The sequence below is a fragment of the Salmo salar genome, chromosome 01, assembly GCF_965601325.2.
Source record: "Salmo salar chromosome 01, fSalSal1, whole genome shotgun sequence".
Taxonomy (NCBI): domain Eukaryota; kingdom Metazoa; phylum Chordata; class Actinopteri; order Salmoniformes; family Salmonidae; genus Salmo; species Salmo salar.
The window spans coordinates 153,850,594-153,911,541 of record NC_138291.1 but is presented as its reverse complement, the minus strand read 5'-3'; the positions used below and the strand labels follow the sequence as shown (position 1 = coordinate 153,911,541).

The following is a 60,948-nucleotide window of genomic DNA, read 5'->3' as shown; positions in this document are numbered from 1 at the left end:
CCAGAGATTCGGATACATATGTTTCCATAGCCGCCGTCTCCTCCTGTGACAGAGGATACACGTGACTCCTGGGAAGTGCTGCGTCTACCAGGAGATTTATCGCACAATCCCCCCGTCGATGGGGTGGTAGTTGAGTCGCCTTCTTCTTACAGAAGGCGAGAGCCAAATCGGCATATTCAGGGAGGATTCCATAGTTGCACCTATGGAAACACCTACACACCTCCCTGAGTACTGATGTGACCATCCCTTGAGAGCCCTCTGTTGCCACGAAATAGTGGGGTCATGATAGGCCAACCAGGGAAGGCCCAACACCACTGGAAACGCAGGAAAATCAATCAGGAAGAGACTAATTCTCTCCTCATGACCCTCCTGCGTTATCATACATAGTGGAGCTGTGGCCTCCCTAATCAGCCCCGACCCTAAAGGCCGACTATCTAAGGCATGTACAGGGAAGGGCACATCAACAGGAACAATAGGGATCCCTAATCTAAGTGCAAATGAACGGTCAATAAAGTTCCCAGCTGCGCCTGAATCTACTAGCGCCTTATGCTGGGAATGCGGGGAAAACTCCGGAAATTCTATACACACACACATGTGCGCAACAGGGAGCTCTGGGTGAGTCGAGTGCCTACTCACCTGGGATAATCCACCAGTGCCCTGCCTGCTGCCTCGACTCCCTGGGGAACCTCCCCAGCACCGACCAGCAGTGTGCCCTCTGCGGCCACATGTGGTGCAGGAAACGGCCCCCCCTCCGGTCACCCTCAGAGCAGCACCTCGGAGGTGCTGGGGGATGGAATGGACGGGCCCCGATCCGGACATCCGCTGGTGGCCAACAGGTTATCCAGCCGGATGGATAAATCCACCAGCTGGTCGAGGGTAAGGGTGGTGTCCCTACATGCCAGCTCACGACGTATGTCCTCACGTAGACTGTACCGGTAATGGTCGATCAGGGCCCTTTCATTCCATCCTGCGCTGGCTGCCAGGGTCCTGAAGTCCAGTGCAAAGTCCTGTGCGCTCCTCATCCCCTGTCTAAGATGGAACAAACGTTCCCCCGCCGCTCTCCCCTCAGGTGGATGATCGAAGACCGGGTGAAATCCTCATAGTGGACCAACGCTGCGCCTTCTCTCCCCCATACGGCGTTGGCCCACTCAAGTGCTCTCCCCGACAAACGGGAGATGAGGGCGTACACGCTCTCATGTCCCGAGGGAGCCGGGTGGACAGTCGCCGGGTAGAGCTCCAACTGAAGCAGGAACCCCTGGCACCCGGCAGCCATCCCATCATTGGATGCGCTCGGGAGCGAGAGCCGAATCCCACTGGGTCCAGGTGACGGAGGGGTGGACAGCGGTGTGGGTTGGGGTGAAGTGGATGGGGGTGTGGGAAAACCCCCTCTCTCCCATTGCTCCATGGTGTGCAGCACGCGATCCATGGCTGTGCCAAGATTTTGGAGCATGGTCACATGCTGCTGGACGCGCTCCTCCACCGGTAACGGAGGACTGGGTGTACCTGCAGACTCCATATTTAGGTGCGTGTTTCTGTCAAGTGTCAGTGTGCAGCAGGTAGGACGGAGTCAGGCGCAGGACACAGAACTGAGTAAAAAAATGTATCACAAAATAATTCCACGCAGGGAAAATACTCCAGCTCACAGAAATAGCGAACACATAACAATGAATAAAACCATGTGGGAACCAGAGGGTTAAATAGGGAATAAATAATAATGTAATTGAAACCAGGTGTGTACAATCAAGACAAAACAAATAGAAAAAGAAACGTAGATCGGTGGCAGCTAGAAAGCCGGTGACGTCGACCGCCGAACGCCGCCCGAACAAGGAGAGACACCAACTTCGGCGGAAGTCGTGACTGGAATAGCAGCTTACAAAAGTTTCAGCTTTTATTGCTAGCATGTCTTACTTGCTGAAATTGTTTTGTATTTTGTATTATTATTATGTTGTTTCCAGTAGACAAGTTGCGAGCCATAACTGAACATCATGTTCTTGTGAACTGAGAGCCAGTGCTTGACGTTCTGGAGAACCCAGCCTAGAACAGCTGGAGTTGAGGTTACTTGGGGACTGACTGGTCAAGAAATACCCTGGGGTAAACACACCGATGTTGATAGGCTATGTTATTCATCAATACAATTGCAGTGATGACCAGCATTTTAAGAGACAAATTAAAATAGTAAATAAAAATAATTGCCATTATACTGAACAAAAATATAAACGCAACATGTAAAGTGTTGGTCCCATGTTTCATGAGCTGAAATAAAAGATCCCAGAAATGTTCCATTCACACAAAAAGCTTATTTCTCTAAAATGCACAAATTTGTTTACATTTCTCCTTCAAGCTAATCCAGCCACCTGTCAGGTGTGGCATATCAAGAAGCTGATTAAACAGCATGATCATTGCACAGGTGCACCTTGTGCTTGGGACAATAAAAGGCCCCACTAAAATGTGCATTTTTGACACAACACAATGCCACAGATGTCTCAAATCTTGAGGGAACATGCAACTGGTATGCTGACTGCAGGAATGTCCAACAGAGTTGTTGCCGGAGAATTAAATGTTCATCTACATCTACAATAAGCCGCCTCCAAAATCGTTTTAGAGAATTTGTCAGAACATCCAACCGGCCTCACAACCACAGACCACGTGTAACCATGCCAGCTCAGGATCTCCACCTCCGGCTTCTTCGCCTGCGGGATCGTCTGAGGATGGGGAGGGGTGGTGCTGAGGAGTATTTCTGTCTGTAGTAAAGCACTTTTGTGGGGAAAAACACATTTTTATTGGCTGGGCCTGGCTCCCCAGTGGGTGGGCCTGGCTCCCAAGTGGGTGGGCCTATGCCCTCCCAGGCACACCCATTTCTGCGCCCCTGCCCAGTCATGTGAAATCGATAGATTAGGGTCTAATGAATTTATTTAAATTGATTGATTTGCTTCTATGAATTGTAACTCAGTAAAACCTTTGAAAGTGTTGCATTTATATTTTTGTTCAGTATAAATACAAAAGAAGTATACCTCAAAGGCTACTTCCCACAATGTAAATTAAGACAAAATCTTGGGGAATCTGAGGTGAGGGAAGTGAGAGAGAGTTCTGGAGCTCTGTAAGAGTCTGGTTCAGATTATTACAAGTCTCCCTCCCTCCCACTCTCCTCCTCACAGCACTGCTGTCTGGACAGAGTCTTCTTATCTGAGACTGTACAGTGTGCTGGCAGTTTGTGAGCTTGAGAGATTGATATTGATTGACAGACACAGACACACAGGACCAGACAGAGAAATACGGACAGTGTGGACCTCGGGCTGGCTTTGATTTTGGTCGTGCATTAGTTTGAAGGTACTTCCGCTTGTCTCCTGGTTTTGGATTTTTTACATTTAAGACTGCAATGCTTCCATTCTACCTCTTCACCCTGTTTGGTGAGTATAGAAAACAAATGTACAGTGAATATGTGCATGTTTTTATACATGCAGTGGCGCTTGTTTTAGTGTCTGTATGATTCATCCATCTTCTCTCTTCTCCCAGCCACAGTCCAAGCCCAGATCCAGCACTTGCCAGGCTCCTGTAGCTTTGAGTCCAGCACCTGTGGATACACATCAGACCCAAACTTTTTAAGCTGGACGCTCAACAAAGATGGTAGGAGACTTTGAAAAAGGTTGAAGACTATCCCCTTTAATAACACTGACAAGTGCCTATAATACAGTAGCTTCCCACTACGCACAGACCTCAATTCAACGTCTATTCCACATTGATTCAACTACATTTTATTGAAATTACATGGAAACTACGTTGATTCAACCAGCATGTGCCCAGTGGGTTATCCCCCTTAATTAAAGTGCTTGAAATACTTGTTGCTTATTGAAAACATGAGAAGACTGTCCTCTCTTCTATACAGAGTAGTGCCTGTAGTAGTGTCTGTAGTAGTGCCTGTAGTAGTGCCTGTAGTAGTGTCTGTAGTAGTGTCTGTAGTAGTGTCTGTAGTAGTGCCTGTAGTAGTGCCTGTAGTAGTGTCTGTAGTAGTGCCTGTAGTAGTGTCTGTAGTAGTGTCTGTAGTAGTGCCTGTAGTAGTGTCTGTAGTAGTGTCTGTAGTAGTGCCTGTAGTAGTGTCTGTAGTAGTGTCTGTAGTAGTGTCTGTAGTAGTGTCTGTAGTAGTGCCTGTAGTAGTGCCTGTAGTAGTGCCTGTCGTAGTGTCTGTAGTAGTGCCTGTAGTAGTGTCTGTAGTAGTGTCTGTAGTAGTGTCTGTAGTAGTGTCTGTAGTAGTGTCTGTAGTAGTGCCTGTAGTAGTGTCTATAGTAGTGTCTGTAGTAGTGTCTGTAGTAGTGTCTGTAGTAGTGCCTGTAGTAGTGTCTGTAGTAGTGTCTGTAGTAGTGCCTGTAGTAGTGCCTGTAGTAGTGTCTATAGTAGTGCCTGTAGTAGTGCCTGTAGTAGTGCCTGTAGTAGTGTCTATAGTAGTGCCTGTAGTAGTGTCTGTAGTAGTGCCTGTAGTAGTGCCTGTAGTAGTGCCTGTAGTAGTGCCTGTAGTAGTGTCTGTAGTAGTGTCTGTAGTAGTGCCTGTAGTAGTGTCTGTAGTAGTGCCTGTAGTAGTGCCTGTAGTAGTGTCTGTAGTAGTGTCTGTAGTAGTGTCTGTAGTAGTGCCTGTAGTAGTGTCTGTAGTAGTGTCTGTAGTAGTGCCTGTAGTAGTGCCTGTAGTAGTGCCTGTAGTAGTGCCTGTAGTAGTGTCTGTAGTAGTGCCTGTAGTAGTGCCTGTAGTAGTGTCTGTAGTAGTGTCTGTAGTAGTGTCTGTAGTAGTGCCTGTAGTAGTGCCTGTAGTAGTGTCTATAGTAGTGCCTGTAGTAGTGCCTGTAGTAGTGCCTGTAGTAGTGTCTATAGTAGTGCCTGTAGTAGTGTCTGTAGTAGTGTCTGTAGTAGTGCCTGTAGTAGTGCCTGTAGTAGTGCCTGTAGTAGTGTCTGTAGTAGTGTCTGTAGTAGTGCCTGTAGTAGTGTCTGTAGTAGTGTCTGTAGTAGTGCCTGTAGTAGTGCCTGTAGTAGTGTCTATAGTAGTGTCTGTAGTAGTGCCTGTAGTAGTGTCTGTAGTAGTGTCTGTAGTAGGTCTAGTTGTACTAGTTGTTGTACTTGTTGATGTGGTTTATGCAGTTGTTGCTCTGATGTAGAGAAAGTGGGGAGAGAGAGAGCCATCTGGACTGCGTTTCCAGCACACATCTGGAAACAGTGAAATAACAGATTTAGGCATTCACAGCTCTCAGATGTGGTTCTTAGTAGTACTATTATATCCCAGAATGATCAAAGGACACATAAGAATGCAGATTAGATTTTTTTATGACACCTGCTATATGTAATCATTATGTTTGCCTTAATTAAGACAGGGACTACTATATGTAATCATTATGTTTGCCTTAAGACAGGGACTACTATATGGTAACTGTAAGCAGAATGTGTCTCTTCCTGTTTTTGTCTATTACTTGTGTCCTGTTGTGGCAGACCGTCCACCCTCCTTCCTCTTCATCATCTGGTTCCTCTCTTCCTTTTTTCATCCATCCTTCCCTGCCACTGTCACCCTAGGCATCCTTTGAAAAAAAGCCTAATGACAATGGATTAAGTAGGTCCTGTTATACTCTCTTCCTCTCTTTCTGTTTTCATAGAACATCTAGTCAATCTGTTTCTCTGTTCTCAGGGTCTTTCATCTCAGTGGACCCAGGCCTAGAGGACCAGGATGGGCAGGAAGACATGTCAGAGGGAGAGGAGAGGTCAGAGGGGGTGGGCAGAGCAGTTCTGCTGGGCCCATCCATGGAGCAGGAGGACTGGAGCTGTCTGAGGCTGGTGTACCAACTTTCCGGATCAGGCTTTCTGCAGGTCCAACAGCGCAGAGAGGGCGAGAGCTTCGACCGGGCCCTGTGGAGCACCCAGACTGCCTCCGACAGCTGGCTCATCTCCAGCATTGACCTCCAGAACAGCACCGAGCCGTACAGGGTAAACAACACACCCTCAGGAACATGGGAGGCACATACACACTGTTAAAATGTATGGGCTAATATAAACACTGCCACACTTAGGTGGAGGAATGGGGCCTTGAAAATATTCTAAAGAGCCCCCCAAAAGATAAACATAGATAAGTCCAAACATGAAATGACATGCATGTACTGTATCTGCTGTTCAATCTCCGGTCTGGTCTGATAACTGCTGCTATGTTTTGCATGTGACATCTTAAAGGTGCTTCCTGCTGCACTCAACCCGACTGGTTTGATAGAAATAAGGGAGCATGATAGAAACATGCACTGCACACAGGCAGTCAGGCACGAGCATTACAGTAACTAACCATGCACTTGACCTTGAACCTGCCTGGGGGGACCTGCCTTAGCTACACTCACTTGGGAGCTGGGAACTGTGCCATTAGCCTATGGTGGTATAGTCTATATGTCGTACATTCCCACCCAACATAATGGGGCACAGACATACTGTACAATACCTTCATATCCCCTCCTCATTCATTACCGATTGAGGGCTATTACTGAACATCTGTTTCCCATCAGATTGCCATTGACGGCAGACCTGGTGAGAACAAAGGCAGTAGTGTGGCCATCTTTGAGATACGCATCAACCCTGGATACTGCTTAGGTCAGTGAGTCACACCCATATCATATACCCTCGAGATTTGTAAGACTTTGAAAGTGACTGACATCATGCACAAACACACACAGGTACGTATGAATGCACACACACACGCATGATGACAACATAATGACTCATTCCGTATCACTTTTCATCCAACAAAACATGTTCATTATGTGACGATAACATTACAATAGTCACATTTATATTTTATCTAGTGTATATGAAATGTTGATGATATATAATGTATGTGCTTTCCTCTTTTACTCCTTTTATCATCTGCCTGTTTAACTTGCTCTATTTACTATAATAAAATATAACAAGAAGGTTTTAATGAGAGAGGGCCCTCGGTCCGCTTCCTCACAGTGAAGTGTTGTATTCATGGTTTACTCTCCTGTTGTCTCAAGAGTGTGACTACGAGGAGTCCCACCTTTGTGGCTACAGAAACCAGTGGAACACCAATGTCAACTGGTACAGGGGAGGAGGAGCTGCCCGGGACACTCAGAGCAACATACCTTACGTCCACACACAGCACAACGGAGCAGGTGAAGCCTTAGCAACTCACACATTTAAATGCTAGTCGATGTATAGCAGATATCGCAGCTCAACACTCAAAAAGAATATACAACTGCTCAACACAGGCCACAAGCAAATGACACAGCCAAAATGAACAAGAACCACACAAATAACTCAATACAGTATTAACATTCAACAGAACAACGGCATTTCGTACATTCAGCAGGAGACACTCAACTGGCCTCCTGCTAAGTTCACAAATACATTTTTTGTTTTTTCATATGGCAGCAGAATGCCAAAATATTGTAGCTTGAGGAAGTACAATGGACAATAGAATCTAGGAAGTTTGGTTGGTATCATCCATAATGGCTTCAAGTTGAAAATCAAAGCTGCCATTGCCCTCCCCTCCCAGGTCACTACATGTATGTGGATTCTGTGTACGCCAAGACATTCCAGGAGGTAGCCAAACTGGTGTCTGCTATGACAACGGTGCCCATGTCGGGCTGCCTAAGCTTCCAGTACCAGCGGGGTGAGGAGCGAGGGAACCTGTTCTCTGTCTACACCAGGGACCAGGCAGGCCAGTACCAGGAGCTGTGGAGAGCAGACCCAGAGGACCAGAACCTCAATGACTGGACTGCTACCACCTTGGAGTGGATACCTGTGCAGGTGGACATCAAGGCCCCGTTCCCTCTGCAGGTCAGTGGGGTGCAGATGTTTTCACAAGGAGTGCACATTGGATTTACATTCTGATTGAATACTTTGTACAGTGAGCAGCATGTTCACTTCTTCATGTGTTGGTCTGATCTGCGGATGTTCGATGAGTGTGATTGTATGTGTACACCTGCTCTCTCCAGGTGGTGTTTGAAGTCACGTTCAACAGCCCCAGAGGGGGTCACGTGGCACTCGATGATATTGCCTTCTCTCCTGAGTTCTGTAGTGCAGAGACAGGTGGGTCTGGTTGGTCCCTCTCCTCCTGTTTCCATCACACAGTAGATTTACATTTTACTTTACATTAACTCTCATGACTGATATGGATGGAGTTAAAAGGTAAAAGAGGAGAAAAGCATTATGTTAAAGAGTATTGGGCTGCAGCGTCCTAATGTGTCCCATCTGTGCTACAGAGCCAACATTTGATCCCTCCATTGCCAACTGTGACTTTGAGGTGGGTTTCTGCCACTACACCCAGGATCAGATGGAAGGATCCCCATGGAAGAGAGTGTCAGTCAAGCCCAACATCTACAGGACTGGGGACCACACAACAGGGGCAGGTCAGAGATGATACAATGTTGATCACACAAAGATACGAGAAGCGCAATGAGTAAACAAGAGATTGTTTCTCTAGCTGCTCCTGCTGACCATTTGCAATGCATTCAATTTGACTTTGGTAAAAACCTGAAGCGTTTCAGGTGTCAGAAAGACCAGTGCCTGGTGCAAAGTGAAAATGTTCCATGGCAAAACGATAGACAGGAAACAGAGCTGCCAAAGACAATAATAAGAGTTATTTCTCTCCCCACAGGGTCCTTTCTTCTAGCTCACTCTCGGCTGAGTCCACGTGCTGGCTATATTAGCCGCCTGCTCGGGCCTCCTCTGCCCGGCAACATGAAGTACTGTCTGAGGTTCCACTACTCTCTCCGTGGATTCCAACAGACAGACCAGGCTCTCACCGTTTACCTTCAGGATCAGAGTGGAATCACACAGGACAGGATATGGACCCAGAACGACAAGTCCAGAGGTGTTTGGATAGCAACGGACATCACCTTCCAGAGTCCACAGGCTGCAAAGGTAAAATGTATTAAAATATATTAACCCCCTAATGCACACATTTTGGTGGTTTTGGTTCCATCTTATTTTTTGGAAGATTTAGGCTTTCTGATAATGTATCAATATAAGAATTTAAAAAAAACTTTTACCCCCCCACACCCAGAAACGCTGTGCCATAAGGGTACTAAAACACCAAGGCAAATCGGATATTTTCAGAACACTTACATTTCATTGCCTCTCTAACCTGATTCTGGAGTCCATTATTCCTGGCTGTCACTTAGGTGACAGACCCCCCCCCCCCCCACACTGTCAGATGGTATGATTCTAACACTTCGATTAGGCTACTTTCACTGATAGAATGTCCCTGTGTCCATTACCTGTGAATATCAGTAGATATGTTGGCAAAAACATTGACCAAGGCCATAATTTTACATAACTTTATTGAGCATGATATTGCCCTGAAAATTAGCCTAACTGCACAACGTTGCAAATGTTTTGAATATATAACAACAAAATATGTTCAAAACCTATCAAATATGCTAATTTAGAGGTCCCTACACAAGGACATATGTTTTTATTGTCAAGTTCTCTCTATTTAAACATGCAAAATGATGAAATGTATTGCTCACACCATGCACTCACATCGCACTGCTTCCTGAAAGAAGGCCCCTGCCCCAATTGAGACATCACACCAACTTCTGCATCTCATTGGAACTTTTGCAGACATGATATCACATATTGTCATGAATTTTAAAATAATGCCTGAGGGCAATGATGTGCAATAGAGGGTTAATTAACCCCAGTAGAGGGTTAATTCCCTCTTTAGTTAGTCAGTTGTTTTCATTCCTCGTCACAATTGATATCCTGTGCATGCCCTGCCTATAATGTTTTATATGTACAGTGGGGGAAAAAGTATTTGATCCCCTGCTGATTTTGTATGTTTGCCACCTTACAAAGAAATGATCAGTCTATAATTTTAATGGTAGGTTTATAGGAACAGTGAGAGACAGAATAACAACAAAAAAATCCTGAAAAACGCATGTCAAAAATGTTATAAAATGATTTCCATTTTAATGAGGGAAATAAGTATTTGACCCCTCTGCAAAACATTACTTAGTACTTGGTGGCAAAACCCTTGTTGGCAATCACAGAGGTCAGACGTTTCTTGTAGTTGGCCACCAGGTTTGCACACATCTCAGGAGGGATTTTGTCCCACTCCTCTTTGCAAATCTTCTCCAAGTCATTAAGGTTTCGAGGCTGACGTTTGGCAACTCGAACCTTCAGCTCCCTCCACAGATTTTCTATGGGATTAAGGTCTGGAGACTGGCTAGGCCACTCCAGGACCTTAATGTGCTTCTTCTTGAGCCACTCCTTTGTTGCCTTGGCCGTGTGTTTTGGGTCATTGTCATGCTGGAATACCCATCCACGACCCATTTTCAATGCCCTGGCTGAGGGAAGGAGGTTCTCACCCAAGATTTGACAGTATATGGCCCCATCAAATGATGCGGTGAAGTTGTCCTGTCCCCTTAGCAGAAAAACACCCCCAAAGCATAATGTTTCCACCTCCATGTTTGACGGTGGAAATGGTGTTCTTGGGGTCATAGGCAGCATTCCTCCTCCTCCAAACACGGCGAGTTGAGTTGATGCCAAAGAGCTCCATTTTGGTCTCATCTAACCACAACACTTTCACCAGTTGTCCTCTGAATCATTCAGATGTTCATTGGCAAACTTCAGACGGGCATGTATATGTATTCTTGAGCAGGGGGACCTTGCGGGCGCTGCAGGATTTCAGTCCTTCACGGCGTAGTGTGTTACCAATTGTTTTCTTGGTGACAATGGTCCCAGCTGCCTTGAGATCATTGACAAGATCCTCCCGTGTAGTTCTGGGCTGATTCCTCACCGTTCTCATGATCATTGCAACCCCACGAGGTGAGATCTTGCATGGAGCCCCAGGCCGAGGGAGATTGACAGTTATTTTGTGTTTCTTCCATTTGCGAATAATCGCACCAACTGTTGTCACCTTCTCACCAAGCTGCTTGGCGATGGTCTTGTAGCCCATTCCAGCCTTGTGTAAGTCTACAATCTTGTCCCTGACATCCTTGGAGAGCTCTTTGGTCTTGGCCATGGTGGAGAGTTTGGAATCTGATTGACTGATTGCTTCTGTGGAAATGTGTCTTTTTTTACAGGTAACAAGCTGCGGTTAGGAGCACTCCCTTTAAGAGTGTGCTCCTAATCTCAGCTCGTTACCTGTATAAAAGACACCTGGGAGACAGAAATCTTTCTGATTGAGAGGGGGTCAAATACTTATTTCCCTCATTAAAATGCAAATCAATTTATAACATTTTTTACATGCATTTTTCTGGATTTTTTTGTTGTTATTCTGTCTCTCACTGTTCAAATAAACCTACCATTAAAATTATAGACTGATCCTTTCTTTATCAGTGGGAAAACGTACAAAATCAGCAGGGGATCAAATACTTTTTCCCCCACTGTAACTGAAACTGTTGTGTTGGGGGCTTTGAAGTTTGTTCAGCCTTACATAGCTCATATCTTTGACATATTTTTTATTCTCAGTCCTTTGGTTTGGCTCCAGCTTTGTAAGCAGCAGCAGTTAGACAACAAGGTTTAATACGTTTCACATAAAATGAAACAGGATGCCGAAGTCAGTAGTCAGAGATTCTCCTCACTGGTTTTTCTTTGGAAACTCTTTTGCCCTGATAAAACATGCATTATTTGTTCAAAATCTAAACATTACCCTATCACAGTTAATTAAATAGGTGTAACTCTGTCTGCAAATGCATTATGCAGTTTTCAGAAGCCATATCCTCTGAGAATGTATGTTGTTGAAGACTTTGCCCCTGCTGTCCAGGTGGTGTTTGTCAGCACATGTACAAACTTCTGGGACTGTGGTTCAGTTGCTCTGGATGACATCAGTGTGAGCCTCGGGGACTGTGATCTTACAGCAGGTAACTTCACGCTCACTGATGCCCACAGGATCTCTGGGAGTTATAGTGTCTCTGTGATAAACACATTGTCCCTTGAGAGTAATTGTGGGTGTCCATCTGCAGGTTTACTCCTGTCTGTCAATGGGCACTGTAACTTTGAGATGGGTCACTGTGGGTATATTCAAGACAAGGAGGGTGATATGGGTGACTGGGTCCTGGTGAGAGGGCCTACCCCTACCTCCTACACCGGGCCGAAGGGAGATCACACCACAGGAGTCGGTGAGTATCCAATGCCCTATAACATTCCTTAAAAAGAGTAATTGTGACATCATTGTAGTCTGTTTCCATGTTATACTGTGATAGTTGGAATTTGACCCTGTGAAACTCTGTTAGGGTACTACATGCACATTGAGGCGTCTAACATGCTGCCTGGTCAGAATGCCCGGTTACTCTCCAGTCCTCTGAGGGGGTCCAGTGGTCCTCAGTGCCTACGTTTCTTCTACCAGATGTACGGCTCAGGCACAGGTGAGCTTAGCATCCATCTGAGACAGGATGGAAAGGATGTGTTGCTATGGAAACACACTGGAGAGCAGAGCATCACCTGGCTGAAAGCAACTGTGGAATACCAGAGTGACCAACAGCATCAGGCAAGTGGTGAAAAACTTCACTTCTCCTCTACCCACCAACCCCAAATTACAACAATATATTCAGGCAACGATTTGAAGAATTAAAGCACCCAGTCCTATTCACATGTGCTCAGGCTAAATACGTTTTTACTGAGCATCATTTGTTGTCCTTTTTCTCCTATTGATCTAGGTTGTTTTTGAGGCCATCAGGGGTTCCTCAATAAGGAGTGACATAGCCATCGATGACATTGTGTTTGAAAGTGGACCATGCCCAGGTATCTGTTGCCCTATTAATGTTATACAACCTCTACAAACATGGATTGTGTTGAATTGTTTTGCTTTGTGCAATCTTTCAACTCATGGCTCATTTTATTTTTCATCCACAGATATTGAAGTCAAAATGACCCATTCCCCAGGAAACTCAAATGACATTGAGTGAAGGAGCAGAGGACAGGAAGAGTGCTGAATAAAATGCATGCATCAATACTATGCTGCACATACGGACAAAAATGTACACAAACATATTTTTACATTTTATTTTGCCGGTGTACTAATAGCACCGAATCGTTTTGCACATATTGAGGTCAAACATAAATGCCTCGAATTGAGTAAAAGAGATTCTGCATTTACAACCAATCAAATGATATCACTGTACACATTTTTAATTATCAGTCACACCTGACCCTACTTGCTCTTTGTAGAGAAACTGGTAGTAGTCAGTCAACATTTTCCAAGCAATAGAGGCTGTGTTGTATTCAAAATAATATGCATTAGATTAATGCTGAAATAAAGACGGATGCTTATTCAACATGCGTGTCCTTGTCTTGATCTTATTTATTACATTTTTTATTTAACTAGGCAAGTCAGTTAAGAACAAATTCTTATTTACAATGACGGCCCACAAAAAGGCAAAAGGACAGGGGCTGGGATAAACATTTTTTTTAATAAAATATAAATATAGGACAAAACACACATCATGACAAAAGAGACAACACTACATAAAGAGAGACCTAATAAAACAACATAGCAAGGCAGCAACACATGACAACACAGCATGGTAGCAACACAACATGACAACACTACGTGATCAGCAATAACAAAGCATGCTTTTGTCTTATGACTTTGTCATAATTTTTAAAGGTCTACAAGAGTATTGGCACATTTTATAGAACTATAGCTAATATTTTAAGAATATTTGGTATTGGTGCACCTCTTACTGTATTCTGACTGCCACTATCTGGAAGACAGAGATACTTCATTACTGTAATGAACTCTCTTTGCTGTAGGCATGAAACATAGGGCGTTACTGACACCTAGTGGACATGAGCTGCATGTTGTTTTCTTGGTGAACTACGCTACACGTGACCCACCTTGTCCAATCATCAATCGACAACCGTCCATACTGGGCGCGCGAATTCCACTGAAAGACTGCTAGCACATCTTCAAAGTTTAAAGTCAGCATCATGGCTTCTGCGGGCAAGAAAAAACGAATAAGTAACGTAACGAACACACAACCTTCAAATAATGGAGCAGGTTCGTCCTCTGGTACCGTTGGAGATGGCCAGGTGTCTGGATTTGTCGAAGGATCCATAATTCGCATCACAATGCAAAACTTCCTGTAAGTCAACTCAACTGTAACATGTTTCCAAACACGCTAGCTAGGTAGCTAGCTAGCAAAAAGCTAGCTAGCTATTACGGCGTGATAGCAATTTACGTTAGATAGCAGCGTCTATGAATGGGGGTACTATGTGCTAACTAACGTTACCTTTAGCGCCAATTGACTCGTATCTTCTGGCGGTGAGAGTCGTAGATCCCCGACGCCCGCGCTAATTAAACGCGTTAACACGCATTGCTTACGGTATGTTTCATATCGTCGAGAAATCATTTCCCCAAAAAACAAAGTTACAGGGTTAGGGTTCCGACACGGCCATATTTCCATGTTAAAGCTCCTGTTTACGGAAAATAGGTCGGAAGATAGTTGACAACCTGTTTGACGCGACGATGGTGTTGTCGAATTCAAATCTCTAACGTTAATATCTAAACCGATATGACACTAATATCGATACATAAGCAAATCAACTTGTTGTTAGTTACACAACACACGTTTTCGTAATGAGCCGTCCATTACCGAGAACCTCACCGGATTTTAACAGGGTCGTTAACAATTGAATTTTTAAATCGTGGTATTTGTTGCGCCTTCCTAGCTCAAATTCTAGACGTCGGATTAAAAGGAGACTAGAGTAGGCTGGGCACGACATTTTTAACAAAGCGTTCTTTTATACTAGTTCATTGCATCTGCCATGGAGCCCAGTTTCATAATATTACCGTATGTCCCAACTGCTTGCCGTAGTTTCGAAGTAATCGCGAAAAAGCAGGCCATATTTTAGGATATTTTTCACCCTGTCAACTCTTATTAGTTCTATTGAGCGCGGTGGCACCAACACTCATTCCGAACATTCTATTCCGAGACAATTGTTCTGCGTCACAATGCCGGTTTCGCTATTGTTAACAATTACATTTACCCACATAAACCTTGAAGCTTTACCTCAGGTAACTATAAAGTGGAACTGACAGCATTTTGCAGCTTTTAATCTTATTAAAATCTCTTCATCTACTCCCCCAGGAAGAATATTACACTTTAAAAAGCGACAGTCATTTTCAGACATTTTTGGAATATTTGGTAATTTTGTATACTAAGGCATTTGTGAAAATTCTATAGCAATATAGAGTGGGAAAGCAACCTTGCGTTTGGCCAATTAATAGACACTGCCATAAATAAAAATATCTGTCTTGGCCAGGACTGATCAGAGCTGCAGTAGGCCTTTATGCAAACAAGCTATTTGCCACACAGGCCTGCCATCATTCACTTTGAAGTGGACTGTGTGTTTACAGGCAGTTGCAACAATGTGACTTTAGATCATTAGAAAGCATTCGCCAAAATACACAATGTATTTCTGCCGATCTGTCAATACCATGGGAGTCCTCTTACATTTGTGAACTTTAGTCCTATTGATCAAACAACCATGAAAAGGTAGGCTCTCTCCCTCAGTTATGCACATCAACAAGATAAGTAACTAATGCTAGCCAGAGCAAGATGTGATGATTAACTCTAACAAAGGAACATTAGCTAAACCCTCTCAATTTTTTGCAGCTAGTTGGCCAGCAAAATTTCACTGATAAACAATGGGGATTTCTAGCCTACTCGTCCTTCTGCAGCTTGCCTGCCAATGCATCCTTGTCCCAACCAACCACCGAAGCTGATTGGTTAAAGTTCAAGCTAGCCACTTCCAGACACAAATGAGCGAACACCTCACTCTGACCATTTTACCTGCCCTAGCAGAGCTGGTTAGCTAGGCTGTTTACATCTTATCTAGAGCGTTCATGACTAATATTTTTTGTGCCTACGTTTACTGACACCAGTCATATTCAGCGGGTGTTGCACGTTTGTAAATTCATATGTTATTCTGCGCTCTGGCACACTCAGACAAGAGTGCTCTGAAATCGGAGTAGATAGCCAGAGTGAATTTGTGAAGGCAAGAGATATGCTAATTGGATAATGTTCAAGTTCTTGCTTGCTAACCAAATGACACCTGCATCTTGCTGTGTTTAGCCACCAAAAAATATGAGGGGGGGGAAATTCTGTCACTCACCCCAGTCCTCCAATTACATGATATCCTCGTAGCAGCTAGCTATCTAGCTAACGTTAGGCTCTGTGTTTTTAGCTTGCTACATAAATGGGTGCGCTAGCCTATTAGCAACGTTATGACTGACTTGTGATCATTACCCTTGCTAGTTTGATTGTATTGACATTCCCAGCCTTAGTTACATCTGTCAGTTTTTGTCCAAAATATCGAGTCATTGACACTGAAACGGTGCATCCCGAATGGAGGCAGTAAACAATGTACCAGGCCAGCTGTGATATACAACCTGCTAGTAATATTTTCCTTGACTACTAACAAATGTATTTGAGTTACACTACATTGCAAACCGGATGCATGTTTTGGATTTGTTTTTATATTGTACAGGCTTTTTTCTTTTCACCCTGCCATTTAGGTTAGTATTGTGGAGTAGCTACAACGTTGAGCCATCCTCAGTTTTCTTCTATCACATCCATTGAACTCTGTAACTGTTTTACAGTCACCATTGATCTCGTGGTGAAATCCCTGAGCAGTTTCCTTCCTCTCTGGCAACTGAGTTAGGAACGATGCCTGTATCTTTCTAGTGACTGGGTATATTGATACACCATCCAAAGTGTAATTAATAACTTTACCATGTTCAAAGGGATATTCAATGTCTGCTTTTATATTTATTTTACCCATCTACCAATAGGTGCCCTTCCTTACGATGCATTGGAAAACCTTCCTGGTCTTTGTGGTTTAATCTGTGTTTGTAATTTACTGCTCGACGGAGGGACCTTACAGATAATTGTCTTTATGGTACAGAGATGACATTTACGTCATTTAGCAGACGTTCTTACCCAGAGCGACTTACAAATTGGTGCATTCACCTTATGATAACCAGTGGAACAACCACTTTACAGTAGTACATCTAGAAGGATTACTTTATCCTATCCCAGGTATTCCTTAAAGAGGTGGGGTTTCAGGTGTCTCCGGAAGGTGGTGATTGACTCCGCTGTCCTGGCGTCGTGCGGGAAATGGTTCCACGGTTGGGGTGCCAGAGCAGCGAACTGTTTTGACTGGGCTGAGCGGGAACTGTGCTTCCGCAGAGGTAGGGAGGCGAGCAGGCCAGAGGTGGATGAACGCAGTGCCCTTCTTTGGGTGTAGGGACTGATCAGAGCCTGAAGGTACGGAGGTGAACTTATTTAGGCTTGCCATAAAAGGGGTTGAATACTTATTGACTCGACATTTATGCTTTTCATTTTTAATTCATTAAAAACAATTCAACTTTGACATTATGGGGTTTGGTGTGTAGGCCAGTGACACTAAATCTAAATTTTAAATTCAGGCTGTACCACAACAAAATGTGGAAAAAGGGGTATGAATACTTTCTGAAGGCGCTGTGTGTGTATACTTTTGGTCATGTAGTGTATGTGGACACCTGCTCATCGGACATCTTATTCTAAAATCATGGGCAATAATATAGCAGCAAGGGGGGGACCAACTCTATAACAGCCTTCCAAGAAGAGTGGAGGCTTTCTTTCCACTAGATGTTGGAACATTGCTGCTTGGACTTGCTTCCATTCAGCCAGAAGCATTCGTGAGGTTGGGCAATTAGGGACATTGTCATGCTGAAACAGGAAAGGGCCTTCCCCAAACTGTTGCAACAGTTAGAAGCACAGGATTGTCTAGAATGTCATTGTATGCTGTAGCGTTAAGATTTCACTTCACTGGAACAAAGGGCCCTATACCGAACCATGAAAAACAGTCTTAGACCGTTATTCCTCCTCCACCAAACTTTACAGTTGGCACTATACATTGGGGCAAGTAGCATTCTCCTGGCATCCACCAAACCCAGATTAGTCCGTTAGACTGCTAAAGAACGTGTTTCCACTGCTCCAGAGTCCAATGGCGGTGAGCTTTACACCACTCCAGCCAACGCTTAGCATTCCGCATGTTGGTCTTAGGCTGCTCGGCAATGGAAACCCATTTCATGAAGCTCCCAACGAACAGTTCTTGTGCTGTCGTTGCTTCCAGAGGAAGTTTGGAACTCTGTAGTAAGTGTTGTAACTAGTGGTGCAACTGCTCACAAAACTCACGTTAAGGATCGCATCCCGATTTTAAGTAACGGATCGGATCATTTTTTTCAGGATCATCAAAGAAAAAAGGGGGACAACTTTTGCATTCCATTTATTACTTAAAGAACACTTAAAGCAAGGAACTTTAAAGTGTTTCAGTAAAATCTTAAAATAAAATATTCAATACTCAATTGTTAAATTAAAGTGCAATATGAGGCATGATACCTTCTTCCTTTGAACAATAATGAATGAAAAAATTGCCTGTCAACATCATCCAAAAAAAGTAAAGTAAGCAAAGCAGACCTGAGCTTAACTTCAAATTCTTTTTCAAAAAGATGAGGATGTCTACATTTTCTGGGGAGAGTGTAGAGCCCCTTTGCAATCACTATGTCCCCTGCTGTGGAGAACACCCTCTCGCTAGGATCTGAAGTGCCAGGCACAGCCAGGTAGCGTCTTTGCCATCATGACAATGTTAGGGTATTTACACTCATTGCTTTTCCACCATGCCAGTGGATCACCATCCACTGGAATGCCGCTTGCTGCCTTGTAGGATGCCACCTCCTCTTTGATGGTGTTGGCAAACATCTTGCCTGTGTTCTTGCTTGCAAAGGTCTCCCCGAAAAGCCCCTTCATGGCCAAATTATTTTGTGGATAATGATGCCTCTGATTCTGCCTCCTGTCGGCTCTGTGGCTTGACCCTGCAGAAAAAATGACTCGCTCTATTAAACTATTTATTGTCATATTTCATAGAACTATAATTGTGGCAATAACATTTTATAAAAGCCATTATTATTCCAAATCCAAAATGGGTGACTAATAGCATAGACTAAGATTAGACTGCAGTATATTTATTATTTAAGTAATTCACTTTTATTTTTTTACCTCGGTGGCCACAATCTCAGTGGTGAGATCACTGTATGTCCTCCGGTGTAGGGCAGGGTCTAGGTGAGACAGGGACTTGAACCTTGGATCCAGTGCAGTACATCTATGAAGGTAGTCCTGTACATTAGGGGGTATCTGGGGTTCAGGTCCTCTCTAATGGTAGCCTTGACATCTCTAGTGATGGTGCTGTCTTCCTCACTTGGGACCATGGATTGTAGAATCCTTGTTTTCAGAGGTTAGGATCATGGACACAGATGGTGCAGTTTCAGTGCTCAATTTGGATATTTTCCTGTTCATAAAGCTCTGGCACGATCTTCATACTGAGGTGGGTGCGCGAGGGGATTTCCTAGCGTGGCTCAAGCACTTTCACCATATTTTTAAACCCTTTGTTTTCCACAACAGAGCCTCATGTCTGCAGCATAAAACATCCCGATTAGATTTGGTGATGTCTTCAGTCTGATCTGATTCTGCAGCAAAGGGCTGCTGAAATGCTGCGGTGAGAAGTTGTTGTCTCTTGGCTGAGTTGGCTCCCATCACTGACACACCAGGGTGATGATGCTTTAAATGAGTGTCCATGCTCGATGTATTTCCATGATTTATACGGCTTTCTTGTGGCGCAATGCCTACACGCCGTAATGGTGTTTGTCTACCACCCTTCTTCCGTCATGTTTGACAGGGAAGCCAAAATGCTCCCATACATGAGACTTAAATGAAGCAGGAGGCTTTTCCATTTCTTCAGCTCCTCCACCTTTTTTTCTTAGCTTTTTGCAATGCGAGCAGGATTGATTCGGTGGGATTCAACATGCCCCTTTCACGTGAACAGTAAACAACTGCTTTTTAAAAACAATCAAATCAGGCTTCAGAGTAAAACACAGCACGCATCTGTCTTGTGTGTCTTTTCACTGCAACTCTGCATCGGGATTTAGGGAATTGTTACTTTAAAAAAGTAACAGCGGCAGTAAAACTATTTCACACTATGATGGTTAAACTTTGCAATTGATCCGCGGTTCACATGCGTGCCGAACCGTGTGGGGTGATCCGTACGGATCAACATCGGTCCGTTACACCACTAGTTGTAACTGAGGACAGACTATATTTACGTGCCTCAGCACTTGGCGGTCCCATTCTCTGAGCTTGTGTGGCCGATCCATTGTTGCTCCTAGACTTTCCACTTCACAATAACAGCACTTACAGTTGACCAGGGCAGCTCTAGCAGGGTAGAAATGTGATGAGCTGACTTGTTGGAAAGGTGGCATCATATGGCGGTGCCACGTTGAAAGTTACGGAGCTCTTCAGTACGGCTATTCTACTGCCAATGTTTTGTCTATGGAGATTGCGTGGCTGTGCACAATTTAATACACCTGTCAGCAATGGGTGTGGCTGAAATAGCCGAATCCATAAGTTTGAAGTGGTGTCTACATACTTTTGGCCATGTATTGTGTGCGTGTATATACCAGTAAAGCCTGTAGCCATGGTATACTGGCCATATACCACACCTCCTCGGGCCTTATTGCTTAATTATCCCTCTGAAGAGTATGAATTAGGCTGTTTTGAGAAGGATTTGAATCCTAAGCAACTACACATAGTTAGAAGTACAATACCAACATAGCTACTGTAGTAGGTCAAAGCTGTGTGCTGGAAAATCTTGTTAGAGCATTGGTGGAATTGGCATGGTGGTGCTCGTTGTCGTGACTTTTAACATTAATCTGAAGACTTATCTAATCAACTATGGATAATTGTTACCCTTTTATTTTTTTTATTAATCAGGTAAAAATTAACTAATTAGAATCTGGGGCAACACGAGAGCGGTTCTTTAGTTACCGTCTCCCAGATGATTTATTAAACTCAAAGGTATTTTACCTATCACATCTATAAACAGTCAACTTATTTATCATAACCTCGTATCATATCATTCTGAAAAGTCGTAACCTTGCATCTGCAAAAACCGGAGCCTTACTTATGATTCAGTAGTACACATTGGTTTAATTATTTATTTACTAGCTAACTAAATGGTAACACAAGATTAACATACACACTTAATACGTTAACAGGTCCCTAGCGGACTGATGACAATATGGCTGCTTGTTACAAAAGACATGGAGAGGGCGAGACACTTAACTTTGGTACATTTTAGAAACTACCCTCACTTACAGCACTCCTATACTTTACACACGAACCGCCGCCCACTTGGAGTAAGAAATCATGAATGTATTTACGTGAAAATTAGAGGTCGATCGATTGTGATTTTTTTTCAACGCTGATACCGATTTATTGGAGGGCCAAAAAAAAAGCCGCTGCCGATTTTAAATCAGCCGTTTTTTTATTTTATTTTTGTTTTTTTAATTATTTGTAATAATGACAATTACAACAATACTGACTGAACACTTATTTTAACTTAATACAATACATCAATAAAATCAATTTGGCCTCAAATAAATAATGAAACATGTTCAATTTGGTTTAAATAATGCAAAAACAAAGTGTTGGAGAAGAAAGTAAAATTGCAATATGTGCCATGTAAGAAAGCTAACGTTTAAGTTCCTTGCTCAGAACATGAGAACATATGAAATCTGGTGGTTCCTTTTAACATGCGTCTTCAATATTCCCAGGTAAGAAGTTTTAGGTTGTAGTTATTATGGGAATTATAGGACTATTTCTCTCTATACGATTTGTATTTCATATACCTTTGACTATTGTATGTTCTTATAGGCACTTTAGTATTGCCAGTGTAACAGTATAGCTTCCGTTCCTCTCCTCGCTCCTACCTGTGCTCGAACCAGGAACACATCGACAACAGCCACCCTCGAAGCAGAGTTACCCATGCAGAGCAAGGGGAAAAACTACTCCAAGTCTCAGAGCGAGTGACGTTTGAAACGCTATTAGCGCGCACCCGGGCTAACTAGCTAGCCATTTCACATCGGTTACACGAGCCCAATCTTGGGAGTTGACAGGCTTGAAGTCATAAACAGCAAAATGCATTGCGAAGGGCTGCTGGCAAACGCACAAAAGTGCTGTTTGAATGAACGCTTACGAGCCTGCTGCTGCCTACCATCGCTCAGTCAGACTGCTCTATCAAATCATAGACTTAATTATAACATAATAACACACAGAAATACGAGCCTTAGGTCATTAATATGGTCGAATTCCAGAAACTATCATCTCGAAAACAAATCGTTTTTCCTGTCAGTGAAATATGGAACCGTTCCGTATTTTATCTAGCGGGTGGCATCCCTAAGTCTAAATATTCCTGTTACATTGCACAACCTTCAATGTTATGTCATAATTACGTAAAATTCTGGCAAATTAGTTCGCAACGAGCCAGGCGGCCCAAACTGTTGCATATACCCTGACTCTGCGTGCAATGAACGCAAAATGACACAATTTCACCTGGTTAATATTGCCTGCTAACCTGGATTTCTTTTAGCTAAATATGCAGGTTTAAAAATATATACTTCTGTGTATTGATTTTAAGAAAGGCATTGATGTCTATGGTTAGGTACAATCGTGCAACGATTGTGCTTTTTTCGCAAATGCGCTTTTGTTAAATCATCCCCCGTTTGGCGAAGTCGGCTGTCTTTGTTAGGAAGAAATAGTCTTCACAGTAAGCAACGAGCCAGGCGGCTCAAACTGCTGCATATACCCTGACTCTGTTTGCAAGAGAAGTGACACATTTTCCCTAGTTAAAAGAAATTCATGTTAGCAGGCAATATTCCTCTAAATATGCAGGTTTAAAAATATATACTTGTGTATCGATGTTTATGGTTGGAGCAACGTGTACCTAAGCGATTATATGCAACGCAGGACAGGCTAGATAAACTAGTAATATCATCAACCATGTGTAGTTGACTAGTGATTATGATTGATTGATTGTTTTTGTATAAGATAAGTTTAATGCTAGCTAGCAACTTACCTTGGCTTCTTACTGCATTCGCGTAACAGGCAGGCTCCTCGTGGAGTGCAATGTAAAGCAGGTGGTTAGAGCGTTGGACTAGTTAACCGTAAGGTTGCAAGATTGAATCCCCGAGCTGATAAGGTAAAAATCTGTTGTTCTGCCCCTGAACAAAGCAGTTAACCCACCGTTCCTAGGCCGTCATTGAAAATAAGAATGCGTTCTTAACTGACTTGTCTAGTTAAATAAAGATTTTTTAAAACATTTTTAAAATAATAATAAATTTCATAAATCGGCGTCCAAAAATACATATTGTTATGAAAACTTGAAATTGGCCATTCCGATTAATCGGTCGACCTCTAGTGGAAAATGCCTTGGTTCGCTGTGTATCTCTCTGAACCGTGCCACCTCTCTGAACCACCTCTCTGAACCGGGCTCTTGATTGTCCAAAAGGGGTCCCCACCCGTCTTCTACTGTTCTCCTCTGCAGTCGTCCGGTGACTTGTCGTGTAGTCCTGAACAGAACTAGAGTTTATTCTACTTCCATTCGCTCCTGACGCTTCTTTTGAAGGTAGGCAGGCCAGCCGTGCCGATGGTTCCCTGTGGGCTGATGAGAGTAGCGGAAATACGATGGTTTGAAAAGAGCAGTAGAATGGTCCCCGTGGGTGAGAGGGGGTCTGGATGAAGTTATTTATTGCAAAGCTGATCTGATCTATTTGCATCCTCACAGGACAGTCATGACATCGTGAATTTCCTTTTCTTGGCTTCAGACCAATTCCTATTCTCACTTTAAAAGTATTTTATTTTATTAGCGATCTGCCTGTCACTGTGTAAACGGAAGACTGACACCACAAACCTGTTGTCACTGCAAAATCGGTCTGTGCTATCCGGAACCCTTGACGTATATCCAATATAACTTTACCTTGGTGCAGAACTACTGGCTCTCTAAAGTCGGGTAAATAAGAGTGTCCTGTTGTTTTGTCTCATTTTGAGCAGCTTATTCAACGTTCGGACTTGTATGGAACATATACACGATTTTGCAGACATTAGTTTCGGGCTGTATAAACCAATTCATGATATATTGCAGCCTGATTAATCAGACTAGCTAGCTGGGAGATGTTACTGTTTTGCAGAGACGCCTACTTGGACATGGACAACCGAGTCAAAGATTATAATAAATAATCTGTGACCAAGTCTTGTAACCATCTAGCTAGGTAGCTAAATGTTGCTGAATTTGCATGTGTCCGACAGAGGATGTTGTATTGTTGCCAAGGCTAGTTAAAAATCTTGGTTGTGAGGTGTCCTGTTCTTTCAACCAATCGATTGGTCAAAATGTTGAACCTTATTTCTCCATATATAGACACACCCTGTGTTTGAATAAAATCAACTACAGATGCACTGAGCTTGTCTGATGGTTTAAGCACGCTGTTTGATTAAATAATTAAGACACACAAATGACTGAAGAAAGAACCCGATGGTTACACTGTGTTAAAATAAATGACAGCGAGTGCCTGTGTGACTGGTGCAAGTTCTCTCCTCCCTACTGCAGCGAAAAGGCACCACAGCAAGTGTTTATTGCCCGTGCTGAAGCAACATAATTTCAGCCATTTAGTTTCTTACTTATTTCTGACTAATGTTCTGTTACCGAAATCCCTATTTTGTTTAGGAAAACCTTCCCAGCCCTTGCTCTCTTTACATGAAACATGTAAGCATCGCATGCATGTGACCAATAGGGCCTGACCTATAGCCTATCATAATCACATAAATAAATTGGTTATAACAAACTCCGAACACAGTAACACGTGACAGCAAAATGGATACGGAGGATGTGGAAACTTGAAACTGGCAAATGTTTACTGGTTGCTCAAGAGGAAAAGGAGAAGTCAGATCTGTGGAAGACATTTGCCTTAGTTGTGGAAACTACTGGAGACCAAGAAAAAGGAGGGTATATGAGCAAGCAATGCGTGAGTATTGTGTGCCAAACAGTTGCTGTTAGATTACAGTATAATTTTTTGGGGGACCATTTGGAACAGTAAACAACACCAATAAGTGTACCAGAGAGTCTGTTCTAATGGGGGGAAAATATATCAAAATCCTTTATTACAGCAGGCTAAAAACAGTTGCATGCATTCGTGAATTGCAGTTTATTTGTTTAGGCTAATTATTCAAAGTGACCTTATTTTTGAAACTGAAACGCTTGATTGCATTTCAAAGCATGAATGTGTCGTGTGATGGCATGAACAAATGATTTATTGATACAGTAGTGTGTGTATATGTGTGTGTGTGTGTGTGTGTGTGTATGTATGTATATATATACATACACATATGTATGTGTATATATGTGGATGTATATATACATACACACACATATATATATATATATATATGTATGTATGCATGTATATATATATATGTATACAGCTACTCTTCCTCGGGTCCACATGTGACAAACGGGTGCTGTTAGATTACAATATTATTTTTCTTCCTGTTTGGATCAATGTAAACAACACTAAATATGTAATACCAGTCTGTTCGAATGAGAAATTGTGAAGCCTTAATCACAGCATAGCAAAGATTAAAAACAGCCGACTGTAAAATTGCTTTATCCAACATTTTGCCGTTGCGTGACGCTCGGCGCACATGGAATCAGTAGGCTATTAAACAGGCACCCAAAGCAAGATCTGTCTTATTTCTGTAGATACAGTACCAGTCAAAAGTTTGGACACCTACTCATTCCAGTGTTTTTCATTTTTACTATTTTCTACATTGTAGAATAATAATGAAGACATCAAAACTATGAAATAACACACATGGAATCAGGTAGTAACCAAAAAATCGCTAAACAAATTAAATTGTTTTATATTTGAGATTCTTTGCCTTGATGACAGCTTTACACACTCTTGGCATTCTATCAACCAGCTTCAGGAGGTAGTCACTTGGAATCCATTTCAATTAACAGGTGTGCCTTGTTAAGTTCATTTGTGGAATTTCTTTCCTTAATGTGTTTGAGCCAATCAGTTGTGTTGTGACAAGGTAGGGTTGGTATACAGAAGATAGCCCTATTTGGTAAAAGACCAAGTCCATATTATGTCAAGAGCAGCTCAAATAAGCAAAGAGAAATGACAGTTCATTACTTTAAGGCATGAAGGTCAGTTAATCCGGAAAATGTCAAGAACTTTCTGGAAGTGCTGTCGCAAAAACCATCAAACGCTATGATGAAACTGGCTGTCATGAGGAACGCCACAGGAAAAGAAGACCCAGAGTTACCTCAGCTGCAGAGGATAAGTTCATTACAGTTACCAGCCTCAGAAATTGCAGCCCAAATAAGTGCTTCAGAGTTCAAGTAGCACACATCTCAACATCAACTGTTCAGAGGAGACTGCGTGAATCAGGCCTTCATGGTTGAATTGCTGCAAAGAAACCACTACTAAAGGACACCAATAAGAAGAGACTTGCTTGGGCCAAGAAACATGAGCAATGGGTATTATATCGGTGGAAATCTGTCCTTTTGGTGCAAGTCCAAATTTGAGATTTTTGTTTCCAACCGCCGTGTCTTTGTGAGATGCAGAGTAGGTGAACTGACGATCTCTACATGTGTGGTTCCCACTGTGGAGGAGGAGGTGTGGGGTGCTTTGCTGGTTACACTGTCAGTAATTTGATTTAGAATTCACGGCACACTTAACCAGCATGGCTACCACAGCATTCTGTAGCGATACGCCATCCCATCTGGTTTGCGCTTAGTGGTACTATCATTTGTTTTTCAACAGGACAATAACCCAAAACACACCTCCAGGCTGTGTAAGGGTTATTTGACCAAGAATGAGAGTGATGGAGTGCTGCATCAGATGACCTGGCCTCCACAATCACCTGACCTCAACCCAATTGAGATGGTTTGGGATTAGTTGGACCACAGAGTGAAGGAGAAGCAGCCAACAAGTGCTCAGCATATGTGGGAACTCCTTCAAGACTTGGAAAAGCATTCCAGGTGCGGCTGGTTGAGGGAATGTGAAGAGTGCAAAGCTGTCATCAAGGCAAAGAGTGGCTGCTTTGAAGAAGCTAAAATATTTTGATTTGTTTAATACTTTTTTCGTTACGACATTATTCCATATGTGTTATTTCATAGTTTTGATGTCTTCACTATTCTACAATGTAGAACATAGTAAAAATAAAGAAAAACCCTTGAATGAGTAGGTGTCTACTTTTGACTGGTAATATATATGGATGATTTATAAAGCCAGGCACATTAAGAGTTTTGCTATTGATTATAGACCTAATTAAGTTGGTTTCTTTGCCTCGTCTCTGCTGCTGTTGCACCACCCCATTGTTCTCAATCCCAATATGCTGGTTAACTTTGCTATTATGCACATAGCAACATAGGAAAGGCGACAATTCTACAGTGACCATATCCAATGTGTGAGAGCTTATTTGTTATAAAATAATATCTGATTGATTAGTGTTGCACCATTATTTTTACATAATTGAACCATATACAATGTCTAAGTGATGGACTGTGCCATCCCCGTGGCCTCCGCAATGGATTAGTCCACTGAGACGGGTGTGAAATATTTAGACTGCTCGACTAAAGAAAGGCTGTTGGTCAACCGAGATATCGACCAGTCAACTAAATGAAGTCAGCCCTACTAGCTAACATTGGCTAATAAAGTTGCTGTACTTAAGTTAAGCTGACACACTCCCCTCTACTTCCCCCACAGGACCTACGACCACTCCATAGTTTACCCTGGACCAAACCTAAACATGATTGTGGGGGCCAATGGAACTGGCAAGTCCAGTATTGTCTGTGCCATATGTCTGGGTCTGGCAGGAAAGACTGCCATCCTGGGCAGAGGGGACAAGGTAGTTGGCTATTTATTAATAAGTGTCCTAGCTAGCTACACTTAGGATATGTTGTCAAGAGCATGAAACTTTCCTTTGAATGATTTCATTATTGCATATATGGCACACTATATTGACTTGTATTTTTAGTTTTTCTTTTTTTTTTATTGGACAGAACTTATTTTACCTTGGATATATTCTGACTAGGTTGGGCTGTATGTGAAGCGTGGATGCAACAAAGGATCAGTTGAGATTGAACTGTAAGTTTTTTTTAGATTATTCAGAAATGCCAACATGGATTCCCTCTGTCTTTGTATAAAAACATTGAGGGAACCCTACCTGTGTTTTCAGGCACAAGGCCAAGGGGAACCTGGTGATCAATAGAGAGATCCATGTGGAGAATAACCAGTCGACGTGGATGCTTAATGGGAAACACACCAGCCAGAAGACTGTGGAGGAGGAGGTGAAGGCTCTACAGATCCAAGTGAGCAACCTCTGCCAGTTTCTGCCACAGGTGAGTGTAAACTTGGAGGTTGTCTTCCTTGCTCATTTACTTGTTTTTTGTTGTTGTTTTTTTTACTCGATCCGCTCATGTCATACTTCAAATTCTCTGACCACCGTTTGTGCCCTGTGACTTTGCAGGAGAAGGTGGGTGAGTTTGCCAAGATGACCAAGGTTGAGCTGCTTGAGGCCACAGAGAAGTCAGTGGGACCTCCAGAGATGTATGAGTTCCACTGCGAGCTCAAGACCTTCCGCACCAAAGAGAGGGAACTGGAGGTGAGAACAGTTAGTTCTAGCTCTGGATAAATGAAGATGAGTTGTTTTTTCTTTTATAAAGAAGCTTTTGGCTCAGGGAGAGTAAGTTCTAAGGTAAGCTGTTTTGTTTGGTAGAATGTGTGCAAGGAGAAGGCCAGCGCCCTGGAGAAGTTCAAGCAAAGGAACGAACGGAACAAGCACGACGTGGAGCGCTACTATGAGAAGAAGAGACACCTGGACAACATCAAGATGCTGGAGAAGAAGAAACCCTGGGTGGTGAGTGGTCATAGAGAGATCATGTGACACATGGGTCATATTTATTAGTTCACACCAACGTAAACAGTTTATTCACTCTACAACAGGGGTTTCAAACCCATTCCATGTAGGGCCTAGTGTCTGCAGGTTTTAGTTTTTTCCTTTCAATGAAACCCTAGACAAACAGGTTAGGGGAGTTCCTTACTAATTAGTGACCTTAGTTCATCGATCAAGTACAAGGGAGGAGCGAAAACCTGCAGACACTCGGCCCTCCGTGGAATGAGTTTAACGCCTGTGCTTTACAATGTGGCGGAAACGGTTTGTTGCAAAACATTTTGCTACGGTGTGCACTTATGAATACAACCCTATAGTAATTTATAGCTTGTTAAAAGAGCCTGGACATGGATAGGTACTCCACCATTTAACCTGTTAGGGCTAGGGGGCAGTATTGACACGGCTGGATAAAAAAACATACCCGATTTAATCTGGTTACCACTCCTACCCAGTAACTAGAATATGCATATACTTATTACATATGGATAGAAAACACCCTAAATTTTCTAAAACTGTTTGAATGGTGTCTGTGAGTATAACAGAACTCATTTGGCAGGCAAAACCCTGAGACATTTTCTGACAGGAAGTGGATACCTGATGTGTTGTATTACCTTTAAACCTATCCCATTGAAAAACACAGGGGCTGAGGAATATTTTGGCACTTCCTATTGCTTCCACAAGATGTCACCAGCCTTTACAAAGTGTTTTGAGTCTTCTGGAGGGAGATCTGACCGAACAAGAGCCATGGAACGATGATGGCCCATTAGACACCTGGCGCGCGAGTTCATGTTGGGTACCCTCGTTCCAATACGTTATAAAAGAGTATGCATTCGTCCACCTTGAATATTATTCATGTTCTGGTTAAAAAAGGCCCTAATGATTTATGCTATACAACGTTTGACATGTTTGAACGAACGTAAATATATTTTTTCCCCTCGTTCATGACGAGAAGTCCGGCTGGCTTAGATCATGTGCTAACAAGACGGAGATTTTTGGACATAAATGATGAGCTTTTTTGAACAAAACTACATTCGTTATGGACCTGTGATACCTGGAAGTGACATCTGATGAAGAGAATCAAAGGTAATGGATTATTTACATAGTATTTTCGATTTTAGATCTCCCCAACATGACGTCTAGTCTGTATCGCAACGCGTATTTTTCTGGGCGCAGTGCTCAGATTATTGCAAAGTGTGATTTCCCAGTAAGGTTATTTTTAAATCTGGCAAGTTGATTGCGTTCAAGAGATGTAAATCTATAATTCTTTAAATGACAATATAATATTTTACCAATGTTTTCTAATTTTAATTATTTAATTTGTGACGCTGACTTGACTGCCGGTTATTGGAGGGAAACGATTTCCTCAACATCAATGCCATAGTAAAACGCTGTTTTTGGATATAAATATGAACTTGATAGAACTAAAAATGCATGCATTGTCTAACATAATGTCCTAGGAGTGTCATCTGATGGAGATTGTAAAAGGTTAGTGCATCATTTTAGCTGGTTTTATGGTTTTGGTGACCCTGTCTTTGAATTGACAAAACATTACACACAACTCTTGTAAATGTACTGTCCTAACATACTCTAAATTTATGCTTTCGCCGTAAAACCTTTTTGAAATCGTAAAACGTGGTTAGATTAAGGAGATGTTTATCTTTCAAAGGGTGTAAAATAGTTGTATGTTTGAAAAATTTGAATTTTGACATTTATTTGGATTCAAATTTGCCGCTCTTGAAATGCACCTGCTGTTGATGGAGTGCACCACGGGTGGCACGCTAGCGTCCCACCTAGCCCATAGAGGTTAAAAACAAAATGCATATGTAAGTATGTTATGTCAGCATTCATGTTAACAATCTTTGACAACCCTCTGTCCTTTCCAGGAGTATGAGACAGCCCGTAAGGAGCTGGAGGGGGTGAAGAAGTCAAGGGAGGACGCCAAGAAGCAGCTGAAAACCGTGAGGGAGTCCCAGGCCCCCATGCTAAAGAAGATCCAGCACATCGACAGTCAGCTGAGGCCCATCGAGAACCAGATGAAGGACAAGGTCAGAGACTGGCTTCCTGGGCTTTGTAACTGGGATGGATGGATGGAGGGAGAGGGAGGTCCATTTAGCTCCAGGGTCGCAGCTTATGCCTTTTGAGACTGGGCCCTGGGGAAAGAATGTGTTATATTTACTTGGTGGGTGATACTGCAAAGACATTTGGGAACCACGGTGTTGTCTAGCCTATAGACAACACAGTGTGGGGTGGCAGGTAGTCTAGTTGTTAGAGCGTTGGGCCAGTAACCGAAAGGTTGCTGGATCAAATCCCTGAGCTGACTGTTCTGCCCCTGAACAAGGCAGTTAGCTTACCAGGGAACAGTGGGTTGTCATTGTAAAAAAGAATGTGTTCTTAACTGTCTTGCCTAGTTAAATAGACTGGTGGTGGTGATGCATCCTTGTTGTGTTCCAGACGGTCAGCATCAGGGAGGCCTCTCAGAAGTGTAAACAGAAACAGGACCAGCTGGACCGGAAGCACAGAGAGGTCTGGCACTTTTCTTCTTCTTCAAAATCTATCTATTTCTGCCTTATTGATACCAATGGAAATAGAATGATGTTTTAAAAATGAAATAAGTTTGATCCTCCCCTATCCCTCTAGATTGAGGATATCAAGCAGGCCTTCAGCCTGAAGCAGACGGAGGCGGCGGACCGCCAGAAGCGAATCAGCAACACCCGGCGCATGATTGACGACCTGAGGGCGGAGCTGGCCAACATAGGCGACCAATCAGACGTGACGCCGCAGATCAATGCGGTGAATGCGGAGCTGAGGCGCATCCAGGAAGAGAAAGCAAAGATGGAGGGAGAAAAGGCCGACATGCGTAGAGAGAAGGACAACTTGAACGGAGAGTGTAGACGTAAGACACACACCCACACACAGGGTCTGGGGAGTCCTGGGTCTCAAACTGTCTTGGCAGAGAGGCTCACTGCACCATTTTAACCATGGTGGAGCGTTACATGTACCATTTGACTTAGCTTAACTCTTCTTGTTTCCTGTAGTGTTGAAGAACAGGCTGAGGAGTCTGGATGACATGATGAAAATCAAGGAGGAGAAGCTGAGAGGGCGCTCCAAGGACACCTACGCTGCCATCCAGTGGCTGAGGCAGAACAAACACATCTTCAGTGGCAATGTCTATGAACCTATGATGCTAGTGGTGAGAGCACGCTATAGGGATTGTCAACGCTATAGGGATAGTCAAGGCTATATGGGCCTAATTCTCTCCATATACTTTGAAGTGTCATTGTCAAGCACCCCTCCTACTTTTCTTTGTTGTTACGTGGAGACCTATCTGAACTTTGAAGTTTTCTTTGATACGTTATCAACTAACGCTTCATTCTACACCCCAATATCCTAAAATGGCCACAGTAGAGTACCACAGTATGAGCCTAGCAGTCCAAGGAAATGGTTCCAATTGTTTTTTCCACAATACATTTTTCCCATAGGGTATTTTAGAAACACTTAAAATAAGGCCTGTGTTTCATGCAGGCTTAGCCTGGTGTGATGTTTTGATAACTGGAAATCTCTCTTGGACAAGGGGACTTTTATCAATATATTCGCCAGTATTTACACCCCCCGAAAATGAAATGCTAATGTGGCTATCATAAAGATCTACAAATGCCATGATGACCTGGACAAGACTGCTGAATTGAGGCAACTATAAGAATCTCTAGATGACGTATTTGTTGGCTAAATGTAGTAATTAATACATTGGCTACATTTCTTTAAATGGACAATTCTGTGGAGTTTTTATTTTTTTATTGACACTACCTGTTAGCAAAGGTGTCAGCTAGATGTGATTTGCAGGGATTTGTAGTCTTGCATGATGTCTACTTTGATGCTAATTACCATTTTTGAATCTAAGTAAATAGAGCCAAATATATTGATTAGTAACCTTGACCGAGAGATTTCCATGGTTATCGAAACGTCTCGCCGTGGTAAGCCTGCATGAAACACAGCCCTTATTTTAAGTGTTTCTAAAATTCCCTATGTGAAAAATGATTGGAACCATTCCCCATTTGACTGCATTGTTTTAAGGGTATTACGACACCTCCACTGTGGGGCTCAATTCCTGGTGCTCTTTTTATTTGATTCGATTTTTTTCATTTTAATGAAAAGACTACTTGGTTCGAAGAACCGTATGTATGGCTGATATGTAAACATCATTTGAAAGCCCAAATGTAGCCTTTGAAAGAAATGTTCTGCTCTTTTCAGATTAGTGTCCGCAACCCTCACCATGCCAAGTACGTGGAGAACCACATTCCATTCAATGACCTGCGAGCCTTTGTCTTCCAGAAGAGGGAAGACATGGAGAAGTTTATGATGGAGGTGAGGCGGACCTGCTGATAAAGAATAGGAAAAGTAATACTCAGTCATTGCACTGTATGTTATGATATAGGACCCTGAGTTTTTCTATGTGACCCACCTAACCAGGCCATAGTTATAGGCTCTAATTAAAGTAATAAGTGCGTCAGTAAGAGTTCTGATGATGGATTTGTCCTCAGGTGCGTGACAGCCAGAACCTGAGGGTGAATTCAGTCTTCGCTCCTGAGGAATCCTGCGCCACCCGGGCTCCCTCCCGACCCATCGAGTCTCTGAAGTGAGTAGTCCTCTCGTACTGTCCCAAGATGGAATGTAAATGTATCAACCCTATACCTAACCCTTTCAGTTGTATTGAATGTGTAAGATGCATTTTTGTCTTTTCTTGTCTGTAGGCGTTTTGGGTTCTTTGCGTACCTGCGAGAGCTCTTTGATGCTCCAGAAGAGGTTATGAGCTACCTCTGCAACCAGTACAAGGTGCACGACGTTCCCGTGGGAACGGACCAGACCAAAGCCATGATCAAGACGGTACGTTTTATACCCTAGAGTGCCTGAGAGGATGGAGAGTCATAAATGTCAACGAAATACTTCATTTTCATAGCTTATTTGATTTCTGAACAGACTGGAATCGAAAGTAAGCTGATCCAAACTCTAATCCTTCGACCATATGTCTCAGGTGATTGAGGAGCCCTACCTGAAGGTGCTTTACACAGCTGAGGAGAAGTACTCTCTGAAGAAGTCCTTTTACTCAGGCAAGACTAGCACCAGTAACTCTGCCGTGCGGCCCTCCCAGTACCTCACCATGGCCGTGGACGCCGAGGAGAAACGGCAGCTGGAGGAGCAGATCAGGGTGAGGCCAGAGACACCTGTCAAGCATTCACCACAGGCACCTCCCCCACTTGGAGAAAAAAGTTTCCAATAAGCGATGAATTTGAAACGACACCTTTACACTAGCAATAAACTACATTTGGTGTTTTACACCGGAGGGGAACTTTCCAAGAGTTTGACTTAACACCTTAGAGATATCAGACACTCATAGCCACACAATGATGTAAGTTGACATGCATAACCTGCAGTGATGTAGTAATAACCAGATGTTTAGCAAAGCACTGATATAACACTACAGCTTGGAAATGAAGTGTAACCGTTGGCTATGCATAGACGGCTGAAAAGAGCATGCAGGCCGTCGATGTCCAGATGAGCGCCATGCAGGAACGTACTGCCAAGCTGGATCACTGTGACAATGAGCTACGGGCCCAGAAGAAGGGGCTCTCAGAGATGAAGGGTAAAAAGAGACAGTTGGAACAGAAGATCAGTACCAAGCAGGACAGGTGGGTGGCACACACACACACAGGCCGTGTCCGAATACCCATACTTGTGTCCTAAATAGTAGGTTGTTTGAGTATGTGGGGGGGATAACATTTAATATACTGAACAAAAATATAAATGCAAATCTAAATTTCAATGATTTTACTGAGTTACAGTTCATATAAGGAAATCAGTCAATTTAAATAAATTAGGCCCTAATCTATGGATTTCACATGACTGTCAGGTGCGCAGCCAATCAGAATGATTGTTTCAGAATTATATTTTATTACAGACAGATGCTCCCAGTTTCATTAGCTGTCGGGTGGCTTGTCTTAGACGATCCCGCCGGTGAAGAAGCTGGATGTGGAAGTCCTAGGCTGGGGTGGTTACACGTGGTCTGCTGCTGTTGTTTTCGCATCTTGCACACCATTTCCTCTTGTGTTTAGTCTTCGGCAGATGGAGCAGGGGGGCATTGACCTACAGAAGGCTGAGGAGGAGACCAAGGCCCAGATCTCAGCAGTCAACTCCCAGAAGGTGGCCATTGTGGCTGAGTTCATGGCCCACATGAAGGTACAGTCACAGGTTAATGCTGAAGGCTCCAGATACACAGAACCTGGGTGGTGTATACTGACTGCCTTAAGTCTCTCTTTATCATTCTCTCGCTTTTCCCTCTGTCTCTAGCTGAGGGCTAAGTTGAGTATGGAGAAGGTTTACATGGCTCTAGAGACCGTGGGCATGACAGCAGAGAAGACCAAGCTGGAGACTGACTGCAGGGAGGGCTCGGCTGAGCTCAGGGTCCTAGAGGTCAGGTCACGCTCGTGCACACGCATACAATTTCACACACTGTAAGTTGTAATCTGTACTCACTGTGTGTGTGTTTCTTCTTCTCCCCTCTCAGCAAGCGTGTGCCATGCTGGAGCAGCGCAAGGCCCGTCTGTTGGAGATGTGTAAGGGCCTGATGAGGAGGGCCAGGGAGATCTGCAACATGGACCCTGGGGAGAGTGCTGTACCCCCAGACCTACACACGGTCAGTATTGTACTGCACAACTCCACACGGAGTCCTCCATTCATTCTACCAGTTTTAATGCATTCATTAATTTGTGAATTTCTTCATTTGTGTTCTGTAGGCCTTCAGCCAGCTGCCCGACACTATGGATGAGATAGACGCCATGTTGAATGAGGAGAGGTCCAGGGCAGACTGCTTCACTGGCCTCAGTGAGAATGTAAGTCGGAAGGCTCCTCAAAGCGTGTGCACGTATTGATTCTGCCTCACCATGTAACACCCCCCCCCCCCCCCCCCCCCCTTCTTCCCCAGGTGGTGGATGAGTACAACAGGAGAGAGCAGGAGATCAAGAACCTGGAGAAAGAGCTGGATGAGAAGAGCAATGCCCTGAAAACCTACAGACAGAACATATCAGAGGTACTCTAATGACGGATTAGTCCAGTGAATCAGTCTGTGCCAATTCTATCATTTCAATGCTTTAAAAAAAAATGTCCTTCTGAAAATGCCTAGCAAATCGGTGTTTGATAGTGCATGTTTGAATTCATTACGCCAATTCTGTTGCTAAATGGAAACCAATGGAACCAAGCGGGGAAGGACTTGAATTTATCCAAAAGAAACTCTTGTTTTTAAAACCTTCCGTTTTGCAATTGTTTGGACTAATGATTACACCCTAGGTTTGATGCCTTCTACAGGGATGTTTCCCTCCTGAAGACTTCTCTCTGTGTGTTTACAGGCAAAGGAGCGCTGGCTGAATCCTCTGAAGCAACTTGTAGAGCAGATCAATGATAAGTTCAGTGATTTCTTCCGCTCCATGCAGTGTGCCGGGGAGGTGGACCTGCATTCAGAGAACGAGGTAAGGCACGCCAAACACCTGGACTAAGGGGGAGGTGGACCTGCATTCAGAGAACGAGGTAAGGCACGCCAAACACCTGGACTAAGGGGGAGGTGGACCTGCATTCAGAGAACGAGGTAAGGCACGCCAAACACCTGGACTAAGGGGGAGGTGGACCTGCATTCAGAGAACGAGGTAAGACACGCCAAACACCTGGACTAAGGGGGAGGTGGACCTGCATTCAGAGAACGAGGTAAGGCACGCCAAACACCTGGACTAAGGGGGAGGTGGACCTGCATTCAGAGAACGAGGTAAGGCACGCCAAACACCTGGACTAAGGGGGAGGTGGACCTGCATTCAGAGAACGAGGTAAGACACGCCAAACACCTGGACTAAGGGGGAGGTGGACCTGCATTCAGAGAACGAGGTAAGGCACGCCAAACACCTGGACTAAGGGGGAGGTGGACCTGCATTCAGAGAACGAGGTAAGGCACGCCAAACACCTGGACTAAGGGGGAGGTGCCAGAGTGTCTTAGATGTTTGTGGGAGCTCTAGTAGCAGTCACATAGGGTTGTCACCATACCAGTGTTAACTCGAAATGACACAACAACAAGGTTCCAGTTTAACAACGTTTACTAAACCGAATTAGCACACTACATGGTTGCCATTGCACTCAGGCCGGGTTCATCAACAACGAGACCCTGCCGCACTAATAACAGAGTGATAGCCCCGTAATAACAGAAATATAGGGATACTTACAACATGAACTTAACAATCTCCCACTTTTCTTTAAAGACAAACATCAACAACATAATTAAATGTCCAAGTATCATTCAAGTCCCCCATTACCAATGGGTTGTGTGACAAAGTTTTTATTTGTATTACTCAAGCTGCCACTTTCCATTACTGAGTGCCTGTAGGCGCACAAAACTGGATGCGCCCTTTTTAGTCAGTCCGCAAGCTGTTCCTTTGTGGTCGACCACAGAATCTGCTGGATTCTCTGTTTGTAAGTTCCTTGATGCTGCTAATCTCAAGACGAAGTCTTTTCTCTGTGACAGACTTGGTTGACTTCACAGCATCAACTAAGGAGTAGTTGTGACACAAACTACAGGTAGAATGTGCCGTTTTGTCTCACCAGTGGTAAGCTCTGAGAACAGAGTTGCAAGAAAGATAGCATTGTCAATTCCATCCGCAAGAGCAAGTGTTTCTCCAGCAAGTGTGCTTTGGACAGCCCTTCTGATCCTTTTTGACTGCCAACAGATCGGTGAGAATCTTCCTCCGTCACCCATTAACACGATTAGATGTCCACCTTGTGTGCCTCCAGTGATGCTTCCCTAGGGCACCTTACAGATGAAGACAACTGGTTTCAGAGTCCTCTTTTCCAACATGCTGAAACTTGAGTCACTTGTTGTGATTACAGTTTATGAACAACTTTGTTTGCCTCATGAGTGGTTTGTACAGTGACGTGTTGTTGGATGCCAAGTTGCAGCCATCAAACATTACATCAGGTCTACTCTGTCTAGCAACCCATAGAATTTGACTTATCTTTGACCTCAATTGATCAGCTTCAATTCCACAGAGGGGAATTCCTTTGTACGGCTCTTGAAGAATCCATGTGGATGGGTTGAAGATTCTTGATATAGCTCACCTGTTGCATCAGTATTGTTCCATCAACTGTAATAAACTCTATGCCAACATAACAATGATCATGCTCCTCACGGCCGACCTGGAAAACAGCTTTGAGGTGTGGAAGCAGTTGTAGCAAAGGTCTGTGAGCCACCCCAGATAAAGTCATCAACATGACAGGCAAGTACTCCAGTCACATTGCAGTCTTGATCAAGCCAATAGAAGACTGCAGGATCCACTTGTGACATGTTTCATCATCATGACTCTGCGGCGCATGTCTGTGAGTCTTTTGGGAGTTGTTTAGCAGCCAGCTCCTCAAAACCTCTAGCCACTAAACATGCTTTTGGCACTATTCCAGTTAAGGACTCTTAAGGGTACACACCCACCTTGAGACATTTTTGGCTAATGACTTTGACTTCCTCAAACACTCCATTTTTCCTCCAATTACTGAGCTCATCTAGCTTAGCTGAGTCAAATGATGCGTCCTTTGTTTCAAGTACATCATTTTGAATGTCATTATGTTTTTCTTTCTTTTTTTCCCCATTGGTTCAATTCTGAGATGATCTACAAGTGACAGGTCAGCTGACCCTGTTGTACCAGAAAGTGTAGCTGGTTCAGAGTAATGCAAGTTGTACCAGTTCTGGTGTTTTCCTTTGGCTTATCCTGCTAGTCCAATGACTGTTGCTGTATGCAGAATACCACTTTTTCTGTCCATGTATTTAACAGTTTGTCCAGTTTTCAGATTGGAACAACCATGTTGTCTTAACACATGTGGCTGTTGAATGTTTTCCTCATTTGAACACTCAACAGTATTACCTGTGGCATGGTTGAAGGTGTCTGCTCCATTTCCTGTGTCAGTTTGTGTCCATATCATTGGATGTGGCATCTGGTAGGTTTGTGTCTGTTAATGTGTTCTTTTTGTCCTTTTCATTAGGAGGCTGATTGTCAGCAACAGACCCTCCATCTTGTTGATCATTTACTTTCCTTGAGTGATGCACCCTGACAATGGTGCCTCACAAATATCACCACACCATCTTGGCCAATGACTACTTCCGGTCCTTTCCACTCTTGACAGTCGACTCGTTTGTAGTACACTCCATGTGCTCTGTGTCCGTCAGAATCTCATTTTTACATGGACTCTGATGTCTAAAATGTTTACACAATAGTGGCCTGAGGTAGTAAGTTCAAGGGTCACTGGTTGTTTAAACATCACTTCCTAGTACATCCCCTGCCTTCTTGAGAGACGCATTGCTTAATAGTAAGGGGATATCTGTAAGGGCTACCTCTGTTTCAATTTGACACTTAGTCTGACCCATTTTTGCTGGTATCTTGACTCTTGGTAGAATGGACGATTCTCCCATCTCCAAATTTGAAAGCTCTGTTGCTTGGTGTGTCAATCATGTTTTGTACTTCTTTCATATTTAGTTCACTGACATGGCTATCAAGCCATTTTGCACCACACACTGTGCGTGTACATGCAGTATCAATCACAAAAGAGCCTAAGGCTTCAACTATAAAGATCTCCGTATCAGAAGCAGATTCGTTTGAAAACAGTGTAATGTTACACTGCTCTCTCTGTTTACATTTTCCTGTTAGTTTAACTTGTTTATTTTTTAGGACAGTCTTTAACCCAATGGTAAGTGCTTTGACAAATAGCACATTTTGATCTCCTTCCATATTTGTCTAGTGGATTTGTGCCGGGAAATGGCGCCCTCTTCTGGTTGTCTTGAGTACGTGACTTGTTGGTGCCTTTCCTCTGCTGCTCAGTGTAATATGCTGCGTCACTCACTTGCATTCCATCTGTTATTGGCGTGACAGACGTCTTTTCACCAAAAATTATTTTTAGTGCCGACTTAATTGACGCAGAAGTTAGCGCAGTCAAAGCCAACTGTTTCTCCCTACCATCCAGCCAGGCAGTATCTAGCAACTTGAAAGATAACACTGCATCTGGGAGAACCATGTCGTACTTGCGCATCCTATTGTACCTCTGTTCAAAATCAATGAGGTAGTCCGTCATTGCAACCGAAATGTCTCTAGTAACACTGTCAAAGTTTGAATATGCCTCGTAGGCACGGTCTTTCTCTTTAAGAGACACAGAATCCAGTGCTCTAATCAAAGTTCCCATACCATCATCCTTGTTCAAATCCTCCAGGGTTATTTCCAGTGCTGTATCTCTCGCTCTTCCCTCGAGTGATAATACCACAAGTGCTTGCTTTTTCTCGTCCAGATTAGTAACCCGTGTCCAGATTCCATGTTCATTTTCCCATCTTTCATACGACCTCTTCTTGTCGAACCGAGGTGGCACATTGTAGTTATTAGCCATCCTCTGCTACCAATGTTAACTCAGTGACACAACGACTAGGTTCCAGTTTAACAACGTTTACTAAACCGTATTAGCACACTACGTGGTTGCCATTGCACTCAGGCCAGGTTCATCAACCACGAGACTCCTGTGCAGGTGCACTAATAACAGAGTGATAGCCCCGTAGTAACAGAAATAGGATACTTAACATGAACTTTAACAACCAGTATCGTGATACTCAGGGGTATCGTGGCAAAGAAACAAAACATGAAGTGGATTGAATTTCCTGAGGAAAACAGTCCTAATGTTGGAAACAAACAGCCATATGTTGTCACCCAGAATCACGTATCTTTTCCAAGATATAGCACACAATATTTTACATACAGTAGTTTATTTTTTTTAAGGACTAAATAGTTTAGTCTCCTTTCTTTCCCTTTTTGCCAAGGAAAATCCAGTATCATGACAACCCTAAAAGTAGTAAGTCTGTCTGTCTGTCTTACTGGTGTCTGCTCCCTGCAGGAGGAGTATGATAAATACGGGATCCGTATCCGGGTGAAATTCCGTAGCAGCACGCAGCTCCATGAGCTCACAGCACACCACCAGAGTGGAGGGGAGCGCAGTGTCTCCACAATGCTCTACCTCATGGCCCTGCAAGAGCTCAACCGCTGTCCCTTCCGAGTGGTGGACGAGATCAACCAGGTATGTAACACACCAACTGCTGCCTGGTTAAGTGGTAAAATCACATGCACATCCAGACTTCACACAGGCTTTATTTCTTCCTATTCTATCCAGGGTATGGACCCAGTCAATGAAAGGAGAGTCTTTGACATTGTTGTACGGACAGCCTGCAAGGAGACAACCTCCCAGTACTTCTTCATCACACCCAAGGTAAGTGTCACTGCAGAGGTGGTGACTTACTAGTGATTGTTGTGGGTTAATGTTTGTGTTTTTCTCCAGCTCCTTCAGAACCTCCAGTATGCAGATGAGATGACCGTCCTGTGTGTCCATAACGGACCTTACATGCTGCCTCCCAACAAATGGGACGAGAAGGCCTTCACCAGGCGCTGCGTCCGCCGCAAGGGCAAATAGTGAAATGACCAGTTCATCATTTTCTGAGCTCTCATTTTTGGTTTGACAGAAAAGATTTGTTGACACAATCATCATTTTTTGGGGGGGTTGTGTATTGTTCCCCCTACACATTTGCACAAATTATTTAGGGTTTTTATATACACTGTTTAAATAAATAGATACTTTGTAAATACTGTTCAATATGCATTGTTCAAATGTTTTCTTTGAGATTGGAATGACTCCAAGAATAGTTGCATGTCAATTGTAAAGATGCAAGTGCTGTTCTATTTTGGGTTGAGCAAATGAATAGTGGATTAAATGTTCTTGATGTGAAGCGGTCAGCAGGGCATGAGACTTATTTTTTTTAGCTAATGGTCTTTGCCTAGTTCTTAGGACATCATCAGTGTGAAATCAACAAGATTCCCCCCCCCCCCCCCCCCCCCCCATTCTATCAATGGTCCTTTGTCTAAAGGTATCTAATTTGATCAATCAAAGACCATTGAGGGCAACAAAATACTTTTTCGCTCATCACCTCGAAATGTGATCACACAATTGTACGAAAGAGCTGACAACTTCCTATGCAAATGGAACAAGGTGTAACAGAGTACCATTTGATTTGTTTAACCCTTATCTTTAATGTTTCTGAGCTTAATTGTTTTGTTCAACATTTCAAAATGATGATCAATGACAGGAGTGATATTCAGTCTGCATAGATGAGCCTTCTTTTTTTTTTTTTTTTTTTGCTACCCAAGATTACTTCTATTTACTGGCGTTCTAGTAAGCTATTGTGCAAAGTAAACAAGTTATTACTCAAGTGACTTAATTTACTCCTGTTGTGTGTTGTTGGGGCACCATGTCCAAGCCAACGAATGAGTGTTGACTACTCAAATTCACAGCTTTCCAAAACATCCGCAATAATTATTCAAAATGGTTACATTGTAGCTAACACTTCGCTTATGTGTTGCATACTGGTTACATATCAGCGACGACCGAAACTAGGTGCCCCCTACACTCCTGTCTACCAATCAGAGGGACGCTATTTTCCATGACGTATGTTACCACTCGTACTAAAGAAGGCAAAAAAAAAACAAAAAAACAAGCGGAAAACAGTCAGTAGCTACGGTAGCGGGCGTACTTTTAGACGGAGCCCTTAGTATCTCAGGAAGGGGAACGGAGAGTCTGCCAGGACTTTTGGTACAGCGAACGACTAACTAACGTTACAGAGCAAAAACACTAGTTCTGAAGGTAAGTTAAACGCCTTTAAAAAATATTTGCCAGCCAACTAGCCTGCGCGTTATGAAAAGCAAAGTATTGTTGATGTTTAACGAACGTTACTGGCTGTTGAGTGTCTTTGAAAGAGGGTATCGATAACGGTAGCTAACCAGCTAGTTTTAAACACATTTAAGAACCTTAACTAGCTATACAGGTCCGTCAAAGCTATTTAAACCTAGTTTAATTACTTTACGATTACACAATGAGGGTCAATAGGTAGCTAAATACAGACAACTACTTTTTTCAAAATAAATGAGGGGTTAAATTATGCTAGCTAACGTTAGCTAGCTGTATTTGAGGGGATCAAACTTTTTTTGTTATTACATAGAAGCCTTAATTTCACCGCGGAAACCAATTGTTAGCAAGTAGGACTTATCGTCCAAAGGCTTCTCATGAGCCAGCGCCGGCCTAAAACGGCAACTATCTGATTCCGTATGCGTCGTCGATGGTTAGCTAAGCTAGCTTGAGTGTGATGTGGTTCAACTCGAGGCCACCTGCTCAACCTTCGAATATTTTACATGGTTAACGTACCTAAAGTCTCTTCAAATTGACATCCATTTCATGTGACGGTCGCTACAGATGCTTTGGTATACGTCAATTATTGGAAGAACTACATTTGTTCATGTTGAATTGACAAAACAGGAACAAAAGGAAAAGACAAAGCGCTAACCTTAGCTAACGGTAATCATCGTGACTTGGATGAACCACATTTCAAACTAGTTATCTTGCTGGATCATAGTAATAATTACTGCTGTATGATCATTTGTAGTTAGCTGAACAGCTATCACGACGTTGTTTGCTAGTACAGTGATGCTAGGCTAACTTAGTTAGATGTCGGAATTACAATCTTCACTAGCTACGTAGCCTAGCGTGACTCAGTGGATTTAAAGAGCAGTCGAGGCCTCTACTCTAGCTCTACTGGTACTGCACCGTCTCTCGTTCCCCGGAATTGTTGTCCCAGCCAGTCTGTGGGGGATTTATTAAATAGATATTGATATACCCATTGTAGTTTTGTATAACATTGTCAGTTAATTAATGGGGGCCTCATCAGTATTGCAGACAGCACATGTGATTTTGATAAGGGATGGGACTGTTGGTGTTGGCTTATAATATAGCTACCTAGCAACACATGGGTAATTTTATATATATATAAAAGCCACCGCTCTTGTCAATACAATTCAAGGCGTGTGTGTGGCAGTAGTTTGCAGCTTGTATGTAAACATTGCAACATTTACCATATCTCAGTCAAACCGTGAGCGCCCTTCACACGTTTCGGTAGAAATAAATTACGAACGGACCCGTCTCACTGTGAGCAGGCGCTAAGGTTTGGTGACGTAACCAAACTTTAGTGGGGCTTCCAGGGTTGCCTATAAATAGCATAGCGAGGTCGTGTGAGTGCGCTTTTGAGATCAGCCTGTCACATTGCACCCTTGTGACAGGCGAAAGCTAATACCCCGTCCATGCGAGTTTGGGACAGCAAAGAACACTGCAGTCAGCAGGCATACACGTGATGGGGCGATTGAAGTGCCTTTCTGGGGGAAACCTCTGACGCATTTCGCTAGAAAGCGTGGCATGGACTTGTGAATCTCCCTGCGTGGCGCCCCTCGGTTCCTAGAAGACTGATACAAGTGCCTCAGCACTTGCTTTTCGTTTTCTTCCATGAACAGACTAGTTGGCTACGGTTAAGCTAATGGAAAGTGGCTACTTCATTTGGGGTATTTATCAACCTGCCTTAAGACTGTCTTACTGTACAACTATCCCAGTTGTTTGTAGCTGATCAGAACGCTCTGGGTTGGGAAAAGGTTCACATACCACTCTGTTCATCTCTCGACATGATAGTGAGTGATGCAACCAGAAGGATTGGTTGCTTCTTGCCAATGATTGAACACTGTTTGCACATCCCGCCATCTGTTTAGACCCCTGTCTTGTCTGTTGACCTTGTTTTGACGATAACCAGGCAGGCAGCCACACATTTACTGTGGTGCTATCAAGGTTCAAATTCTAACTAGGTCTAAACCCCAACTGATAAACATAGTGTTGAAAAAGTTAACAGATGGTGCTGAAATGGATGTTGTAAAAAAATAAATAAATAAACTACGTAGCCTATTAAAACCCTGGGATTATCAAATCTCTGCTTTAGAGAACTTTCAATGTGTCTCCAAATAAACCTACTGTGACATACAGGGTGAGCGAGTTGCGTTGAACCCATAGAGGACCCTAGTGCCCAAAAGCCTGCTTTAGCATGGGCAGCGCCATTGAGGACTGTCACCATTTTAAGTAGTTAACTGAAGGAAATTACACTGAATTATACTCATGGGGAAACATTCCATAACTACAGATGGCGGTAAATCGGCATCCTTTACTTAATAAGGGTTGGGCGATACTACGATGTAATTGGAAATCAACAATGTTTGATGACATCGTGATGTGACGGAAGCAAGTTTAATTTTTAAGACGCTAGTTTAGCTTGTTTTAACATGGCTGGCACAGCTGGAGTCGGGCATCGCACAACAGGCAACATGCCACATTACCTACCTATTCTTATTTGCCATGTCTATTTTAATGAATCTATATGGTGCCAAAAGCTGTGCAGAATGTCAGAACATTTCTCTCGCCTCTTCAATGTCGGATGATCATAGGCCTTTTGCAGCGGACACTTCATTGTCTGGCTTGTTTTAAAAGCTTACTTTCCCTTTTTGTCCCAATCATCATTCTATTTGAATGTGACTTGTTGGCTTAAGCATATAGCCTACTCTTTCATGATCAACCTTCAAATGAATCTAAGAAGCCAGTAACCGAGTCTCAAAGTTTTATGTTTATGAATAGCCTAAATAAAAACATGGTACAGTAATATTGACAGAGCGAGAACCTTCTATTACAAAATGGATTAATCAAATGAGAAATTTAAGCAAACCATATGCATTTCTGGCCTTCACCTGACCAAAGCTTTAGGAAAAACTAATTGTGTGCTGCTGGAAAATCCCTCTTTGCAAACCAAACAGTCAATAATATAGGCCTGCACCAGGCTACTGTCAATAGAACTTCCAGTACATGTTACTTGTACAAGTTAAACATATAACCAAATGTTTATATTATTGTCGAAGGGTTTATTCATAGCCTTGAATTGAGCAAAGAGCATTGCGTAAGCTCCCACAGCAGCGCTTTCGATAAGTGGGAATAAAACCCGTCTGCCTATTTTTATTTTAGCCATATCTTACGAAAAGGTTTCTGACAAGGAACACAAGCATGTTCACTTTTTCTGACTTTAACCACCTAGTCGATTGACGCACCGGTGCGGACTACCAAATTCTCTGAAATGACATTGGTGACAGCTTATGGTAGAGAAATGAACATTCAATTCTCTGGCAACGGCTCTGGTTCACATTCCTGCAGTCAACATGCCAGTTGCACACTCCCTCAACTTGAGACATCGGTGGCATTGTGTTGTCACACAACTGCACATTTTAGAGTGGCCTTTAATTGTCCCCAGCAAAAGGTGCACCTGTGTAATGATCATGCTGTTTAATCAGCTTCTTGATATGCCACACCTGTCAGGTTGATGGATTATCTTGAAACAAGGGACCAACACTTTACATGTTACGTTTTATATTTTTGTTCAGTGTGTCTGTCTAGAACTTTCTTGTATCTCCTAGATGTAAGCTAAACACTTAAACCTTGTGATTTGTTTTTTGACTGCTTTGCCATTTATGAATGTGTCATTCAATGCATTTCTCTGGGCTATAGTACTAGGCCAAATTCAATATTTTATTTATACCCAAAGGGCTCCTAAAGATGTAATTGCTAAATGATCCATAATATGACCATCTTAAAACAATAAATAATAGACTGATTGTGGAGTGTTGAGTGAGTCTGAGCTCATCGCGCAGTTCTCTTCTCGGCTAGCTTTTTGGAGAACACGCCATTGATAGCTCGACGGACACCAAATGCTCTGTCGGTGTTGGCCTTTTCCTGCTGAAGAGAATTGTTTGTAACATTGAGATTATGGCCGAAACAGTTCAGCCATGGCCATTCCAACGACGTTAGCGCCATTATCAGTTGTGATACAGGATTCCAGACATCGCCCAACCCTACTTTATAACTGTTCAAACAAGACTCTAGGTGGCAGTGTGCATGCACCCTTTCAGGTTGTTTGCCAACATAGTAGTAGTCTTAGTTCAAAGTGAAAAGGAACATGCTCCTGATGAGGTAGCGGATGGTCTCCTGAGGGATCTCCTCCCAGACCTGGACTAAAGCATCCGCCAACTCCTGGACAGTCTGTGGTGCAACGTGGCGTTGGTGGATGGAGAGAGACATGATGTCCCAGATGTGCTCAATTGGATTCAGGTCTGGGGAACGGGCGGGCCAGTCCATAGCATCAATGCCTTCCTCTTGCAAGAACTGCTGACACACTCCAGCCACATGAGGTCTAGCATTGTCTTGCATTAGGAGGAACCCAGGGCCAACCGCACCAGCATATGGTCTCACAAGGGGTCTGAGGATCTCATCTCGGTACCTAATGGCAGTCAGGCTACCTCTGGCGAGCACATGGAGGGCTGTGCGGCCCCCCAAAGAAATGCCACCCCACACCATGACTGACCCACCGCCAAACCGCTCATGCTGGAGGATGTTGCAGGCAGCAGAACGTTCTCCACGGCGTCTCCAGACTCTGTCACGTCTGTCACATGTGCTCAGTGTGAACCCGCTTTCATCTGTGAAGAGCACAGGGCGCCAGTGGCGAATTTGGCAATCTTGGTGTTCTCTGGCAAATGCCAAATGTCCTGCACGGTGTTGGGCTGTAAGCACAACCCCCACCTGTGGACGTCGGGCCCTCATACCACCCTGCTGGTCCTGCTGCTGGGTTGTTGCCCTCCTACGGCCTCCTCCACGTCTCCTGATGTACTGGCCTGTCTCCTGGTAGCGCCTCCATGCTCTGGACACTACGCTGACAGACACAGCAAACCTTCTTGCCACAGCTCGCATTGATGTGCCATCCTTGATGAGCTGCACTACCTGAGCCACTTGTGTGGGTTGTAGACTCCGTCACATGCTACCACTAGAGTGAAAGCACCGCCAGCATTCAAAAGTGACCAAAACATCAGCCAGGAAGCATAGGAACTGAGAAGTGGTCTGTGGTCACCACCTGCAGAACCACTCCTTTATTGGGGGTGTCTTGCCAATTGCCTATCATTTCCACCTGTTGTCTATTCCATTTGCACAACAGCATGTGAAATTAATTGTCAGTGTTGCTTCCTAAGTGGACAGTTTGATTTCACACAAGTGTGATTGACTTGGAGTTACATTGTGTTGTTTAAGTGTTCCCTTTATTTTTTTGAGTAGTGTATTTATTTATTTTATTGTTTTATTTTTGTTTTTTTTATGGCGGCAAGCAGCTCAATGCTGCAGTGATTACAGGACTGCCCTGAGAATGCTGGAGTAGTCATGTTGCTTCTTAGGTTGTGGGTTCAGTATCCTCTATTGGCAGAGGTTGCATTAGCGTTCAGAAATCTGCATTTTCAAAACTCGAAACCATAAAAAAAACTTTTGACCGGCATTTTATATTGAAAGTCTCGTTTTTTTAAAAATGTATTCCCATTTTCTAATCAGTCTCTATTTTCATTATGTCCAGGACAATTCAATCAGCAGAGATGGCACAGGAGACCAATCAGAGCCAAGCGCCCATGCTTTGTGCCACCGGCTGTGGTTTCTTTGGAAACCCCAGGACCAGTGGCATGTGCTCTGTCTGCTATAAGGACCACCTGACCAGACAGAACAATGGAGTGAGCCCCCTGAGTGCAATGGGTAAGATCTGCCGTTCTTCCATAATTGGTTTTGTTAATCTTTATCTGTTTGAGAAGCAGATGCCTTAAAACTCCATGTTTTTGCAGTCAGTGGATTTTCTCTTAGTGAATCTGATTATGTATTGTCTCATTTAGGTGGCAGTGTGTCCAGTAGCCCCACAATGGAGACCTCGACCATCCAGAGAATTGAGGCCTCCTTGAATAATGCTGCTGAAGCTGAGGCCGAAGCTGCCAGGTGAGGGTCTATTGCTACTCTGAAATGACCATGGAGACCATGGAACCATTCTTTAAGACCAAGTCTCACCAAATGACTCACTTCTCTCGCACCACGTTTGTTATATCATTACATTTCAATAAGATGGCAAGTATGAAGTGGAGGATTTTTTTAGCCTATAGCACCTGTTCTCTTTCTCTCACTGTAGTGGGGCAGCAGCTCTTCCTGTTACCCAACAGATGACTGAGATGAGCATTTCCTGTGAAGAGGAAGGAGCGTCGCCTAAAGCAGAGCTTGCAGAACCTGGTGCGTATCTAATTCATATGGGTGTTCAGTGCCTCATTGGGGGGGTCACGTGAGTGGCTACAGGCCTGTGATGGGAGGTGGTTGTGAATAGTCTCTGGGCTCTCTGTTTTGAGGTCTTATTCTTCTGGTCTTTCCAGTGGTCACTCAGCCCACCGCCTCAGCTTCCCCTCCCAGTGCTGCCGGCAGTGACGAATCCAAATCACCCGACCCCGCCAAACCGAAAAAGAACAGGTGCTTCATGTGCCGCAAGAAGGTTGGCCTTACAGGTGAGGAACATTGTTTCTTATTCAGTCAGACCTCAGTCAAGAAGACTGTGGCTTATGTGCCTCTCTATGATTGAGTATAGGATTCACTGTGCAGAGGTGATATGACCTGGGTCTATTAGTGTGACTGACTCACTGTGCCTTTTTGCTCTGTCAGGTTTTGACTGCCGCTGTGGGAACCTGTTCTGTGGACTCCACCGTTATTCAGACAAGCACAACTGCCCGTATGACTACAAAGCCGACGCCGCCGCCAAGATCCGCAAGGAGAACCCTGTGGTGGTGGCCGACAAGATCCAGAGAATATAAGACCTTCTCTCACTTTGACCTTGAACACTTGGAGTGAATGGGAGAAAAAAAAGGACTCGCGCTTGACCTGCGTTCTAAAGGACTAGTTTTTTTTTAGTTTTTTTTTAACAGTATGGGGGGAATCCAGTTGTCTGCAATGCATGAACGATCACATTTTTCTTCTGTTTTCTGTCTGCCTGAGCTTACGATTTTAGAAAAAATTAAAGACAAAAGAAGAACAAAAAGAATCTTGAAAAAAAAAAAAAAAAATCAGCAGACTAGGACACTTTTCCAGGGACGCCTGGACCTGGCTTAATTCTTAGTGTTTTTTGGAATCTGATTGTTGTCAAGTAGGCGGTCTGATGTGTTGTGGTTGTCATGAGTTTACTACTTTGACTCTCTGTATTTATGAGATTTTTCGGAGGAGAGGGGGGATGTTGTAGCCTATGAGACTGTTACAGCCCCGACCGGATCAGTCCATTTATATGTACTACCAGACATGTTTGTTTCTGTGCTGTATGGGGCCTCAATTCAGGGGAGACCCCCCCAAGCACATTCTCTATTGTGAGATCAGATGTGAAGAAGTGACTTTAACAAATGAAGTCTTTTATTTTTTATCACCGGTATGAATGGTGAAAGCAGCACTGACACTTGGAGGATGGATGTGTTCTGTTCCAACCCTATAGGTTCTCATCAGATTCATCTGAATCAAACAGAATATCAGTGTAGTCATACAAGCCTGCTCCACTGGTTCATTCTTCCTGCAATGTGTGCTGCACTAAAAACCATTGCTTAGGTTTACTTGTATCCGTTAAAGATGGGTTTTCGAAAAAGTATTTAGGTCTGATGCTGTGATGTAATGTGTATTTGAAGGGGAAACTTGGCGCTGCCTTTGTCTGGCTGGATGGGAGACTGGCAGAAGACCGTTCACTTCCTGCAATTGAGATCGGGTCTCATGACCCCAAACTGTTCTCATGTGACAGTGCTGATGCCCATTCTGTGATCTTTTTGGAGGATATGGGATGTTTTGCTTGGGTTGTTGTATCAATGACAAATAGCCTAAATTAACCAGATTGCTGAGGTTGGAAGGGTTAGGTCCACTAATCTTTTGATCAATATTTCCCAGAAAATGTGTGATATATTTCTGATTTATATTGTGTAGTGCGGATCACATGCTATGTATTAAACACACGTCTGATGTATGCCATTTCCTGGATGGATGGATGGTGGCTGAGTATTGTGTGTGAAAGTACTTCCTCAGTAGTCAGAACTGATCCAGTGGACTTTTTTTATTTTAATTTTTTTTAATCTTTTTTTTTGGTCTGGCTGCTCAGCTCTAGTCTCTCAGTAGGGCTGTGAGATTTCACCTTTTCATTTTAACCCTTTTTAGTTATGCAAGTTTGTACAAACCATCTTTATATTTATGTACCGCACATATAATCTTGTTACCCAACATTACAGCAAAATTGTACCATGTAAATAAAATTATGTACAGAGATATAGAATCATGTACTCTGGCAATTTATTTAACTCAAATCGTGGCTTGAGTTACCTGTCTAACAGAACGCAGGGTGTTCTTTTAACTTCCTGTTGAATGAGGAAAGTTCGGTTTGTTTTGAGTCTCAACTGTTCTATTGAAAAAGTTTGGTTACTAGCTAGCTACCTTTGTTTTTTGGGGTCCCACAATGCGGTTGGCGGTCTCAGCAACTATCTGTCCAGGGATCCTGCCAACCAAGGATCTGAGGAGCTGCTTGGCGTAGCAGCTGGCCTAGCTGCCTATCAAGCTAATGGGGTTTTCTGGACTTGAACGCAGCCTGCGACGCGATTGTCCCGGGTTTGTGTCTGTCTAGATCCCTGCTGTTTCAATCTTCCTTGTGACCTGCCCTTTCTGGAACTGTGAGGAGTAACAGCGTAGCCTACATTACTACCATGACAAAGACCAAAGCCAGTGGGAGTACCGTTGAGGACCGTGATGTCTATCACTGGTGAATGATCATTTCAATTAACAAAAATAGTTCTACAACCAGTTGTTACAAGAAAATGGCTTCAAGTGTTTTCCAAATACTGGTGGATTCAACTAATAAAAGAATGAACTACCTGAGGGGTACAGGACCTGAAGAACAGTTTGCAGTTCTCCCAGGGTCAGCTCGATGAGTTTAAACAAAACTGCAAGGTGACAGCAATCTGTAAGTCATTGAGAGAGGACATCAGTTCTGTATGTGAATCCATGATGACAATGACTGAGAAATCAGATTCTCAAGGGACAATCAAGATGGAACAACATTGTTGGGGAAAGAATTGCAGAATCTCCACATGAGACCTGGACGGAGTCTGAGGACAAAGTGAGGGAAATGATCTCGAAGAAATTGAAGATCGATCACAGGAAGATTTGAGGTGGAGCACACCCACAGGACTGAAAAACCCATCAGCCCAGGTGATGGGCCCAGGTCGATAGTGGTCAAGTTCCTGAGGTTAAAGGACAAGACAGCTGTTCTGGAAAATGCCAAGAACTTGAGAGGAACGTACATCTTCCTCAACGAGGACTATCCTGCAGCTGTGTGCCAGAAGAGGAAAGAACTTATCCCAGCCATGAAAGCTGCCAGAGCGCTTGGTGACATTGCTTACATCCGCCATGACAGGCTCATTGTCCACCCTCCCAAAAGCTTGGAATGGATGGGGGAGCCAAGCCTATGGGTTCGTAGCTTCAACCCCGCAGCACACGAACACACTTACCAACACCAAGTGATTAATCGACTGCTGAATGTTTTATTTTTTGCTCTTTTCCATGTTGTGTCTATCACTGGTAAGCTACCCAGGAAAGGGCTGAAAATAGCCCATATTAATATATGTAGCCTTAGAAACAAGGTTCATGAAATCAATAACTTGCTAACATCAGATAACATTCATATATTAGCCATTTCTGAGATTCACTTAGATAATTCCTTTGTAGCAATCAATACAAGGATATAACATATATAGAAGATACAGGAATGCTTACGGGGCGGGTGTTGGTGTACATATTCAGAGCCATATCCCTGTAATGCTTACAGGATATCTCATGTCAAGTGTTATTGAAGTGTTGTGGTTGCAGGTTCACTTGCCTCATCTAAAGCCTGTTATTTTGGGGTCTTGCTATAGACCACGAAGTGCTAACAGTCAGTATATAAATAATGTGTGTGAAATGCTTGATAGTGTATGTGATGTAAACAGAGAGGTCTACTTTCTTGGGGAGCTGAATATTGACAGGTTTTCATCAAGATGTCTGCTCAAGTGGAAGCTTTTCACTGTAACCAGTGACTAATCTGGTTCTGGTTATTAATCAACCTACCAGGGTGTTTACAAACACTACAGGAACAAGATCATCCACATGTATTGATCACATTTTTACTAATACTGTACAACTTTGTTCTAAAACTGTATCCGTACCCATTGGATGCAGTGATCACGATATAGTGGCTATATCCAGGAAAGCCAAAAATAGTGCGTAAGAGATCATACAAAATATTTTGCTGTGACTTATGTGGATGATGTTAAAAAATGTGTTGGTCTGATGTGATTAATAAGGAGCATCCAGACACTGCACTTTAAGAATTTATGAAATTACTTCTTCCAATTATTGATAAACATGCACCTGTTAAGAAACTGACTGTTAAAATTGTTAAGGCTGAAAGAGATGGGGCCAAAGGAGTGGCTAATATGTCTGGCTGCACATCTGACTGGCTGACTTACTGCAAATTGAGAAATCATGTGACTAAAGTCAACAAAAAGAAGAAAATGTATTAAGAAGCCAAGATCAATGATATAAAGAATGATGGAAAAACACTTTGGAATATTTTAAATGAAATTATGGGCAGAAAGAGAAATTCAGCTCTGAGTTTCATCGAATCAGATAAATTATTTATCACAAAACAACTTGATGTTGCCAATTATTTTAATGATTACTTAATTGGCAAAGGGGGCAAACTTAGGTAGGAAATGCCAACAACGAATAGTGTGCCATTGTACTCATGCATAAATAAACAAGTAATAAAAGAAAAGCATTGTAAGTTAGAATTTTTGAAGTTAGTGTGGTAAAGGTGGAAAAATTGTTATCGATCAATCATGACAAACCTCCTGGCATTGACAACTTAGGTGGAAAGCTACCGAGGAGGGGAGCTGACTCTATAGCCACTCCTATCTGTCATTCTTTAATCTGAAAAGGAAGTACAATTAATTCCGCTACCCAAGAGTGGTAAAGCTGCCTTTATTGGTTCTAAAAGCAGACCTATCAGCTTGCTGCCAGCTCTTAGCAAACTGTTGGGAAAAATGGTGTTTAACGAAATACAATGCTATTTCTCTGTAAATAAATTAACAACAGACTTTCAGCATGCTTATAGAGAAAGGCACTCAACATGTACTGCACTGACACAAATTACATGATTGATTGAAAGAAATTGCTGAGAAGATTTCAGTGCAGCATTTGATATTATTGACCACAACCTGTTGTTGAGAAAATGTATGTGTTATGGCTTTTCAACCTCTGCCATATCGTGGATTCAGAGCTATCTAATAGAACTGAGGGGTTTCTTTAATGGAAGCTTCTCTAATGTCAAACATGTAAAGTGGGGTGTACCGCAGAGTAGCGCTCTAGGCCCTCTACTCTTTTTTATTTTTACCAATGACCTGCCACTAGAATTAAACAAAGCATGTGTGTCCATGTATGCTGAGGATTCAACCATATACACGTCAGCAACCACAGCTAATGAAGTCACTGAAACCCGTACCAAAGAGTTACAGTCAATTTTGGAATGGGTGGCCAGTAATAAACTCATCATGCACATATCTAAAATGAAAAGCATTGTATTTGGTACAAAAAGTTCTAGACCTCAGCTGAATCTGGTAATGAATGGTTGAACAAGTTGACGAGACAAAATTTATTGGTATTACCTTAGATTGTAAACTGTCATGGTCAGAACGTATAGATTCAATAGTTGTAAAGATGGGGAGAGGTCTGACACCACACTCCACAAAGCAAGTCCTGTAGGTTCTAGTTTTATCTTATCTTGATTATTGTCCAGTCATATAGTCAAGTGCTGCAAAGAAAGACCTAGTTAAGACGCAGCTGGCCCAGAACAGGATTTATTTTTTAATTTCCTAGGCAAGTCAGTTAAGAACAAATTCTTATTTACAATGACGGCCTAGGAACAGTGGGTTAACTGCCTTGTTCAGGGGCAGAACGACAGATCTTTACCTTGTCAGCTCAGGGATTCAATCTAGCAACCTTTCAGGTTACTGGCCCAACGCTCTAACCACTAGGCCGCCCCAAATTGTTCTTTCTCTTCATTGTAATCAGAGGGCTAATATTAATAATATGCATGCCAGTCTCTTTTGGCTAAGAGTTGAGGAAAGACTGGCTGCATCACTTCTTGTTTTTATAAAAAACATTAATGTGTTGGAAATTTCTAATTGATTGCATAGTCAACTTACACACAGCACTGACACACACACCCCACCAGACATGCCACCAGGAATCTTTTCACAGTCCCCAAGTCCAGAACAAATTCAAGGAAACATACAGTATTATATAGAGCCATGAGTGCATGGGACTCCCATCTTATATAGCGCAAGTGAACAGCAAACCTGGTTTCAAAAAAACAATTAAAGCAACACCGCAAGGCACAAAGGCTCTGCCCCATGTGACCTACTTGTGTGTACGTACTGACATGTATGTGTAACTGATAGATGCGTGCACACACGCTGACACTACATGTTCACGTTTTAAATTGTAAAGTCTTTGATCTGTAATGTCTTTTTCGTTATGTGTCGGACCCCTGTAAGACTAACTGTCGCCATTACCGTCGGCTACTGGGGATGCAAAAAAATTACAAAATGCCATCATCAGCTATTGTAACCTGTTTTCACATTGTGAGACTTTAATACATGTTGTTGCAACATTGAAGGTGATTCATTTCCCTATGTCTCTGAGACTCCAATGTCTTATATTTGCTAGTATCACTACATAATTGCAGTGGCTTGCTACACTGCCATACTATTTTAATATGACCAGAGGGACAAAACCTAAATGACTGTGATATTCTTCCTCAGTGCTATGACAACTGTGGAGGTTCTGCTTTTTTATAGTCTGTGTCTCTGCCTATGGGTAAATATAGAGACTGGCAACCTACAGCTACGTGGCCTTCTCTCACGTGAAATACTCACCCCCAGCTTCCTCCAGTACAGGACCCGGTTTCCCAAAATCATTTTAAGGCTAAGTTCATTGTTGGAATCTTGGTAGGAGCATCATTAAATCTCTTCGCTATTTCCCAAAACCTTCGTTACTAAAGTTGCACTTGAAAACGCTCGTTCAGACCACTCGTATAACAATGAAGTGTGCCGTTATTTTTTTCCTTTCACTGTATAGGCTACACAGGTCTCTGCTGAGCATAATCAAGATGTTTATCTGTCACAGACCACAGATAACTTCACAACGAAGTTGACTACAAATAGTTTTCATGTCTTTGCAAGTGTTACAATCAAGAGAATGATACAAAATATTCTTGAAATGAAAATCGTATAGGCCTATATAATTCAATAATATTGAAATCAATTTCCGATTTTGCTTAATTGTAGGCAACTGTAATTTTGTCTCAATATATTTCATGATGTGTAACGTGCGCAATGTGCATACATTTGATTTAGTGCATTATTGTAGGGTAAGCATTAGAATAAGCCTCATCAATATTTGCAGCCATAGGTGATAGGCTATTATCTTTCTAGAAGTTGATCTGTTGTCAGTGTTGTGGAATAATTAAGGTTGGATTTGAATAGAGAAAGCTGATCCAAGACCAGCGCTGCCTTTCTTTCGATCCTATTAGTATCGAGACATGCTCCAACGACGACGTTCTGCCTACATGGAGTTTTCAGGAAACACATTTGAAGTCTTAGGCCGTTGTAGGAAATATTCATCTTTAAAACACTTGTAAGCCTAAATTCCATCGCTATTGGGGAAGCGGGCCCAGTATGCTATGTTTAGATGCACACTGTCAGTCAGGCAGGCAGGCATACTCAGCCTAAAACAAGCAGCACGTGTTCAGTTACAGAACAACCCACGGTTCTCAGTCACAGCTGGCACCCAGTGGATTACTATAAAAGGCCCCCAAATACCATGTGTGGGAGAAAGAAATCTCTGGGCAACAAGTTGAACCTCATGTTATTGCCAGCTCTCTGACAGATGTCAACACATACCTGCATGTACTTATATTAGTCCAATAACAGGTTTATTTGTTTATTGGCTTGTAGACGTAGTTCCTAAGTAAGTAATATGGTTAATATCATTGGTGAGAAACACTGTTAGGGCTGGTTATGTGACAGTTATGTCAAGGCTAGGAATAACATGCTGTAGAGGGAGGCATGAGATACAGCGAGGTACTTTTCTTTGACATACTGTTCAATTGAATTTCCTCACACCTTCATTTTATGGGACATTATTTTCTTTGATTGTGAAACCATCTGATGTTAAATGTTCACCACTCATTGGTCATTACTGTATGGATTATGCTCAAGCAAAACACCCCTTTATTCACAAGACCAATGCTAATATCCCTATTGTCCAGTAGGTGAAAAGCTGGAGACTGCTTTGACTGGATCCTTTGTTTTGTCGCCCCCTTATCAGATCTAGGTTCAATGTGGACTTGTGCACAAAATGTACTTGTACCCACATTGAAAGACATGTTAGACTAGGTTATTATAGCCTACATGATTCTAATGGGTTTTTTTTTGCCCAGATTGTACATGAAGTGATATTACTTCACATTTAAATACACATGCATAATTCATGGAGAGAATGCATTAAATAGATTTACAATCATCTGAGAAATGTTTAAACAGGAATGTGTTCAGAATTGTATGATGACTATATTTGCATGAAAGCTGTTGATCATGATCTGGGGTTTACTTTTATCATTGAAGGTGGAATCATTTCAGGAATATTATTGTTTGGAATAATGAGATTGTAATAACATGATTGCAAAGTATTTTTTTTTTCTTCTACTGGTGATATATGCAATGTCTTATACATGTGTGTGTTTTCTACTTGACAGGGCTGATGACCGTAGTTTAAGCTGTGGAAGATTGTCACGCTCTGACCTAGGAGAGCTGAGTTTTCTCTGTTTAGCTAGGCCAGGGTGTGATAGGTGGGTGGGCATTCTATGTTTTGTGTTCTATGTTTTGGCCGGGTATGGTTTCCAATCAGAAGCAGGTGTCTATCGTTGTCTCTGATTGGAAGCCATACTTAGGCAGCCTGATTTTCCTTTGTTTTTTTGTGGGTAGTTGTTTTCCGTTTTGTCAGTGTACCTTACGGAACTGTTGTCAGTCGTTTTATTGTTTTGGTTCAAGTGTCTTCATTAGAAGTTTAAATATGAGCACTATACGCGCTGCGCCTTGGTCTACTCATTTCGACGCCTGTGACAAAGATGAGCTCCCCTCCATTATTTAATGGGGACCAACAGGTGTGTGTGTTCTATATCTTTGTCAACAGGTTCAGAGGTGTGTGTCCTATATCTTTGTGAACAGGTTCAGAGGTGTGTGTTCTATATCTTTGTGTGTACTGTATGTGTTACTACATATATTCTCACTCATTCATTAAACTATTTATGGACAATATAGTCTTCCAATATTCTGCATGTAGTGTATCAATAGCACATTGAATATGTAAAATGTGCATAATGCGTTTGTTTTACCTAATGGGTATTGAAAAGGAAACCTAAACTTTCATTAAATCTTTAAGGCTGTTTGTCTTGGTCCGTGTGTGGTCATGGTGTCTGGTGTCCAGACGAGTGAGAGTGTCTCTGTTTGAACAAATTAGTGAGAGTGTCTCTAACTGTTTAAATGTCCTGGGCCCGGTTTCCCGATAGTGATGGAACTTAAGCTTACGAGTGTTTTAACGATGCATCGATCCTATAACGGCCGAAGAACTCACATGCATTTCCCAAAATACCACATAGGGAGAACTTTGTTGTTGAAGCATGTGTCGATACTGATAGGATCGAAATAAATGCAGTGCTGAACTCAGATCAGCTTTCTCCAGTCAAATCTTACCTTGACATTAGAATTATACTGATGACGGATCAGTGCCTATTATCACCTACATGGCTGCAAATATTGCAGCTTATTCTAATGCTTATATAAGGGCACAATGCGAGACCCAAATGCAGACGCAGGAGGTAGATGGTTGAGCTCTGATATTTATTATGACAAAAGGGGTAGGCAAAAGGCAGGTTGGGTACAGGCGAAAGTTCATAAACCAGGTCAGAGTCCAAATGGTACACGACGATAGGTAGGCTCGAGGTCAGGGGTAGGCAGAGTGGTCAGGCAGACGGGCTCAGAGTCAGGACAGGCAAGGGTCAAAACCAGGAGGGCGAGAAAAGAGAGACTGGGAAAGCATGAGCTAAGAAACAAAAACGCTGGTTGACTTGACAAACAAGACGAACTGGCACAGAAAGACAGGAAACACAGGGATAAATACACTGGGGAAAATAAGCGACACCTGGAGGGGGTGGAGACAAGCACAAGGACAGGCGAAATTACAAATTAAATTACAGATTTGGCACATCAACGGTGAAGAGGCGACTCTTGGATGCTGGCCTTCTAGGCAGAGTTCCTCTGTCCAGTGTCTGTGTTCTTTTGCCCATCTTAATCTTTTCTTTTTATTGGCCTGTCTGAGATATGGCTTTTTCTTTGCAACTCTGCCTAGAAGGTGACTGGAGTCTCTGACAATTTTATGGGCTTTCCTCTGATACCGCCTATTATATAGGTCCTGGATAGCAGGAAGCTTGGCCCCAGTGATGTACTGGGCCATTCGCACGACACTCTGTAGCACCATACGGTCAGATGCCGAGCAGTTGCCATACCAGGCGGTGATGCAACTGGTCAGGATGCTCTCGATGGTGCAGCCGTAGAACCTTTTGAGGATCTGGGGACCCATGCCAAATCTTTTCAGTCTCCTGAGGGGGAAAACTGTGTGGAGTTTGTGACAGCAACTAGCTCTTTGAGCTAACTAATTTAGTATCAAAGGCACTATGTCCAGGGATTTCCTATGATCTTGTAACGTATACGCTAGGAGTCAGGAAGCAGGTGCAAAAGGTGAGTTTAATAATGAGAATAAGCAGATATACTAAACATGAGAAGCGTACTGAACGTGAACAAAACCAATACTGCCTGAAGACTGAGGCTACTGAGGGCATTGCTGACGGTTTAGCTGAGATTACAGCAGTGAGTCTTCTTGGGTAAGTCTCTAAAAACTTTCCACACCTGGATTGTGCAACATTTGCCCATTATCCTTTTCAAAATTCTTCAAGCTCTGTCAAATTGGTTGCTGATCCTTGATAGACACCCATTTTCAGATTTTCAAGTAGATTTAATTCAAAACTGGAACTCTGCAAAGTTGGTAAGCAACTCCAGTATAGATTTGACCTTGTGTTTTTGGTTATTGTCCTACTGAAAGGTGAATCCATCTCCCAGTGTCTGGTGGAAGGTAGACTGAGTCAGGTTTTCCTCTAGGATTTTGCCTGTATTTAGCTACATTCTGTTTCTTTTTTACCCTGAAAAACTCCCCAGTCCTTAATGATTACAAGCATAGCCATAACATGATGCAGCCACCACACTGCTTGAAAATATGGAGTGGTACTCACTAATGTGTTGTATTGGATTTGCCCCAAACTTAACACTTTCTATTCAGGACAAAACGTTAATTGCATTGCCACATTTTTTACAGTAATACCTTAGAGCCTTGTTGCAAGCATAATGCATGTTTTAGAATATTTTTTATTTTGTACAGGCTTAATTCTTTTCACTCTGTCAATAGGTTAATATTGATGAGTAACTACAATGTTATTGATCCATCCTCAGTTATCTCCTATCAAAGCCAAATCAAATCAAATTGTATTAGCCACATGCGTCGAATACAACAGGTGTAGACCTTTCAGTTAAGTGCTTACTTATGAGCCCCTAACCAACAATGCAGTTTAAAATATATATCTAAAAAAAATAAGAATAAGAAATAAAAGTAACAAGTAATTAAAGAGCAGCAGTAAAATAAATATAGCGAGACTATATACAGGGGAGTACCGGTAGAGAGTCAATGTGCGGGGGCACCGGTTAGTCAAGGAAATTAAGGTAATATGTACATGTAGGTAGAGTTATGAAAGTGACAAAGCATAGATGATAACAGCAGAGAGTAGCAGCAGTGTAAAGGGGGGGGGGGGGGGGCAGCAATGTAAATAGTCTGGGTAGCCATTTGATTAGATGTTCAGGAGTCTTATGGCTTGGGGTTAGAAGCTGTTTAGAAGCCTCTTGGACCAAGACTTGGTGCTCCGGTACCGCTTACCATGCGGTAGCAGAGAGAACAGTCTATGACTAGGGTGGCTGGAGTCTTTGACAATTTTATGGGCATTCCTCTGATACTGCCTGATAGAGGTCCTGGATGGCAGGAAGTTTTGCCCCAGTGATGTACTGGGCCATACGCACTACCCTCTGTA

At 42.9% G+C, this 60,948-nt stretch overlaps 3 protein-coding genes across 5 annotated transcripts; all 3 read left to right on the top strand.

The window, feature by feature from the left end:
• The first annotated feature begins 3,135 nt into the window (after window positions 1-3,135).
• LOC106566689 (MAM domain-containing protein 2-like) lies at window positions 3,136-13,250 on the top strand. Its single transcript, XM_014134978.3, has 14 exons — window positions 3,136-3,407; window positions 3,514-3,624; window positions 5,660-5,955; window positions 6,516-6,600; window positions 7,002-7,139; window positions 7,523-7,806; window positions 7,965-8,058; window positions 8,232-8,378; window positions 8,627-8,892; window positions 11,741-11,837; window positions 11,940-12,095; window positions 12,210-12,463; window positions 12,633-12,717; window positions 12,829-13,250. The coding sequence occupies exons 1-14, from the start codon at window positions 3,377-3,379 to the stop codon at window positions 12,879-12,881; spliced, it is 2,097 nt and encodes a 698-aa protein (XP_013990453.1). The 5' UTR covers window positions 3,136-3,376; the 3' UTR covers window positions 12,882-13,250.
• A 582-nt stretch (window positions 13,251-13,832) lies between these two features.
• On the top strand, window positions 13,833-41,638 carry smc5 (structural maintenance of chromosomes 5). Of its 3 annotated transcripts, none has more exons than XM_014134992.3 (24): window positions 13,833-14,060; window positions 27,620-27,761; window positions 27,948-28,000; window positions 28,092-28,254; window positions 28,383-28,517; window positions 28,632-28,772; window positions 30,689-30,850; window positions 31,257-31,328; window positions 31,443-31,698; window positions 31,841-31,995; window positions 33,054-33,167; window positions 33,344-33,438; window positions 33,554-33,686; window positions 33,835-34,008; window positions 34,320-34,489; window positions 34,913-35,036; window positions 35,148-35,270; window positions 35,365-35,493; window positions 35,594-35,689; window positions 35,782-35,886; window positions 36,203-36,322; window positions 40,749-40,928; window positions 41,022-41,117; window positions 41,187-41,638. In XM_014134992.3, the coding sequence occupies exons 1-24, from the start codon at window positions 13,906-13,908 to the stop codon at window positions 41,316-41,318; spliced, it is 3,225 nt and encodes a 1,074-aa protein (XP_013990467.2). In that variant the 5' UTR covers window positions 13,833-13,905; the 3' UTR covers window positions 41,319-41,638. The 3 variants fall into 3 exon arrangements, with proteins under 3 accessions (XP_013990467.2, XP_045547389.2, XP_045547387.2); XM_045691433.2 differs by having other exon boundaries at window positions 27,916-28,000; XM_045691431.2 differs by lacking the exon at window positions 13,833-14,060 and adding an exon at window positions 24,735-24,871.
• Window positions 41,639-42,445: 807 nt separating this feature from the next.
• zfand5b (zinc finger, AN1-type domain 5b) lies at window positions 42,446-49,701 on the top strand. Its single transcript, NM_001141628.1, is given in 6 exon segments — window positions 42,446-42,542; window positions 48,196-48,368; window positions 48,503-48,602; window positions 48,790-48,887; window positions 49,025-49,153; window positions 49,308-49,701. Coding segments are annotated over 5 exon segments (630 nt in total). The 5' UTR covers window positions 42,446-42,542; window positions 48,196-48,214; the 3' UTR covers window positions 49,457-49,701.
• Window positions 49,702-60,948: the final 11,247 nt, after the last annotated feature.

Excerpts from the sequence above, each read along its gene's own strand:
- LOC106566689 (XM_014134978.3), top strand. The coding sequence starts at position 3,377 with ATGCTTCCATTCTACCTCTTCACCCTGTTTG. Across the intron at positions 11,838-11,939 it reads GGACTGTGATCTTACAGCAG|GTTTACTCCTGTCTGTCAAT; the intron begins GTAACTTCACGC and ends GTCCATCTGCAG. Across the intron at positions 12,096-12,209 it reads AGATCACACCACAGGAGTCG|GGTACTACATGCACATTGAG; the intron begins GTGAGTATCCAA and ends AAACTCTGTTAG.
- smc5 (XM_014134992.3), top strand. The coding sequence starts at position 13,906 with ATGGCTTCTGCGGGCAAGAAAAAACGAATAAGTAACGTAACGAACACA. Across the intron at positions 28,518-28,631 it reads CCAAAGAGAGGGAACTGGAG|AATGTGTGCAAGGAGAAGGC; the intron begins GTGAGAACAGTT and ends TTTGTTTGGTAG. Across the intron at positions 33,687-33,834 it reads CCAAAGCCATGATCAAGACG|GTGATTGAGGAGCCCTACCT; the intron begins GTACGTTTTATA and ends CATATGTCTCAG.